Raw genomic sequence first — 70946 nt, 5'->3', positions numbered from 1 at the left:
GTTTCATTCATTTCTTCCAGTATATTGGTCCCCAGTGGCTAGGAGAGGGATCAAGAGATGACCCGTTACAAAGTCAGGTCCAAACTCCTTATTAACAGAGAAGAAGAAAAACAAGGGTGAGAGAAGGGGAATGTCTTAGTCTGGTTTTGGTGCTATAACAAAATATCATAGACTGTGTGGCTTATAAACAACAGATATTTATTCTCACACTGCTCTAAGCTGGAAAGTCCAAAATCAAGGCACCAGTAGATTTGCTGCCTGCTGAAGACCCACTTCCTGGTTCACACATCAGAGGGGCAAGGAAGTGCTCTGGGATCTATTATCTAGGCAATAATCCCATTTGTGAAGGTCCACCCGCACAACTTAAGCACCTCCCAAAGGCCCCACCTCCTCACTTCATCACATGGGGAGTCAGTATTTCAACATGAATTTAGGGGAACACAAACAGTTTAGAGCAGGGAGGAACTTGTCTAGTGGCACCAGGCCAGGCACCACGGCCTCCCTATGCAGTGCCCTCAGCTCCCCAGTGCTCCTCTGAGACACTGACACTTGGAGGCAAGAGGTAAGCAAAGGTTTTCCTCCTCTCACTTTGAGAGTTGAATAAGAAAAATCACAGACATGGACACAGAAATCCCACCTTTCTCCTACAAGCCAAGAACAAGGAAGCCACAGGTTGCAACAACTCCCTAGCACCTCCTAGCATTTCCCCCTGCCTCCACAGCATAGGGGATGGCAAGGCAGCTCCTGGGCCTCAGCAGCAAGCACAGGGAGCCAAAGCTCAGGCAGTCAGTCCCCTTTGTCCCCAGCACAAGGCCTGAGCTGGCAGGATGTCCCAGATGGGGCACAAGGGGCAGGTGGCTGAGGAGAGAAAACTGCTCTCCAGCTTGGGTGAGGGTGCTTCAGCTGTGGAAAGGATTCTTTGGGTGAGCCCTACATTTTATTCTACTGCTATATTCGGTCAATGAACTAGCTGAATCACTTCTCCAACTAGGTGGTGCAGTGTAGGCTTATAAGTCCTCTGATGCAGGGGGTTGGAGAGGTGGAAACTCCTCAAGACAGTGTCCTCATCCCCTCACTCACTCACCAGGTCACCTGCCCTGCTCTTTGGCCTCTCACTGCTACCCCCCCAAACAGTTCAATCCCCCTACTCCCTGAAGTCACCCAGATAGTCCACTGTCCCCACGTGGCCCCATACTCCACTTCTGCATGCCAGGTTGCACCTTCTCCCAACTCTCTCAACACAAATGGAGGCAGTCACCTCACCCAAGTCCCCCAACCTCACTCCTCAAGCAGCACTGGACAAAGGAATTATGATGCAAGCCACAAACACATGTATAATTGAACATTTTCTAACAGTCACATTAAAAGATGATCAGACAAGTTGTAAAAAGGTCAAATGAAACAGGACCTCCCCTGGTGGCACAGCGATTGAGCGCTGGTCTGCGAAGCTGCCCGCAGCCTCTGCAGCACCGGTTCAATCCCCGGCTACCAGCGAGGGTCCCACATGGAGCACAGGCCTCTCCTGCCGCCCACTGCTCCCCTCGGCAGTGTACTTCGGTCCTTCTGCCTGTTCTGCTCCCTGCTCTGGCTCTGGTGAATTCTCTCACCCTCCCGGGCTTCTGATGGTACCCAGTGTTTGTATAAATAAATAAATAAATCTTTAAAAAAAAAAGGTCAAATGAAACAGGTGAAATTAATTTAATAATATATTTTATTTGGTCCACTCTATCCAAAATATTATAATTTCAACATGTAATCAACATAAACCATTTCTGTAATATTTTACTTGCTTTTTTGTACTACCTTTGAAATCCAGCATGTAGTTTAATTTACAGTCCCTCTCAATTCAGACTAGATACTTTTCAAGGGCTCAATACCACATGTGGACATGTGGCTGGAAAGCACAGATCTATCAGGGGATGGCAGACAATGCCACATGGCCCCAATCTGGCCTGCTGCCTGATTTTCTGTGACCTTTGAACAAAGAATGGCTTTTATTTTTAAACTGGAAGAAAAAAAGTTTTCAATAGACATATATTTTATGAAACTCAAATCTCATGTCCATAAACAAAGTTTTTACTGTCAATAAAAATGTGTGGAAATGTTTATTTCTTTTTCTATTATGTACTTACCTACACAATACTTTCGGAGTTGCCTCCTACACAGTGGAAAATAATTATTCTCTGATTCCGACAGAAGTTTGGTCAGCCCTGCTCTACCCATCCCCCTGGCCCCTAAGCTCCAATACAGTGGATCCAGATTTGATTTGGGAATCAGGAGACTCAGCTCATATCCCGGCTCCACCCAACTCTGGAATTTGGCACAACCTCCCCCCCTTTTCATTTCCCCTTCTTGACTATCAATTTTCTTCACTTGAAAATCGAGCAGGCACACAATGAGGGGTAAAGACGTGAAAATCCAGCGCCGCCCATAGAGCTGGTCACTCACTCGCTGGTTTCCAGTCTGCACGCCGGCGGCTGCAACACCTGCCCACCCGCCGAGACCCCGCTCACCTGACTCGGTATCTCGTCCCGGTGACGCCCCGCCAGTCGCCTTCTCCCAGCAGCCTCAGCTACTGTTGCCTCCACCGTGTGGGCCCGAGTCCCACACAGGTGCCTGGCAGATCACTGTAGCAGTGCAAAGGTCCATTTACCCGCAATAACCTCCCACCTTCCTCACCAAGATGATACTCCTTCAAGATGACAAATAAGGCTCGGGCTCCGCAGCAGCGCCCGTAGCTCCCAGCTCCACCCCTCCCACGTCAAACGCAGCACTTCCGGTAAGCCCAGTGGGCGGCCTGCGCATGCGCCTAGGAGAGTCCTGCCCGCCGCCTCCAACACCCCGCAGGCCATTTACCCCTTCGGCGGCGTCCAAACCAATAATTCCCACTGGCTTTGTAAGGCCATGGGCTACATTTCCAGGACCATTCCTTTCCCTCTATCCCCACAGCAAAGAGCTCATCAACTCCGATATCCTAATCCTTCTGCTCCCTGGCTCAGCAGAGAGGGGCACCTTGCCAAGTCCCCTTGTAACAGTGTAATCTCCAAAACAGGGGGGTGAAGTTCCATGTTCTCTGCCCACCTAATGAAAGATGGAGCTGAGTGGAGATCTGGAGGAGGCCCATGAAACAGAGACATGTGAAGAAGTCCTGCTTACTTCTCAGCTTTGGCTGAGACATTTATTCACAGTGTTATAGAGCAACCCCGATATTAAACGGGTTCCTGGCTGTGGGTCCTCACCCGCGCGTTTTAAAGGGACTTATGAATACTCTACTACAGACACACACAAAAGGGTTAATAAAAGGTTTATTTACAAGAGAAAAAGAAATAAGGGAAATGTACAACTCAGGGAGAAAATAGGGAAATAAAGTCTTTAATGCGTCCTACCCGATCCGACGACCTGGAAATCCAAAGTCACTCTCAGAGCTGGCCGGACGCTGCGAGCTGGATGAGAGCCCAAAAAAAATGGAGAGCCCCTCAAAGCCCACGTGTCTGCCTTTTGTATCCACCTGGCTGCTTAACCCCACCCTCAGGTCCCAGCCACCTTCCCTTTGGTGGTGATGGGATTTGGAGTTCCCAGTGTCTTTGGCTTTGACCTGGGGTGGGGGTGGAGTCCACAAAGCCTATATGGAATTTGCTTTGGGACATCCTTTTCCCCCTAACAACAGGGAAGGGATAACTTTGGGTGTTTCATTGGAAGACTATATCCCTTCTCTTTCTATGCACAGTATTAAAGTTCTTTTCTATTAGATGTCTTATACACACAAAAAAAATATGCTTTGTCTTTATGCCGTGGCTGGCAGAACCCATTCTGAATGTGCAGGTTTGGGGGTCCTGGGTGCCCCTCTTTCTGCCCCATAGTACTTTTGCTATCTTCTTTCTGCCTTTTCAGAACCAGCTCCAGTCATCCTCTGTCTCTGGCCAAGGTCAGCCTGTCTGATTCATGTTGCTATGTTAGTCTGGGCTCTAAGGCCTGGCCCACACATTTTCCTTTGTCACACTGTGTTACTTTTTTTTTTTCCCCCTTTTAAGATTTATTTGTAGAAGAACTGGGGTGTAGGCCAGAGGTGCAGGGGATTCACCAGAGACGGCAGAGCAGGTGGATCTACTGAAATACACTGCTGAGGGGAGCAGCAGGCTAGACAGGAGAGGTCTGCTGCGCCATGTGGGAGCTAGCTCCCTGGCCAGGGATGAATTCAGGCCACAGCAGCTGTGATAGTGCTGAGACTTGATCCCTACGCCAAGAGGGAGGCCCTCTCTGTCACCCTTTTCTTCCTGGGGAAGTAATCCTACTAAAATTGACTGTTTTGGGGGCAGCCAGTCTTTTTGGCTGCCAAGTCAGAACTACTTCCAGCAATGAAAAATGATGTCCAAGAATGGAATTTTGGGGCAACAATTACACTTCATTAACATTCCTCCACTTTGCCAAAAAAAATGAGAACTGGCCTTCCGTTGGTGGGGCCATTTGCCTAGACCCCATTTGCCATTTGCCCAGGCAGCCTCCTCATGCCAGGTTTTCCCCCTACATTCTAGCCACATCTCAGGGCTTTTTTTCCTCCCACATTTTTATTGAGATAATATTGACATACCATAAAATCCATCCACTTAAGATGTTCAAATCAGTGATTTTAGCATATTCACAAGGGTGAGGGGAACAACCATCACAATCTACATTGAGACTATTTGCATTATCTAAGAAGAAAAATGCTATTGGCAATCATCCCAGCCCTACTCTTTCCATAGCCCCTGCAATCACTTAATCTAATCTCCACCCCTATAGATTTCCCTTTTTTTGGACATTTTATATAAATGCAATTGTTAATATCCAGAAGGCCAAGAGATATATTTTTAAAAATGTTCATCACTCCTAATAAGAGAGATATGGATTAAAGCTACAAGATACCACTTCACACTTGTAAGAATGGCACATATTAGGAAGACCCCAAATGACAAGTGTTGTAGAGAATGTAGAGAAAAAGGAACCCTATTACACTGTTGTGGGTTCCCAGCCCCCCTTGTTCTCAGGATATTGTCTTGGTACCCAGAGTTCCTGCTTGTCAGCTAGGTGTACTGTCATTCACCGGCCTCTCAGCAAAGGCAAAAGTCCTGGTATAAGGAGCATACTGGGAAATCAGTATCTGCTAAAAACAGCAGGAAAACATTAGAATAGAGATTATATGCTTAGACTGGCAGGAATAATGGAGTCCCCCCCAAACCCCAGGCAATAACTCCTGGTCCCTCCACCATAGTTTTCTTCCCTGATCCCATCACTCACATGTACACTCCCTATGTATTTGCCCCACCTTTGCACTCAATGCTAATAAATATGGGACTGCCTTTGGATGGGTGCTGCATATTACTTCCAATGTAGCCCCTATAGGCTTCTCATTGCTCCACATGGACTTTGAGGAACCTTTCCCTATTCCCACACCATTTCCTACACTGCTGCCCCGCAAGGCGACACACTGTTGATGGTAATAAAAACTGGTAAAATCTTTATGTAAAGCTGTCTGGATTTACCTTTAAAAAATTAAAAATGGAGGGCCTTCCTGATGACGCAGGGGTTAAGTCTCAGCACTATCAAGCTATGGCCAGCCACTGAGCACCATGAGTTTGATCCCCAGTCAGGGAGATAGCCCTCATGGTGCAACTGATGGCTAGAGCCAAAAGATTGTTACAGAAGGTGCCCTTGGAGGGGGTTGCTGATGAGGATAGACAGCCCCAGGAAAAATGCAAAAAAGTATCACATTTTGGGGTGGGGCAACTGATACTAATATAAGGAACTACAGCAGGGGGTACAGATTCATTCAGTCTTCTGGATTAAAGGTTTTTGGATCTTTAGCATTTGGGGTCAGCAGATTCCAGCCTCCAGGGCACTGATCTTCCAGAAGGCTTTTGTGGGGCTTTGAAGGTGGAGACCTCCAGCAGCCAACCTCAGAAAGGAAATTAACTGAGAGACTGAAACTGTTTCTGGTTTTGCTACGCTTACAGTCGGGCAGGGAATGCGAAGACCCAGAGTTGGGTGTCTTATTGAAATGTGTGAGTGAATTTGTTGGGTCATTTTGTTACAGGGCAGGGAGAGGGGCACCCCAAACCCCACAAACCTGCCTGCTCTCAATAGTTTCTGCCATCCGCCATATCAACAAAAAACATGAGACTTTAATGGGAAGGAACTTTAATACAATTAGGACACAATACAGGAAAAGCAAAGAATATAGTTTCTAAATCAAGCGCCCAAAGTTACCCATTCCCTCGTGGACATTCACCTAACAGACAACTCAATGGTATAAAGCACTTTATTTTTTTTTTTTGGAAGAGAGAGTGCATTTAATTTTTATTTATTTATACAAGCACTGGGTACAGTCAGAAGCGCAGGAGGGTGAGAGAATTCACCAGAGCCAGAGCGGGGAACAGAACAGGCAGACCGACGAAATACACTGCGGAGGGGAGCAGCCGGGGATTGAACCGGCGAGGCAGAGGATGCGGGGCAGCTTCGCAACCTAGCACTCAACCGCTGCGCCACAGGGGAGGCCCGGTATAAAGCACTTTAAAAAAAAAACAAAATAAAAACCTAGTGGAGCCTCTCTGGTGGGGCAGCAGGTTGAGCGCAGTGCTGTGAGGCTGTCCGCAGCCTCTGCAGCATGGGTTTGATTCCTGACTGGCCAAGAAGATTCCCACATTGTGTGGCAGACCTCTCCTGTCGCGCCTGCTGCTCCCTTCAGCAGTGTATTTTGGTCCTCTGCCTGTTCTGCTCCCCACACTGTCTCTGGTGAATCCTCTCACCCTCCGGCACCTCTGGCCTGTACCCCAGCTCTTGTATAAAAATAAGTAAGTCTTTAAAAAGGAAAAACTAGTGGATGTCAACAAACATCCTGAGGAGCCGCTCTCTTGCCCCCCTATGACTATGCAGGTGCCTCTCTCTTTTTCCGAATAAACATGTCCTTTTAAAATGTAAAGAAAAAAACAAACATCCTGAGGTTAAGAGGGAAGTGGGAGGGGAAGGGAGACAGAAGGGATAGTGGTGGGAAATAAAAATTAAAAAGGAAAAATATATAGGCCCAGGGGAAAAATAAAAAAATAGAATCATTCATGTGTGTGTCCAGCTTCTTTCATATAGCACAATATATTTCAAGGTTCATTCGTATTATTGCATGTATCAAACTCAATCTTCTTTGTTGCCAAATAATTTTCCACTTCTTTTTGAGGGTCTTCCTCAGATACTGGCTCTTGACTCTGTCCTTGGTTCTCTTTCTTGGTCTCTTTATTTACTCCCTGAGTGACCTCATCCAGTTTTCTGGCACAAATACAAATCTCTCTCTCTATTCCTGGTCTCTTTCCCTAAGATTTATTTATTTATGCACACAAGAACTGGGGTGCAGACCAGAGGTGCCGGGGTGTGGGTGTGTTTGAGAGAGACAAAGTGGGGAGCAGAATAGGTGGATCTACTGAAATACACTGCTGAGGGGAGCAGTGAGCAAGACAGGAGAGGTCTGCTGCACCATGTGGGTTAGCTCCCTGGCTGGGGATTGAACAAACTCATGCTGCAGTGGCTGGCGACAGCTTGATATAGCGTGGTGTCTTTAACCCCTGAGCCACCTGGGAGGCCCCCCTTTCCCTAAGATTTAGATGAATAGGTCCCTTGGCCTTCTCCACACCTCTTCTCTTATGTAGGCCATCTAGGCATCAGGCTTGACACACCCAATATGAAAAGAACACACAGTGAGTTTTGAGGCAAGGCTGCTAATAAGTATAAGCTAATACAATTCAATAGCACAATAATCATATTTTGAAATCATAAACAAGGGGTTAAAGTCTCAGCACAATCAAGCTATCACCAGCCAGGGAGCTAACCCACATCTGGCTCAGCAGACCTCTTCTGTCTCCTCTGCTGCTCCCCTCAGCAGAGTATTTCAGTAGATCCGACTGTTGTGCTTTCCACCCTGCCTCTGGTAAATCCTTTCAACACCCCCCAACACCTCTAGCCTACACCCCAGTTCTTGCATGCTGTATGCATAAATAAATTTGAAAAATATTTTCCAAAAATCATAAACTACTAAGAATTATTCCATAAAGGTGTAACCAGTTGCTAAAGCCAAGACTGTTACAGGTGGTGTCCTCCAAAGGGGGTTGCTGGAGAGAATAGAAATGCTAAAAAGTATTGCATTTTGGCGTGGGGCAACCAATAAAATATATAAGTGACTGCAGACGGGGGTGCAGATTCATTCAGTCTTCAGAATTCAGCTTTTTCAGATCTTCAGCATTTGGCGTCAGCAGATTTTGGCCCACACCACGCTGATCTTCCAGAAGGCTTTTGTGGGCCTCTGAAGGTAGAGGCCTCCAGCAGCCAACCTCAGAGAGGAAAAGTTTGGAGGCTTTGCCAGTAGCTGAGCCACTGAAACTGCAGTTACAGCCTGGCAGAGAAGGCAGAGATCCAGGGCAGGCACCTCATTGAGCTGTGTGAGTGTGGATTGTTTATTGGGTGGTTCAGCCACTGCAGCTGCTGTGTTCAGTGTCGCTTGTCTGGTGCTGTGCTGGGGTAGCCCAGCAGCTCCAGGAGCATCTCCTGTTGCGTGTTCTATTTGTCTTCATGAGTCAGAACCTGGCCTAGAGTCTGGCTGCCATGTGTTCCAGGTCGGCAGAGGCAGGAAGATGCCATCTTGAACACATAGTCTATTGTTTGGGAGAGGAGCTCCTTGTCTTCAGTGGTGGGAAGATGCCATTTTAGCTGCTTTTGTTTAGGACTAAGAACACTGGACACTGCTTTGGGTGAGGTAAATGGCCATTTTTGGCCTCAATAACTCTTTGCTTTTCCCTGGTTTGTTACATAAATTCCATTGTTGTTTCCTGAGCCTGAGTAGTTTTACAATTGTGCACACAGGTGAAGAACTCAGATACTGACTGGTAAACTATTTGGGCAGTATCCTTGGTCAGTTTTAGTGTCCCTAGGTGCCCTGTATCAAAGGCAAAATGGTTTAATATTAGGAATTCTGTTCTATATTAATAGATAATATGGGCCTCCCTGGTGGTACAAGGGGTTAAGTCTCAGCACTGTGAAGCTATTGATAGCCACTGCAGCACAAGTTCCATCCCTAGTCAGGGAGCTAACCCACATGGCACAGCAGACTTGTGTTTTGCCCACTGCTCCCCTTAAGAGAGTATTTCAGTCAATCTGCCTATTCTTCTCCCCACTCTCTCTCTCTGGTGAATCCTCTCACCTCGCTGCATCTCTGGCCTACACCCCAGCTCTTGTATGCATAAATAAAATAAATCTTAAAAAAAATAGATAATGTGAGGGGGACACAGTTTTATTGTTACAGGGCAGGGAGAGGGGCACCCCAGAACCCCCAAACCTGCCCATTCTAAATAGGTTCTTTCCATCTGCCACATCAAGACAAAACATAAAATCCTTAATGTAAAGGAACTTTAATACAATTAGTGTGCAACAAAGAAAAGAAAGGAATAATTTCCAAATCAAGCACCCAAAGTTATTCATCCCCTTTTGGGTAATTGCCCAGCCAAACAGGGTTGGTCCAAAGCAGGGCCACTGAAACCTGAAAGCCTGCAACATGTCTAAGGCACCTTCCGGGGAGGACCCATAGAAAAGGGTCAGAAACAGCCAGAAAAGTCTGGGAGGAAAAGAGCAAACTCAAAATCAAGATAAAAGCTGCCATTGTTAACCTCCCCACGGGCCTTTCACCCACATCTGTTTCACCCAGTCCAGGCCCAAGAAGCAAGCGCGGTTTCTTCACATGTCCCTCTGCTCCAAGTGTCTCCTCCAGGTCTCCTTGCTCTCCATCCTGCTTCCTCCCTTCTCAGTCTCCTCTCCAGCTTCTTCTCATTGTTCAGCTCCACCCCAGAGTGGGGCAGGGAACTTGGAACCTCCCCTTAACTTGGAGACCTCCCAGTTGTATTACGTTTCAACATATATTTTTCATAAACATTCTTGTTAAAACAGAATAAGAAACATTTTGACAGCTTCCAGAATTACTTTCATTAAAGGAAACAATACAGCATAACAAACTTTTCTGGAGGTACAGCCAACACAATTGAACAGGAGAACAAAATTAGGAGTAAAAACAGGAAAAGAGCAGGTGAAATCATTGTTTTCTGCAGATATGATTCTATCCATGGAAAGTCCGAGGAAAATCAACCAAAATACCATACAAAATAAACAATAAGAGGATTCAGTAGAGTGACATCAGTATGTGCAAACAATAATAAATCAGAAGATATAAAAGAAAGGATCTAAAACAGCTAAAAATGTACTTAATAAGCTATTCAAGGTAAAGACAAAAGAAAATCTGAAATACTGAGCACACAAAGATCTAAGGTAATATAAAGGCTGATAGGAGATTCAACATCATGAAAATGCCAAACTTACATCATTTGATAAACTAACTTGTTAATGCTATCCTGCTAAAAACTAACAATTTTATGGAAACAGCAGTCTATTTAAAACTGAAACTAATACAAAACTAGTACACCTTAAACTAATATAATGCTATAAATCAATTGTACTTAAAAAGAAAAAAGCAAGATGCAGGGGCCTCCCTCATGGCGCAGGGGGTTGAGCGCAGCACCGTGAAGCTGTTTGCAGCCTCTGCAGCGCAAGTTTGATCCGCGGCCAGGGAGCTACCCACCTGGCACAGCAGACCTCTCCTGCTGCCCACTGCTCCCCTCAGCAGTGTACTTTGGTCAATCTGCCTGTCTGTTCCCCGCTCTGTCTCTGGTGAATCCTCTCACCCTCCTGTGCCTCTGGCCTGTACCCCAGTTCTTATATAAATAAATCAATCTTTTAAAAAAAGAAAAAAGCAAGATGCAGAATGTTATTTTGTGTCATTTTTGGAGTCAGTGTGTTTGGAGAGTGGGATTCTTGGGTTCGCTCTGGAAAAGGTTTCACCAGAGCTCTCCTTTCAGCGGCAAGGAGCAAGGTTTCCAGGGTGAGGTTCTCCTCGAGACAGAGACGCTGTAACAGGGTGTGGTCCCCAGGAAAGGGGGAGGTTCCCTGCCCCACCCAAGGGAGGGTGGAGCTGAGCAGGAAGAGGAGAAGCTGTAGAGGAGACTGAGGAAGGAAGCAGGATGGAGCCAGAAGGAGACCTGGAGGAGGCACATGGAGCCTAGAGACATGTGAAGAAACTGAGCTTGTCTTTTGGTCGTGGACTGGGTGACACAGATGTGGGTGAGACCCGTGGGGAGGAGACAATGGCAGCTTTTATCTTGATGTTGATTTTGCTCTTTTCCTTCCAGGCTTGTCTGGTTGTTTCTGACCCTTTTCTGTGGGTCCCCACTGGAAGATGCTTTAGACTTGTGGCAGGCTTTGGGGCCTTGCTCTGCGCCATTCCCATATGGATGGACTTTTACCCACGAGGGGACGGGTAACTTTGGGTGCTTCATTTAGAAACTAGACTCTTTGTCTTTCCTGTATTGTTTCCTAGTTTTATTAAAGTTCCTTCCCGTTAAAGTCTCATATGTTGTGTTGATGCGGCGGATGGCAGAACCCATTTAGAATAGGCAGGTTTGCGGGGTTTGGGCTGCCCCTCTCCCTGTCCTATAACAACGCTAGTTATATTTTAAAAGAGCAGGCTTATTTAAAAGGGACAGAAGAGTAAAGGACACTTCCATGGACACCAGTGGGCAGAAACAGCTGCCCCGAAAGGGACAGGTTTGCTGAGAGGGGCCTGCATGGTCACAGTGGGCGGCCTTGAGGAGAGCTGCCTCCGCTGGGGGAGGTCAGTGAGTAGAAGCCCCAGCCTGGTACGGGTCACCGGCAGGCAGGAAGCTGCTGCCCTGTGGAGGGATAGTTGGTGAAAAGAGGCACCTGCATAGTCACAGGTGGGCAGAAGGACTGCTGCTCCTTTGTGGGGGCAGCATTAGGTTTTATCATCTTCTTTTGCTATGGAGGGCCTCATCTTTGTGGGTGGATGGTTTGTTCCTTAATCTCCATATCTTCACCTTCAGGTCTGAGCTCCTGACACTCCCTGCAGCAGTCTGATAGTTTCTATAGCTAGACTAATGGCTATGTTAATCCCTTCTATCCCTACCTCCTTGTGTGAGTCTTGTGATGCCTCCTTTTAGTTTCCTATTCTTTTCCTCTATCACTGTGGCTAGTATGTTCCCAATTCTATAAAAAGGGGGAAAACAGTATCTGCATCAATAGTTATAGAGATATAAACAATGAAAGGCAAGGTAAGAAATGGGCCTAGTGGCTTCCCTGGTGGCCTAGAGCTTAAGTGTCAACTCTACCACCATAATGGCCCTCCCCCTCCGTGGTAGCCTGAGTTCAATCCCCAGCCAGTGAGCTCACCCACATGGAGCAGCAGACCTCTCCTGTCTCACCCACTGCTCCCCTCAGCAGTGTATTTCAGGCAATCCACCTGTTCTGCTCCCCACTCTCTCTCTGGTGAATCCTCTTTTTACAGGGCAGCCCCACTCTAAAACGGGTTGCCTGACCGTGGGTCCTCACCCGCGTGCTTAAAAGGGATTTATTAATACTCAACTGCAGGCACACACAAAAAGTTAATAAAAGGTTGATTTACAAAAGAAAGGGAAAATGAAGAAATGAATAACTCAGGGAGAAAAAGCAGGAGATAAACTCACGAATGTGTCCTACCCCATTCTGCTGACCTGGAATCCCAATGGCACACTGAGAGCTGGTGAAAAGCCAAGAAAAGTGAGGCCAAGTGAGAGCGACCCAAGGCCCATGTGTTTGGTTTTATACCAAACCTGGCTGCTTAACCCCACCCTCAGGTCCCAGCAACCCTCCCTTTGGTGATAATGGGATTTGTCATTTCCAGTGTCTTCATAGCTTTGGTCTGGAGTGGGGGAGGAGTCCACAAAACCTGCATGGAATTAGCTCAGGACATCCTTTCCCCCTAACACTCTCACCACCACCTCCCACCCCACCCCCAAACCTCTAGCCTACACCCCAGTTCTTCTACACAAGAATAAAATCTTAAAAAAAAAAAAAGAAAGAAAAGGGCTTCACTGGTTGCTTTTTTTTTTCAGATTTATTTTTATTTATTTATGTATACAAGAACTGGGGTGTAAGCCTGAGGTTTGGGGGGTAATATTCACCAGAGACAGAATAGGGAGCAGAATAGGTGGATCTACTGATATACACTGCCAAGGGGAGCAGCTGATGAGACAGGAGAGGTCTGCTGTGCCATGTGGGTTTGCTCCCTGGCTGGGTATCAAACTCATGCTGCAGTGGCTGGTGATAGCTTCATAGCACTGAGGCTTTAACCCCTATGCTACCAGGAGGCCCGGTTGCTTACTTTAAACAGTGGGTAACTGCAACCAGAAGGGGACATTTTCACTAATTTTTGGGTATCATTTAGAAACATGCCAATGTATTGCTTACACATTTTTTAACTTAAAAATAACAAAGATTCATATTGCTATTTTTTTTATACAAGAGCGGGGAGCAGAACAGGCAGACAACTGAAATACTGCTGAAAGGAGCAGTGGGTGCGACAGGAGAGGTCTGCTGTGCCATGTGGGATTCTCGCAGGCTGGCTGGGATCGAACCCGCACTGCAGAGGCGGCGGAGAGCTTCACAGCGCTGCGCTCAACCCGCTGCACCACCGGGGAGGCCTTCAAATTGCTATTTTTTAAAAGCTCTGTACTGCCAGCAAGTAATTCTGATGGAATCTAAGAAAAAAAATTTTAGGATGGAAGTTTCCACAAGGTCAAAAACTAGAGGTGGGAGTAGGGATGATTAACAACTCTTTACATGGTTACGGAAGTTTCCAGGAACTGGAGGTGGGGGCAGAGAGGATTATCAGTTACAGAAAACCAACCTAACCCCGAGGCAAAAAATTCCACAGTAATTTCATCAAAGAAGACTACATAAGGGTGCCCCTTGCAAAATGAAGTTCTTATCCTTTAAGATTGCCCACCTGTGTCTATGCAAGTGTCTTTTTATTTTTCTTTTTCCTTAATAAATTTGCCACATGCTGCTAAATGGGAAAGTCTGCTCCCTCATTCTCAGAGGGACTTAAAAACCCCACTCACCAAACCTCAACAACTTAGGTATCTAAGATTGTAGTGCCAGCAAGGCACAGAACAGGTTCTCTACGATCCAGGCAGATAGGTAAAGGAGGAGTCCTGGAGTCCTCACTGGCTTTTCAGACATTTGATGATCTTTCTACACCATTTGAAGGGAGGCAACCAGGTGCAGGGCAGACCTCCCAGGCCCCACTGAATCTTTACTCTCTTTGGGCTCTCTCTGTTGTCTTCTTGTTGTCTAGTCCACTTGTAGCCCTTCTCTGCCACTGTCTACTGCCCTCTGCTGCACACCATCTTCTGTGTGATGTTGCCCTTATAATAGCACCAGCCTACAGGCTCAGGTGTGCCCACTTACACAGGTGCCCACCATCAGACATGTGTACCCTGAGCCCATGCTATCAAGTGCCTCCTACATTCAAAGCCAAGGTGAAAGCCACAGAGGCCAGCAGTGCAAAAGCCTGAGTATTTTCATCTATTCCATGGTAATGACAAGAGGGAGGTGGTGATAGAGTAGGCCACCACCATCTAAATCAGCAAACTATGGTAAACTGTGTGGCTCACGAACCAAATCCAGCCCACCAACCATCTTTATAAATAAAGCTTTATTGGAACACAGACATTACTTGTTTATTTGTTGTGCACAGCTGCTTTCTATTATAACAGTCAAATTGAATGGTTGCAGATTGTGTAGCTCACAAAGCCTAGAATATTTATGATCTGACTCTTAAAAAAGTTCACCCACCCCAGATCTAAATCAAATGGATTTTGACATTGAAGATCTCCCAATTGACCCCAACAACCTCATCCCAGTCACCACACCCATCCCACAGTCCACTTCACTCTATCCTGGCTGTTCTGTTTCTTAAAAAGAAATGGGAAAATTGATTCCTCCCTCTCCTATGTAGAAAAGGCAGGCATGAACAAAAGCTGAGCAGCATCCAGTTTCTGTCTTTCCTTAACAGTGTTTAGGTTGGTGAAGATGGAGCACAGGATGGGGAAAGGAGGCCCTCCAACTCCCAGAATCCATCTCTCCAACTGCAGGTGGAACCTGGAGCTCACAACTAATTGGAGAAAGACAGGAGGGGGCCTGGTCCCCTGTTTGCTCTGTGGTCCTGAAAGTGAGCCAAGCTTGCTTCAGGCAGCATTCTGCATGTAGGGAAAGGTAAAAAAAGTGTCAAGCTTTTCTGCCCTCCCACCATCACTACAAGGCACAGCTCAATCTCAGGGTGCAACAACAGGGTTTGTGGGTCTGGTAATCCTAAGTGGCTTGTTCGGCCACCATTTTTGTTACCTATATAGGTTCTTCAGTCCTATACAAGGGTACCTGCCTCTCAAACCTGATTGGTCCATTTTCAATCAGATATAAGAGCCCAACCCTGAAGGTACCTTTCAAATCAATCAAGAGCAGAAAGCTTTCTCACCCTGGGAAGTGTATGCATCTCGAGGTATGACTGGGAACGCCCCAAGGGGCTGTTGATTGATGTTGACAAGGGACTCCAAAAGTGGAATACCTTGTTGATAAGATTGAAACCTTGGCTAGTGATTTAGAGCTTAATTAAAATTACAATACTGAGGACCTCCCCAGTGGTGCAGTGGTTGAGTGCTGGGTTGCGAAGCTGTCCACAGCCTCTGCAGCACCAGTTAGATCCCCGGCCGCTTACGAGGGTCCCACATGGTGCGCAGACCTCTCCTGCCGCCCACTGCTCCCCTCAGCAGTGTACTTCGGTCCTTCTGCCTGTTCTGCTCCCTGCTCTGGCTCTGGTGAATTCTCTCACCCTCCCACACTTCTGACTGTACCCAGTGCTTATATAAATAAATAAATAAATCTTTTTTTTAAAAAAATAGAACATACTATTTTTTTAAAAAAAATTACAATACTGAGTCATCAAGCAGATGAGAAGTGCCTGGAGGGTAGACTCATGACCCCTGACACTATTGATGAGGTAGCACATTTTCTAGTTTCACCCCTCTATTTTCTCTTTGTCCTTCTTCCCCTTAAGACTGATGCTGGATAATTCTTCTATCAATAAAAAGGCCAGGATCTTGCTCTTCAGGCAGCATTCTGCATGTAGGGAAAGGTAAAAAAAGTGTCAGGCTTTTCTGCCCTCCCACCATTAGGATTGATGATGGAACCCTGTGGTCCTGAATGCATGCCTGATGGCAGGCACCTGGAGCAGGGTGTGGGCATACGTAGGTGTGTATACCTGGGCTGAGACTGGGCTTATAAGGGCAGTGTCATGGGGATGCCAGCAGAAGAGAGCAGAGCAGTAGAGAAGCAAAGGCCATGAGAGAACACTGGAGAGCCCGGGAACAGTGAAGACTTGCTGGAGGCTGGGAGGCCTGCCAGTCTCCCAGCTCCCCCAGCCCTCCTGCCTGCCATCTACCTGGTAAAATCCCAATAAAAAGCCTGAAAAATCCACCAAGAGCTCCAGGACTCCTCCTTAACCCATCTGCATGGGATCATAGAGAACCTGCACTGTGCTCATCCTGCCACTACATTTGGCGTAGTTGGCAGGATAATCCATGCAGACAGGTATGGAGCCCTCCGAAGACCTCTGGAGGGACTAAGGAGCCCTGGAAGTGCCATGGCAGCACAGGAGGTGGACAAAGTCCGGGAGCTACAGAACAAGACCTCGCTTGGAAGAAGAGATGGCCTGCGAGGATCAGCCAATGACCCATGAGGCAGCAGAATTGTTGGGGAAGAAAGGACCATGATTCGGAGCTCACCCAGTGCTGACAAAGGGAAAAGTCAATGGACTTGGACGAATGGATTTGGACTGACAATCCTGCCAGAAGACAGAGGACTTTGGCAGATTGATATGTTTTTGGGACCCTGTGGGGTGGATGGTATTGTTTGCAAACCCAGGGAGATAAAAATCAAGGCATGGCCTATGGGCCTTGGTAGAAGAGCCCACAGTTGTCTAAGGGAGGAAGCCCTTGCCAAGCTTTCTGCAGTCAGGCAGAGGAAAAGCCAAATTAGAAAGGTAAAAGCTGGTGCTGAAATTGGGAAGCCCTGAGCTGCTGTTAAGCAGCCTAAGTTTGTTGAAGAAGGCCAGTGAGTCTCTTAAAATCACCTGTGGGTGATGCCCTGCTTGTTGTTGAGTGAGGGTGAGGAGCTGAGGGACCCGTCCTTGGGGGACTGTAAGGGTCAGGAAGACCACAATACAGGTTTTCTATGATCCAGCAGACCAGGTAAAGGAGGAATCAGAGTCCTCAGTGGTTTTTGCAGGTTTTTTATTGGGATTACCAGGTACATGGCAGGCAGGGGTGCTGGGGGGCTGGTAGGCTGGCAGGCCTCCCAGCCTCCAGCAGGTCTTCACTCTGGGCTTCCGGCCTTCTCTTGGCTTCTGCTTCTCTTGCTTCTCTCTCAGCTTCTCATGGCTTCTCCTGGCGTCCCCGTGATGCCGCCCTTAAAAGCCCAGTCTCAGCCCAGGTGAATCCCATCTCCTATGCCCACACCCTATTCCAGATGCCCGCCATCAGGCATGCATTCAGGACCGCAAGGATCAATCATCTATGCCTGATGGTGGGAGGGCAGAAAAGCCTGACATTTTTCCTTACCCTACAGGGACAGGTGGGGAACATAGCTTGCGATGGAGCCCAAGCTGAAGAGGGGACCCAAGAGAGGCCACGTATGGAGCTTGTATCCATGGATCCCTGACCCATGTGCATAGGGTTGGCCTGAGTGCAGGGGTCTGCATGTCTCATTGGTGGCTATGAAATCTGAGTGTTGGAATGACCGTAGACAGAAACCCTGAGGATTGGGTGATTACCCCCAAAGATACAGAATTGCCAATCCAAGAGTGAGTGCATCCCGGGGGTGGATATGATGAGTGGCTTGTGGCCGAGACCACAGTCAGAGAATGCCAGGAAGCCTGATGGCTCCTGGCATGTGACAGCAGATGCCCGAGTGTTTCCCCTCTCGTATAAGCAGTGCCTTCGGCAGCAGAAGTGGTAGATCATCTGCTGGTGCCAATAATCTTGTCTTTTGCTACTAGGTTGGTGCCCTGCCTGGACTTATTTGTGTTGTTTCATTGCTATATTCATTTGTATACTGTTTACTTTTGTGGGCCATGGCTGCAGTGTTCATATTGCCAAGAGAAACGTGTATATAACTTGTGTATAGACAGCTATAGACTGTATGGCAGAAAACCCTGAGGGGGTGGATTGTAGAGTAAGGTAAAAAAGTATCAGGCTTTTCTACCCTCCCACCATTAGGATTGATGATGGAACCCTGTGGTCCTCAATGCATGCCTGGGCACCTGGAGTAGGGTGGTTGGCATAAGTAGGTCTGTACACCTGGGCTGAGACTGGGCTTATAAGGGCGGTGCCACAGTGATGCCAGCAGAAAAGAGCAGAGCAGCAAAGGTCATGAGAGAACAGCGGAGAGCCCAGAAAGAGTGAAGACTTACTGAGGGCTGGGAGGCATGCCAGCTTCCCAGCCCCCCAGCCCTCCTGCCTGCCATGTATCTGGTAAAACCCCAATAAAAGCCTAAAAAAGCCACCGAGGGCTCCAGGACTCCTCCTTCACCCATCTTCATGGGATCATAGAGAACCTGCTCTGTGCTCATGCTGCCACTACACTGCATTACACAGCTTGCTCCACAACTCCCATTTGTCAGCACGGTGTTGTCAACACAAGGGTTTATTTACAAAGGGAGATTGGGATAAGGAAAATATGCCTAAGTCCACAGGTGGCCAGCTGTCCTACATCAGTTAGTGCCCACTACTTACAATAATCCAAGCCAAAAGCTGTTCATGCAAGATGGGAGCCTCCAAAGGCAGGCTCGAACTGGTGGCTAATGAATAAGTGGTGGGCCAGAATCCAAGTAAACTATGGCATCTGCGGGTAGTCACAGGTGCTGCTAAGGTCACACCACAGCAGCTTCTCTCCTGAAGTCGAAGTCAGTCCGTGTCCTGAGCTTCCTCCAAGCTTAGTCAAATCTTCACAACCAACTGGAGCTTTCCCAAGCAGCCTCCAGCAAACTCCAGAGTTTTTTTTTCCTTTGTCAAGCTGAGTGTCCAGCCTTTCAGAAGCTTTGACTTATATTCCCCTTCAGGGTACCTGCCTTTCAAACCTGATTGTTCCATTTTGAAACCAGCTGTTTCCAAGATTTGATTGGTGCTGGTGCGCACTTGAGCATAATTGGTGTCAGTAGGACATGTCTGATCCATTTTCAAAACCAGCTCAGGATTCAAAATCAAAATCCCAGTAGAGCATCCAACCTGGTCTGCAACCTTTCTCACTGGACCTGGGCAGGTAAGCTCTGCTGTATCTGAGCGGCACTGACCAGGTTCAAACCTGACCCACATGTCTCCAGAACTGCCATCGTTCTTTTTTTCTAAAACCCAAACATGGCTGTGCCAGGGTCGGCCATCAAACCTAGCTACCATGGTGTAGTCCAGGCTGATGTGGGGTCCCCAGCACCTTCATGGAACCAGGAGCAACAAGGGTTGTTCTTACAGTCTGGGGCAAGCCCTGGCCTTTCGAAACCCCATCATTGCCCTTGTTACATTTTCCTTGTTCCATTTCAATTTCTCACATTACAGGCAAAGCAGGAAACCAACTGACTACCCAACACAATCATAAAAATTTCATAAGCCACAGCTGACGACAAATGACTCCCCTAATCCCGAGCTGCTCCTGGCACACAGACAAGGGATGGGAGATACGGCTCCTGCCACAGAGAACCAGGATCTCCCACTTTGACAGACCCAAGCTCCAGAGGATGCAGTGGAGCTAGCAGGGTGACACTGTCACCTGCTTTCTCCATCCCATCATACCTCGTGGAGTCAGAGATTCTCGAAAAGGCAGAGCAGGGAAGTAGAGGCCCTTCTGCAGTGACCCCCTAGATCTCCCCCAGCATCTAAGACCTAGGTCTCCCACAGTTCCAGCCTGAGTCAGTGTTTATCTAGCACTTAATTTCTATGACTGGAGCCTCTCAACAGTCTGATAAAGCAGAGTTGATTAGTGTCCACTCCAAGTCCTCCGGGACCACTTTCCTCTGCCAACCTGTTCTGATCTGTTCTACCTTTGTTATCAATGCAGAGATCCAGTGTGTTTGGTTCCTATTGCTGGTGGAACATATGACCAGTTAGTGCCTTAAAGCCATATCTACCTATTCTTTCACGTCTGCAGTTCAGAAGTCTGGGATGGTGTTCCATGCCCAGCACATCATGAGGCTAACCCATCTTCCAAGCTCATTCCTGTCGTTGGGAGGATTTGGTTCCTTGTGGTTGGGGTACTGGGAACTGGTGTCCTGTCGGCAAGGGGTCTTTCTCAACAACTTGCTGACAAAAGTGCAAGGTCCTTTCTTACACATGAACCCCTCCACCTTCATAGCAAGTTCAAATCTCTCCGATTCCCCTTCTACCATAAGCTGGAGGAAGCACACCACTTTAAGGATTCATGTGATTATGTTGGTTCAGCCCGGATAATACAACGCTGTCAACTGTGCCAAATAACGAGCAATACATCATGATCTCACATGACACTCACAGGTTCTGGGGTTAGGGCAGGACATCTCCTGAGGCCCATTTTAGAAAATCTGTCTACCCACCTGCCCTGTTGCCCACCACCACACCACTCTCAAAGTCCTATCACCCCCTACATATTATTCACCCTAACTCAGAGATCTCTAGCCACTGATCTACCACCCCAGTCTCCTCTCATGGCTTACCTAGGCTTCTGCAGCAGATTTCTCTCTGGCCTCATCTTTCTCCCCCTACCCCAGGGATACTGCCCACTTCTCTGTTTTCCCATAGTAGCCAGAATGGTCTTCCAAACACACAAAGCTAACCAGGATATCTCCAGCTTAAACTCTCACAGGGCTCCCCAGGAACCTCAAGATGTAAACAAAGCTCCATAAAGTTCATTTGTTCAAATGTTCAGAACACTGCCTCCTTCTGGGTACCAGAATCCACAGACAATCTCTGGAACTTTCTGTTTGGCAGCATGGAGAGGCCCCAAGAATGAGCAAGCAGGGTGGTCCACCCTGTGAGTCCTGCCACTTGGTCATCTTCAGTTCACCCCCAGGCATAGTCAGCAACCTCCACTTTCACAATTGTCAATAGGATTTTTCTCAGATCCATTCTACGTTCCGTTTCTACAGTGGCAGAGCTCCTGAGGCTTCTCCATTACGGACCACAGCACCAGCTTTCATATGGAAACGCTGCGGAGGCAAGGACTTTCTCTAGTTCATTATTGCTTCCTCCAATGCCTAGCTCAGTGTTTGTGCACATATGATGTGCTCACCTCATTTTTGGAAATGAATGAAAAGTCCAATATGAGATATGGAGACTCAGCTCTCCTTAGGGTTCCCGTTACTCCTGATAGTGTGCAAACTCTGCAGACTACTGGCAGCAAACACTCCAGCCACACAGAGTTGTAGCCATTAGGTGCCCACACTGGCACCCTCTGCCCTGACCTCAGCTACAATTTGCAGCTGGAGTCCCAGGATATTGCTACTTGGGGATCAGCTATTTAAGGCAAAGAGCCAGCTCCATGGTATGAAGACGGGCAGGCTCGCCAGTATCCACTCCAGAACGCCTAGTAAAAAGAGATTTTTCTGGGCATAAGAACAGAAAATGTACCCATAAAGCACTTGCTCAAGAACTCTGTTAAATAGTGGGAGGCAGTGTAGTACCTGGGAGAGGAGGCAAGTTTTACACACACAACCCCACAACCTTTACCAAGACAACAGAGAAAACAGCAGTCTCCAAGGCAGGAGAAATTTCCCCATCTGGGAAAAGCACTGGCTTTTGGGAGGTGTTAGTGGCCTAGGGTAGAGCCTGCCACAGGCTGCAATTGAGGATCTGGTGACAGGTTCAGTGTCCAATCCATCCCCATCATTAAGTAGAGACACAGCCCACAACCATCTCCACACAAGCCCCCAGCCAGAAGGACACAGAGTCTCCTGGAATGGCCTCAGCTTCCCAACTGTTTTTATTTTTTTTTAAAGATTTATTTATTTACGCATACAAGAACTGGGGTGTGGGCCAGAGGTACAGGGGAGGATGTGTGTGAGAGGATTCACTAGAGACAGAACGGGGAGCAGAAGAGGCATATCTACTGAAATATGAGCAGTGGGCAACACAGGAGAGGTCTGCTGCTAATCCATCTGTGTTTGCTCCCTGGCCAGGGATCAAACTGGTGCTGCAGTGGCTGCTGATAGCTTGATAGCGCTGATTTTAACCCCTGGGAGGTGCAGCTTCCCTACTGTTTAAGAGCTGGATTAGGTGCTCCCTAAAGTCCCTTTGACTTCTAAAAGTCCCATCTTTCCTTCAAATTTTATCCCTGCCAAATTAGAGCCAAGTACTGATTTCCACAGTTGCGAAAGCCCTGCCTTGTTCCTTATGACACTAGCCCCTCCAGACAAGCTGGCAGTGCCTTTTGCTGGTATTATCCTCTGTAGATATATTTCCCCTGAAGGTTGGCAACTTCCACAGAAGTATATATTTTTAAAAATCGGTTTAAGTCTTAACCCTTGGTATCTGTGAATATGATCTTATTTGGAAATAAAGTTTTTGTAGATGAAATCAAGTGAAGAAGAGACCATTAGTTTGGGTCTTAATCCAATAGGACAGGTGGCTAGTGTCCTCACAAGAAGAAAGGACACCAAAGGAAGGCCGCTGGGGATGGAGGCAGAGCCTGGAGTGAGGTGTCTACCAGCCAAGGCCAGACAAACTGACGCCCATATGTAGGGACTGATTAAATAGATTATGAAAGTCCATACAATGAGGTAGAATTGAGGTATTAGAAAATGAGATTTATCTCTGTGGTAGAGATAGAAACGCTTCCCAAGATATTTTGATAATTGGAAATAAATTGCTAGAACAGTATATTAGTAAATGAATATAAAAACCAATATAATGGGGGATAAAGGTGAAAAAACTAATATATGTGAATATGTATACACACATACACATTTGTATATGTATACAAAAAACTTAATAGTGAAAATCTCTGGAGAGTTTAGAAGGAGTTAAATGATGATCTTGAATTTGTTTTTAGTGTTTTTCCTATTTTGAGTAAGTTTGCCACAAATATTGTACACTATCTTTGGTACTTTTGTGAGTTTGCGGTAGAGGGTAATGGGTGCTTAGTTGGTGGGTGTGGTGTGTTAACACACATCTGTATTTTTTTTTTATATTTTTATAACTGAGTAAATCTTTATTGTTTTCTTTCTTTCTTTTTTTAATTTAAATATTTTATTTTATATAATTCTTACATCTTTTTTCATCTTTGCACAATGTAAGCATTTTCATTTTGGTTATATTCCCCATACAATTGCACCCACCCTTATTTTGACTCTAGTCCTTCCTCTCCCCGCCCCTCCCGCCGGTCCCCCGCCCCCCATAGTGTGTCTCTGGTTTATAGTTGCTTGTTGATTTTGATTTTTACTTTGTATTGATTAGTCTTTTTCCTGGTCTCTTATTTAGGTTTTCTAAATTCCTGCTATGAGTGAGGCCATCTGGTATTTTTCTTTTTCTTTCTGACTTATTTCGCTGAGCATGATCCCTCCCAGCTCCATCCATGTTGCTGCAAACTGCGTGTGTTTATCTTGCTGAGTAATATTCCATTGTGTATATGTACCACATCTTCTTGATCCAGTCATCTATTTTTTGGGCATTTGGGTTGCTTCCATAGCTTAGCTATTGTAAATAGTGCTGCTATAAACATAGGGGTGCAGGTGCCCTTTGGAATTGATGTTTCTGTGTCCTTTGGGTAAATACCTAGGAGTGGAATTGCTAGATCATATGGAAGCTCTATGCTTAGTAGGTCCAGAAATCTCCACACAGCTCTCCATAGTGGTTGGACCAGTTTGCACTCCCACCAGCAGTGCAGGAGAGTTCCTTTTTCTCCACATCCTCGCCAACATTTGTTGTTGCTATTTTTTTTTAATATGTGCCATTCTCACTGGTGTAAGATGGTATCTCACTGTAGTTTTGATTTGCATTTCCCTGATTACAGGTGATGTTGAACATTTTTTCATATGCCTGTTGGCCATTTGCATTTCTTCTTCAGAGAAGTTTCTTTTTAGCTCTTCTGCCCATTTTTTGACTGGATTATTTTCTTTGTTGTTGTTGAGTCTCATCAGCTCTTTGTAGATTTTTGTGATCAGTCCTTTATCGTTAGTGTTGTCTGCAAAAATGTTCTCACAGTCGGTGGGGTTTCTCTTTGTTTTGGTTGTTGTGCAGAAGCTCTTTAATTTGATGTAGTCCCAGCTGTTTATCTTTGCCTTCACTATCACTGCTTTGGGTGATGTGTCTGTAAAGATGTCTTTGATGTGCATATCATGTAGTGTTTCGCCTGTATTTTCTTCTATATATTTTATGGTTGCAGGTCTTATGTCTAGTTCTTTAATCCATTTTGAGTTGGTTTTTGTGCATGGTGTGAGGTAGTGGTCTAGCTTCATTCTTTTGCATGTAGCGACCCAGTTTTCCCATCACCATTTATTGAACAAACTTTCTTTACTCCAGTGCATATTCTTTGCTCCTTTGTCACATATTAGTTGACCATAAATCCATGAGTTTATTTCTGGATTTTCTGTTCAATTCCATTGGTCTATGTGTCTGTTCTTGTTCCAATACCATGCAGTTTTGATGATTATGGCTGTGTAGTATAGTTTGAAGTCTGGGAGTGTGATGCCTCCATTCCCTTCTTTTTTTTTTCAGAAGAGCTTTGGCTATTTGGGGTTTTTGGTGATTCCATATGAATTTCATCAATAATTGTTCTATTTCTTTGAAGAATATCATTGGAATTTTTATTGGAATAGCATTGAATCTGTATATTGCTTTTAGTAGGATGGCCATTTTGATGATGTTAATTCTTCCAATCCATGAGCAGGGGATGTCTTTCCATTTCTTTGTGTCTTCTTCTATTTATTTTAACAGTGTTTTATAGTTTTCTTTGTATAGGTCCTTTACCTCTTTTGTTAGATTTATTCCCAAGTATTTGATTTTTTTTTGTTTTGATAATAAAAGGGATGGTTTTTTTAATTTCTTCTTCTTCAGATTTATTGTTTGTGTATAGGAAGGCTACTGATTTTTGTGTGTTGATTTTGTATCCTGCCACTTTACTAAACTGATTAGTTGAATTAGTTTTTCTGTGGAGTTTTTGGGGTTCCCTATGTATATTATCATATCATCTGCAAATAGTGATAGTTTAACTTCTTTTCCTATTTGGATTCCTTGTATGTCTTTCTCTTGTCTTATTGCTCTGAAGTGGTGTGAGCTTACACCCTAAATCATGCACAGTGGTGTAAATGATGGCACCTCAATAAAAATGATACAATTTAAAAAAAGGGATAAGTGCATTTTATGATTATTTGAAATTATACTACATAAAATAGTAAATCTTAACTTACATACAAAAATAAATAAAATAATAAATTTACATTCCAAAGCTACAATCCTGACCCTGGAGAAGCCCTTCTTTCTGAAGCACCAAACAGACTTCTCTAAGCTCTCACTTTTTTATTTTAAAAAAGATTTATTTTTATCTATTTATGCATACAAGAACTGGGGATATTCCTCTCACACTGCTGAGGGGAACAGCAGGAGAGACAGGAGAGGTCTGCTATACCATGTGGGTCAGCTCCCTAGTCAGGGATCAAACTCAGGCTGTAGTGGTGGACCTTCTTGGTGGTAGTGCAGCGGCTAACCCCTAGGCCACCAGAGAGGCCCCTCCAGCGATTATCTTAACTACTAATGACCAAGTTGATACTGATATGACTGGCCTCCAAATACAAAAGATTTCCAATAAACTGATAAACTATTTCTATTTTTAAAGATTTTATTTATTTATGAATATAAGAGCTGGGGTACAGGCCAGAGGTGCGGGGAGTGAGAGAATACAGCAGAGACAGAGTGGGGAGCAAAGCAGATGGATTGACTGAAATACATTGCTGATGGGAACAGCGGGTGAGACAGGTGGTCTGCTGCACCATGTGGGTCACCTCCCTGGCTGGGTATAGAACTTGTGCTGCAGTAGTTGCGGAGAGCTTCATAGCGCTGACGCTTAACCCCTTGCACCACCAGCGATGCCCCTATTTCTATTTTAATGTTTTTTTTCTACTTGAACTTCAGCAATTTGTATAGACATGATATCTATCTAGTATGATTAAACATTTTAAGTTATCCTCAATTTAAAAATGGGCAAATGATCTAAACAGTCATTTCTTCAAAAAAGGTATATAAATAGACAATAAGTACTTGATAAATGGTTCATTATCATGAAATGCATCATCGAAATGCAAGTCAAAATGATTCTGAGGTGCTCCTTCACACCCATTAAAAGTAATAAAAGTAATAAAGTCAGGTAATGGTGAAGATGAAGGAGCAACTGGAACTCTTACCACACTGCTGACAGGAATGTGAAGTGGTGGAAAACAGTGTGGCAGTGCCCCCAAAGTTAAATAGTTACCACTTGACCCAGAAATTCTAGTCTGATGATTATATGCAAGAGAATCGAAAATATGTCCACACAAACACTTGTAAATGAATGTTCACAGGCGGAAACTACCCAGCCCATTAACTGATGCATGGCTAAACTGCGGTCTATCTGCCAATGGAATGTTGTGAAATCATGAGCACTGATACATGCCACAACACAGATCAGCCTTGAAAACATGTTAAGTGAAAGAAGCCTGACACTAAGGTCACATAGTATATGATTCCATTCATATGACATGCTCAGAAGAGAGACAGAAAAACCCTAAAGGATTGCATGGGGCTGGGGAGAATGAGGAGGTCAGAGAGTGACAGCTAAAGAGCAGGGACTCTTTGAAGTGATGAAAACGTCTGCCATTGTAGTGCTGGCTGCATAACTTGATGAATATACTAAAACTATTGAATTGTACACTTGAAATGGGCAAATTGTATGTGGCCTGTAATTCAATTTTTGAAAATCATCCCAATTTTTTGATAAGATGGGCCATTAGTTTATCTAGGTCTAAAGTTCTCATTTTGTTACCAGGGGGCCTACACTACAGAGCAAGACTGGCATTTTACGGCCACCTGCCTGGGAAAAGGCAGACTTGCAATTAGAATAGGCCAGTTGAAAGGACCAAGTTGAATGGTGCAGACACGAAGTAAAATGGGGGGTAGGGGACTCTGGAATGGAAAGATAAGGAAGTACAGGAGCAATCCCCAGATCCATCCATTCCCTACCCCCACCCCAAGGTGATCATGTAGACTTCGAGATGTGGAGGGGCCCAGACAACTGGCACTCTATTCTTGGCTTCCAAAGAAAGAAGCATCCAGCAGCTAACCTCTGAAGAGAAGCCAAAAACTGCTGTAGGTAAACAGGCAGCTGAATCTGCCTTCAGTCTTGTTGCTGTTTCAATCACCTGGAGAGAGAGCACCAAAGGCCCTGGGCCAGGTGTCTCACTGAGCTGTTGTTGGTGTGGGCTAGAGACTCACGAGTCATCAGCCATCATCTTCCACTGCTCCTGCCGCTGACAGTAGTCTGTTCCAGCGTCCCGTGCTGTCCATCCCAACCTTCGAACTGTGGCTGTGGGCTGTGTCGTTATCTAGCCGACTCCTCTGTGAGTGACTTTGCCTGCCACTGTGAGTTGGAGCCCCACCACTGCTTGCCAGCTGCCACACCCTCCAGGCCCTCTTTGGTGGACCAATTTCATCTTGGATGAGCAGCCTTTTGTTTAGGACTTCTGAACACTGTGGGTAGTATCTGAGATGAAATAGCTGGCCACTTGTGGCCTTAGTAACTCTGTTTCCCCATTTGTTAAATCACTGCTCCTAATGGTCTGAGTCACCCTTCTAAGAAAAGTAAAGTCACACAGTAAAGTCACATAGGCCTCAGTAAAGTCACACAGGCCATCTTGAATCTACCATAGAACTCTTAGCTCAGCTGTAGAAAAACATGGTGGTGTTCATTGAAGACACATTTGTTCTTGGCACTTGTAGTGCCAGCAAGGCCAGTGCAGGATCTCTATGATCCAGGCAGACCAGTAAAGGAGAGTCCTGGAGCCCTCAGTGGTTTTTTCAGGCTTTTATTGAGCTTTTACCAGGTACACAGCAGGCAGGGGTGCCAGGAGGCTGGCAGGCCTCCCAGCCCCCAGCAAGTATTCGCTCTTTCTCGGTTCTCTGGTGTTCTCTCGTGGTCTCTGCTTCTCTGTTTCCTGGTTCCCTTCTCGATCTCTCTCTCTTCTGCTGGTCCCCGTGACGCTACCCTTATAACCCAGTCTCTCACCCCAGGGGCACCCACCTATGCATGCCCATACCCCACTCCAGGTGTCCACCATTAGGCATGCATGTAGGACCGTAGGGATCCATCATTAATGCTAATGGTGGGAGGGCAGAAAAGCCTGATAATTTTTCACTTACCCTACAGCGCTTCATTGTCTTATGACTCAAAAAGCTGACACTTATGACCTGGCCAGTTTCCTACACTTTCATTATTGAGCCACATTTCATACTGATGGACTCTGGGCTAAATAAAGACCATCACCAAATCACAGGGTAGGAGCAGCATGTTGGCCTGAACAGAAGGGACCTGGGTTTAAAACCAGCTTTGCGTGCCCTGGATGAAGTTGTTTACTTTGTGAGCCTGTAAGGGGCAGGACTGGGCACAGGTGCAGGTTTTCTGGGATCATGCAGACCGGGTAAAGGAGGAGTCAGAGTCCTTAGTGGGTTTTTGCAGGTTTTTTATTTGGGGTTCACCAGGCATATGGCAGGCAGGGGTGCTGGCTGGGGGGCTGGGAGGCTGACAGGCCTCCCAGCCCCCAGCAAGTCTTCACTCTATCTGGGCTCTCTGGCGTTCGTTCTGCTGCTTCTCGGCTTCTGCTTCGGCTTCTGCTGCTGCTGTTACTGCCTGGGGCTGCTGGCGTCCCCCCGTGACGCCGCCCTTAAAAAAGCACAGTCTTAACTCAGCTGAATCCCATCTACCTATGCCCACACCCTATTCCAGGTGCCCGCCATCAGGCATGCATTCAGGACAAGGATCCATCATCTATCCTGATGGCGGAAGGGCAGAAAAGCCTGACATTTTCTTTACCCTACAGAGCCTCATTAAATTATGAATAACAAATGTATTCTTTGTGAGCACTGGTTATTATCTGGTGTAGGGTAAGGTAAAAGTATCAGGCTTTTCTGCCCTCCCGCCATTAGGATAGATGAGGGAACCCTGTGGTCCTGAATGCATGCCTGATGGCGGGCACCTGAAGTGGGTACACCTGGGCTGAGAGACTGAGTTTATAAGGGCGGCATCACGGGGATGCCAGCAGAAGCCAAGAATGAACAGAAACCGAGAGAAGAAGAAGAGAAGCAGATAGAACGCCGGAGAGAGCCCAGAGAGAGTGAAGATTTGCTGGGGGCTGGGAGGACTGGCAGCCTCCCGGCCCCCCAGCACCCCTGCCTTCCATATGCCTGGTAAATCTAAATAAAAGACCTGCAAAAGCCCCTGAGGGCTCCAAGACTCCTCCTTTCCCCGGTCTGCATGGGATCATAGAAAACCTGCTCAATGGTCCTTTCTGCCCCTACACCTGGAATGTGCTTGGAACACAAATGCTAACTTCCTCCTTCTCTCACACTTTTAAAGTTATACCATGAGAGGGAGATCAGTGTCCTTGAAGGAAGGCCAGGGTCACCGTGGGGGTGGGGGTGGGGGTGGGGAATGTGTGAAGGCATGGAAGTAGAAAAGGCAGATTTATTGAATTACTGTGGAGAGACAGAGGCGAGAGGAGAAAGCATTAGTCTGGACACTGAAAGAAAAGTTTGGCTTTCTTATTTAAGACACAGGTCTGTGGCAGTTGTTATCTTCTAAATTGTCAAGGCCACAAGTAGTTTCTGCCTTCCTTTGAAATTTGCACCAGTCTTTAATGGCTACAGGTGGGCTTTATGGTTATTGTTTCAATAACAGTACTGTAGGGTAAGGAAAAAATGTCAGGCTTTTCTGCCCACCCGCCATCAGGATAGATGATGGCACCTTGCGGTCCTGAATGCATGCCTGATGGCGGGCGCCTGGAATAGGGTGTGGGCATGGGTAGATGGGATTCACCTGGGCTGAGACTGGGCTTTTAAGGGCGGCGTCACGGGGACGCCAGCAGAAGCCAAGAAGCAGCAGAACGAACAGAAGAGCAGAGAAGCAGAGAGAACGCCAGAGAGCCCAGATAGAGTGAGGATTTGCTGGGGGCTGGGAGGACTGCCAGCCTGCCTGCCATATGCCTGGTAAACCCCAATAAAAAGCCTGCAAAAAGCCACTGAGGACTCTGACTCGTTCTTTACCTTGTCCGCTGGATCAGAAAACCTGCACTGTGTCCATTCCTGGCCCTACAAGTACCATATCTGCCCATGGTTCCCATATCTGCCCAAGGTCGCAGGACCAGGTTTCCATGACAACTCTTAGCTCCCCTAGTCTGTTTAAAACTTCCTATCCTTGGCAACTCTCCTGCCCGCCTGTAACTAAGCAGGTGCCTCTTCTTTTTTTTCTCCTTTTCCTAATAAACCTGTCCTTTTAAAACACAAAACAAACAAATAACTAAAAATAAAACTTCCCATCCTTGTCTGCTAGGCAAGAGACTGAGCTTTTAACCCTATAGACTCCAACAAGTTCCACTGACTGAATTGGCTGGCTCCACCTTCACAAAAAAGTAGATGAATCTTCCGCTGCATAATCAAAGGCAATTAATTTGTGACAATTATCTAATAACATCCATCCCGTGTTCCAAGACAAGGTAAGTGATTCAAGATTCACCCTGGTCTCCGTCTACTAGTGCTCTGCTCATGAAAGGCAACTGGGCACCCCCTCAAATTCTCCCCAACCTACCCCACGTCTACTGCTGCACTCAATCAGCCTTCCCCTTCATTCCCAGCTAGTTGTCTTGGTGACGTTTCCGTGTATATAAATGCCAGGTGGTGGAAGAATTACAAGGAAAAGAGAACAGTTAGGGGACGCTGGTGGAGGATGGGAGGGCGGTCAGGGAAACCTCTGTCGTAGGTGACAACAGATCTCTGCAAGAAGCGAGGCTATCAGGGAAAAAGCAGTTCAGAAGGAGGTGCTGGTCATCCCAATTTTTTTTTTAAATTTACTTTCTTATTTTATAAATTTTTACATCTTTTTTTAAAAAAAATATTTATGCATGCAAGAACTGGGGTACAGGCCAGAGATGCGGGGGGCGAGAGGATTCACCAGAGAACAGAGTGAAACACACTCCTGAGGGGAGCAGCGGGCAAGGCAGGAGAGGTCTGCTTTGGCATGTGGGTTGCTCCCTGGCCGGCTGGGGATCGAACTCGTGCTGGAGAAGCTGTGGTTTGCTTCATCGTGCGGTGCTTAACTTAACCCCTTGCGCCACCAGGGAGGCCCTATTTTTCATCATTTTTCATTTTTGCACAATGTATGCATTTTCGTCTTGGTTATAGTCCCCATACAATTCCCACCCCCTTGTTTTGATCCTACTCCCTCCCCCCCTCCCCGCCCCGTAGTGATTGTTTTACTTGTGCTAGAAGGGAAGAAATCTTCAGCCGTGTCAGGCGTTACTTCAACTTTGGCACCTAGGGCACACCAACCGGGACCAGCTCAGAACCCGGACCCCAGGGCTGGCTTCTAATGTAGTTTGAAATCACACCAGGCTGTCCTGCGAGTCTTCTCGGAGCACCGACCCTCCGCGTTGGGAAGCCTCAGGTCAGTAAGCGGTGGTCGCGCGTCCACAGGCACCGCCGCCTCCGCGGGCTCCCGGTACCTGGGACGCCGAACGCCCGGACCAGCCCGAACCCGCGCCTCTGCCCCTCCCGCCTTCCCCAGGCCCGCCCTAGGGCTCCGCCCCTCGCCGCCGATTCCCTGCGTCGCGTCTGGGCACCTCGAGCTCCGTCCCGGACCGGCCCCGCCCCGCCCCGCCCCTCAGAGGCGAGGCCCCGCCCCACGGCCGAGCCGCCGCTCTTCCGCGGGCCGAGACGGAGCGCTCGTCCCCGGCTGGCTGAGCAGGGCGCCCGCCCGCCTCCGGGCCGCGCGACCCGGAAGTGACTCCGAATTCCGGCCCGCGTGGGTTCGCTCCCTGGAGGCTCCGTAGTCGCGGCAGCTGCGATGACCAAGATAAAGGCCGATCCCGACGGGCCGGAGCCTCCGGCGGAGGCTTGTGGAGGGGAGCGCACTTACCACGAGCTACTGGTGAATCTGAACCCCATCGCGCAGCCCCTGGCTTCTCGCCGCCTCACGCGGAAGCTCTACAAATGCATCAAGAAAGGTGCGGCGGGCGCCGCGGTGGCCGGGTGGGCGCGCGGGTGGCGGGCCAGGGCCCCCCGGCTGAATCTAATGTGGTTGCAGCCGTGAAGCAGAAGCAGATTCGGCGCGGGGTGAAGGAGGTTCAGAAGTTTATCAACAAAGGCGAGAAAGGGTAAGAACCCCACCGCGCCGAATTTTGCATTTCTCAACAGTAGCGAACAGTATCCCTTCTACTAAGTCGGTACAAGTGCTCCGACTCATGTATATAGAAAATGATCAAGTAATCGATGAATTCCCTCCAGAATAGATGCCGGCCCATGACTTACACGAGCTCAAAGGGACACCACAGGCAAGTGGATTCCAGGGCATGCGAATGTTATAAGCCGGCTCCCTTAAGGGTAGACCCCAGCTGCAGTCACTCAGCGACTGCTTATGGGTGTTAACTCGTTTTCAGGCACTGCACTGTGGGGAGACAATGACGTTAATCAGACAACCACACAGTTACAAGTTGTGATTGATAAGAAGAGTGAAGTGAGGAGCTCATTACCCTCCATCTTTCTTTTCTGAGGTTTATTAGCATCTGAAGTGTATTTGTAACATCCCCTGTATCTTCCATTCTTTGAGAACAGGTTGAAGACTCACTGCTTTCTCTACAGAAATGTGTGGCACACTGTAGGTGCTCAAGAGATAATGCTGGAGGGATTTGATGCTCAGTGAGGAGTCTCACCTAGTTGCCAGTAGCTGAGATCTGAAGATAATCAGGATTAGTTTGGTGGAGTGGGCTAGATGATACTTTCTCACGAGACTCTGTCAGCCATAGTAAGTTTAGTTTTTTTTTTTTTTTTAAAGGGAAGCTTTTCTTTTTTTTTTTTTTAAGATTTATTTATTTATTTATGCAAGCACTGGGTACAGTCAGAAGCGCGGGAGGGTGAGAGAATTCACCAGAGCCAGAGCGGGGAGCAGAGCAGGCAGAAGGACCGAAGTACACTGCTGAGGGGAGCAGCGGGCGGCAGGAGAGGTCTGCGCGCCATGTAGGACCCTCCGCCAGTGGCCGGGGAGCGGCTGGGGAGCAGCCGGGGATCGAACCGGCGCTGCAGAGGCTGCGGGCAGCTTCGCAACCCAGCGCTCAACCGCTTCGCCACCGGGGAGGCCCAGTAAGTTTAGTTTTTATACTCAGAGCTTTGAAAGGCCATTGAGGGGTAAAGCCAGGGAATGACATAATTAAGATTCTCCTGGCAATTTAAGAAAGGATCAGAGGCACACAAGTGGACTTAGGGATGGTGAGATGGGAGCCTCTGTAGTCTAGAATAGATGCAAGGGCAATTTTGATTAAGTTAACGATGGCAGCAGTGGTGCAAGGGGTTAAGTCTCAGCACTATGAAGCTATCCCCAGCCACTGCAGCATGAGTTCAGCCCCTGGCCAGGAAGCTGACCCACATGGTGCAGCAGACCTCTCCTGACTCACCTGCTGCTCCCCTCAGCCACGTATTTCAGTAGATCCACCTGTTCTGCTCCCCACTCTGCCCCTGGTGACCCCCCACCCCCGCCACATCTCTGGCCTACACCCCAGCTCTTGTGTGCATAAATAAATAAGTCAAATCTTTAAAAAAAAAAAATAAAGTTGATGCATCTGAGAAGACTTTCGTACATGGAGTGTGAAGAGGTATGGATTCAGCTGAGTAGATTAGAGAGCCCACTCACTGAGTGAACAGTGGATGGGGCCAATTTGTGTAAGAAGATCCAAAGTTTGGTTTCAGGCAAATTTTTGAAGTGCCCCCTCTCCTCAGAAGAACTGCTAATAGGCAGATGGTCATATGGGTTTGGAGCTTGGAAAAGAGAGGGCCATGGCTGGAGAGAATAGATTTGGGAGTAAGGCGAAGCAGTGCTTTGAACCAAAAGCTCTTTCCTTTGTTTGCCTGTCACACACCACAGCCCTCATCCCCACAACAGACTCTTTGTTCTGTGTCTTCAGGGCTCTTGAGGCCCTTGCCTTTGATACCTTGCCAGCCCAGCCAGGACCCCTAAGGAATCTGTCAAGCCTTCATTGGTTCCCTGACCCTCCTGCCACTGAGCCCTGCATCTTAGCCTGACACTCAAGGCCCTTGGGTGTGGTCCCTCTCTGGCTTTACTGTCTTCCTCAGGCCCCAGTCTGTAGTCCAGAGCCACCCCAGACACCCACCTGGCCAGCCCAAGTGTTTGCTACCATTTCTGATTATTCCGATTATCTCAGCCTTAATTGCTTTCCTTGCCCCCAGCCCCTCCATAGACGTCACCATTCAATTTTCTGTTCATGTGTCACCTCCTGATTCTCCAAAAATTTGGCATCCGTGCACTGCATCTGTCTCAGCACGATACTACTTGTCACACTTGGTGGCATTTAATTATTGCCAGGAAATAGAAATCACCTTCCCAGAGGAATGTACTCAGCAAACACAAATTGCACTTTCAGAGGCTGGGAGACCCACATTAATAGTTGGGTTTCTTGACAGCTGGGAGCCATCTTTAACCCCTGCAGGCCCAGCCCAGAGACTTACTTAACTGAAAGGAGGAATGAGCAAACTAGAAATTATAGTGGGTTCTCTCATTTCAGGATCATGGTTTTGGCAGGAGACACATTGCCAGTGGAGGTATACTGCCATCTCCCAGTCATGTGTGAGGACCGCAATTTGCCCTATGTCTATATCCCCTCTAAGACGGTAAGGAGCACAGGAGCCCCTGATCTTGGTCAGCACTGGAGGGGTCTGGGTCCTGGTCTGCAGCAGCAGGCCATGGAGGAATGGGGCATGGGCTTTGGAGTTGAGACAGGCCTGGCCAGACTTCAGGCGCACTTCGGACCTTTATGCACTTCGGTTTCCTTTTTGTAAACTGGGACTCCATTCCTCTGAGAATGAAAAACACCTATGTGGATATGCTTTTGACACTGTACCTATGTTAGTCCTGTTGGGTGGGCGTGGTGCTCGGGGTGGGGGGGTATCTTAGGGGCCTAAAGCTGCCCTTTTGTTTTATCTTTATCAGGGGCCAGGCCTGGGGCACAGGGTTTAGGGGCCAGCAGGGAGCAGGAGAGCATAAGCCCTGCCCAAGGGGGCACCCCCACTACACTGGAAACTTTGCACAGCTGCCATTTGGGAATGTAGGCCCAGTGTTGCTGGACTGTGGCTTGAAAGTTTGCTACATTTAAATGACAATCAATATTCTGAAATGGAATGACCGGATAGCACACTTGTGGGCTGTATTTAAGCCACTGGATTAACGGTCTGGAACTCCCTGGCAGTGATTTTCCCAAACAGCCCTTTGCTCTTCTCTGCCCTTCTCTGCAGGACCTGGGGGCAGCAGCAGGCTCCAAACGCCCCACCTGCGTGATAATGGTCAAGCCCCATGAGGAGTACCAGGAGGCCTATGACGAGTGCCTGGAGGAAGTGCAGGCTCTGCCCCCACCCATGTGAAGGACTTAGGCAGCAACCTGGGCACATGCTCCGGAAGCTGTTGGGAAACCAGCCTGCTGTCCTGCTGCCCACACTCGCAGCATCTCCCCCGTCCCCAGGCAGCTATTTCATGAAGGAAAAGCCAGCATCTTCTCCAGGGCTGTTTCCCTTTGAGCTTCAATGAAGACAGTTCCAACAATGTGGTGTGGGGGAAGTAAATGCTAAGACTAAAATGTGGTGAGTCTGTGGGTGTTTTCTTGAGCAGCAGCTGGTGGTAGGGCTGAGGAGATGGTGAGCAATAAGAGGGGAAGCAGCCTTTCTTACCAGGGAACCCCAAGGATTTTACAAGTATTCACTGCTATGCTGGGCTGCCCTGGGCAGGTGTTAGACTCAAGCCAGGAATTGACTCTAGGCTGCCCACCCCCAAGCTTTCGACTCCCACTTCCAGAGTCAGTGGGCGCTGCAGGATAAGGCGGCCAAGCCTAGATTCAGCTGCACAGAAGCCTATACCCCCTATGTTGGGACACCCCCATTCATCATTTCTTTCCCCAGGAGCCATAAATGCCACTGGGAAGCTACGGAAGCAGTTTACCCACCCACATAGTACATTTTAAATAGGAACATGAAGCTAAGTACAAAACTATAGGCCATCTCTCCTGTGTGGCATCACAGGCCCTGATAGCCCAATCCTTTCAGGCATTTTACATTTAAGGTGCCTTCCAGCTTTTCAGAACCCTCCCACACCCACCCCTGCCTCAGCGCACACAGCCACCAAGCTCAGGCACCATGGAGAAAAAACCTAGACAGAGCTTGGGCTTGAGGGTCAGATCTGGTTTAACCACCAAGCGCTCTCCTTTACAAGCCTGATGCTTGGCTATACAATTCATGTTCCTCAACCCTCTATACCAATTTCAAATGAAGAGGTAATGAGCTGTATTTATGAATGTGTAAAAGCACCTTGCACAGGGCCCAACATATTACAGGATTTTCTCCCCATCAGATGCGGGCTGGGTTCTTCCTGACTGGGCACCATGGCTGCTTCTGTTCTAACCAGCAGCAGCAGCCAGGCCATGCCTGGCACCTCTCTGCAGTGGGCACATATGCATGTGAAATTCTTTGCCGGTGAAGCTAAAGGCAGGTTAGTATATTTGCTCCAAGTTATAAAACAGTGGCATTCAATTCTAACCTAGACTATTTACAGTAGGAAACAGATACATACATTGGTGAGGCCATACAGCAGGAGGCGGACATGATGCTGGCATGGCAGTGGGACCTGGCTGAGGCAGGGATGGGAAGACATCTGCTGCTGGTGGCAAGTCCTTGCTTCTATGTTGGTCGATACTTACAGCAAATATAAACGGACACAGCAGGACTAGAGAAGCCAGCTTCTTACAGCCAGGGAGCCAGCTGCCTGGGGCAGGTTGGCTCATATCCTTCTAGCTTCTGGCCATGGTGGCACTCCTCAAGTTTGCCGCTCTGAAATGAACTACAGTCCACTGAAACCAGCCATCCTCACTGAGATGGCCAAGGATCATGGGTGAAAACCCCTCAAAACCAAAGTTCCTTCGAGGCTGGGATCAGAATATGAGGCGTTTGCCATCTGCTGGGTTTTGCTCCATAGGGCAGTAGGGACACTTCAGCCTGCAAAGAGGGGGAAATGGGTCTCAGGGCTGGGCCAGCAGGATGGCCAGGCCAGGATGGAGCCAAGCATGGGTAACTTACTTTCCTCCATTAATGAGCTTGTTGAGTGCATCTCTTGAGATCACATGGCCACAAATGAGCTTGATGGGAGGGTTGGAATCCGATGTCTGCTGGCGGAGGATGGGGCACGCAAAGACCGAGTGGTACCAGCACTTCATGCCGAGTTCTATCTCAATCTGGAGAGGCCGGGAGAAGGGTGAATCCCGTTCCTGTCCCCACCATCGTCCCCACCGTCCTCCCCAGTGCCTTCTGCCCACTCCTGCCCCAGCTGAGACTCACCGGCAGTTCATCCTTGTGACTCCACACCCCCGTGCACTGCCTCTGCTCGATCACTGCTTTGATGTTCATCAGCACAGGCAGCGCCACACAGCCAGAGGCGAAGCTGCAACAGAACAAAGAGCATGGGCTAGAGTGGTCCAGACCAAAAAAAAACCAGACAAAAGGACCAACATTCTGAGTCTTGTGACTCAGGACTGGGTTCTAAAGTGGCATAGGGTTTAAATCAAACCTTGAAAAAAATTCAGGGTAGCTTATAAAGTGCCACATGTAGCTATGTGTGTCCAACTACATGGCACCCCAAATTTGAGAACCCACAGGAAAGATAAGATCCAGAGGGCAGATACCTGCTTATCTAAACCATTGAAAAGATGGGGACAATGATCAGTTTGAAGCAACCCCAGCCTACCCATCTACCCCACTCTGCAGTCATAATATAGCTCTATGTCTGGTTATCAGTTACAGCAATTAGAAATTGGGGAATTCAGACCTCATGATTGGGGTTGGGATGGGGAGTCAACCGGCTAAATAGCTTCAATGTGTAGGTCGGGCCTGTACCAGAGAACTAAGGTGTGATGGTACCTGCCTGCTGGGAACACCGCTCCACTGAAACGACATCCATGGTAACAAACTAGAGGGTAGAGTCCATCACTCGGATAGGGCAGGAGAGTCGACAATCAGTCTAAATAAACGCACTGTGATGCTATGCACTATGGCGTGTGTGGCTGTGTTGGGTATCCTAGACAAGATCATTCTCATTTATGAAATGAGGATAACACAATGACCCCTCGGGTCACAGTGAAGTCACAGGAGAATACTACTGGAACAGAGCCTTCCAAGTGAAAATTCTTGAGGCCATTTACTGAGCCCTTCACCCATCTCCTTGCGGGGCAGTGGTACTGGAGGGTCTTGTGATAATCCAGGGGTGAAGTGCAGGGGAGGCAGGGACCTCATTCCAGATACCTTACAAAATGGGAACTTTGACCCTGTCATTGACCTCATGGTGACCTCAGGCCTCAACTCTTCCTAATCTCAGTTTCTCCGACAGTAAGAAGAGAGGTGATTTTTATTTGGAAAAATGACTTACTACTTGCAGTTTAGGTCTGTGAAGGCACCAAGCACAATCTCTGGCACACAGGCAGGGCCTCAGTGAATTGTGTTTCTCTCTTACCCCTCCCATTTGTGCCCCTCCCCCAGCTGGCTGTACCTGACACTGAGGGGTGACTCCACAGAAAGCCCCAGCAGGGAACAAGCATCCCGGGTAAAGGTCTCACAGATCTCCGCCCAATGGCTATTATCCAGGAGGTGGCAGTAGGGTGACTTCTCCAAGCCCAGCCGGAGGTACACCAGGCTGCCCATCATCACCTGGATCTCTGCAAGACAAGGGGACCAGGCTTAGGGGCCTTGCCCCACTCTGTGGCAGCTGCAGAGCAACCAGAGTGGCTCCCAGATCCCTAGGACTGAAATGCCCTCGGGTGAAACTGGTTTTCCAGAGAATCCAATAGGAGGGTAGGATCTTGGGGCTGCTTGGAACAAGGATAGGCACCAGGGAGGGAGGAATTTCAGTTCTTTTTATCCTTGAAAGGGCACCCAAGAAGTGAATCTCAGGTAGGCACCCATGTTCTGCAACACGAGCTAATCTCTCTTGTTAAAGTTTTCAGAAGATACGCGGCTAAAATTTGGTAATGTTGCTTGGTGTTCATGATGCTTATTTCCAAATGATATGTGAAGAAATGTGATTGGAATTAAAAAAGTCACTAGCTGCAGGGGTGGTTGTGAGTGGTGACCATCTGGCAGGTGAGACTCCCAAGACTGGGGTTGGAAATCCTGAGTGAATGAAGAGAACTCTGGCAAGAGCTCCTGAGGTGAAGAAGGAGTCTTAAGAAACCAGCTGGGTTCTCAGCAGGGTTCTAGGTGGGAGAGGCTGGTGTATTGCCGAGGCAGGGTAGCCTCAGGGCACAGGTGCAGGGTGCTGAGTGGGGGTATGGCACATGGCATGTGTCAGGCAGGAGGAAGTCTGAGATGAAGCTGGGAGGAAAGGCAGAGACAGCTGAGAACCCTGAGTTTGGAGCTTCCCTTTAAGACAATGAAGGAGAGGTGAAAGAGTGGAGTTGGGGAAGGGCACTGGTAATGTGCAGCACGACTATCCCACTCACGCTGACCCGTGCTGCAGCCTGAGCACCTACCCCGCTGGTGCAGCCGTGCAAAGGGCTGGAAGTGCCGGGCATAGCTGAGGGCCTCCAGCTGCTTCTCAGAGCCACCTGCCAGAAGGCGGATGAAGTGTAGTCGGTGCAGCTTGAACTCCAGGGAGCTGTTGAGCTCCAGCAGGCGCTGCCTGTGGGAGATGGCCCATCTGGGGAGAAAGGGCCAGTTTAATGTGCAGCTGGCAGAACAGAACTGAGAGATGGACTCCAGAAGCCTCTGGGAGGTCCAGAAGACAAGGCTGGAGCCTGGAAGACAGAGCTGGAGGTGTGTCACATACTTTGGGTAAGGTGAAGACAAGCCCAGTGCCTTGAGCAGCAAAGGCAGCAGTGATTCTATGGGGCAAGCGGGGCCAACTTACTCCAACGCTGGCCCCAGGTCCTGCTCATGCAGAGCTTCCAGGATTCGATTCAGCTCCAGGAAAGGCTGCTTGAAATCCAAATCCACGTTGAGGGTGGACTCCTGTGGGAAGAGGCCGATCCCACCATTGGAGGACTGTTTCTAAAATTTTCTGCTCTGCACATAATAAAACCTCATTTGCCAACCATAGGCTGGGGGTGGGGGTTTGTGCGCAGAGGAGCTATGGTTTCTTGTTCCCATTTCAGTTCTGGGAAGCTGACTGCTACACGCTGGCCTCCCAAAGGTAGACCACAACTCAGCCCTACCCCCAGGGAACAGCCCCCGTGGAGCAGCAAGTGATAACATTACTCCTTTTCAATCTTCCCAGTTACATGAAGAGAAAGTAGCTTTATTTCTTTTTTTTTTTAAAGATTTATTTATTTGTGCATACAGCAGCTGGGGTACAGGCCAGAGATGTGGGGAGGGGGGGGTGAGAGGATTCACCAGACAGGATTCACCAGACAGAGTGGGGAACAGAACAGGCAGACCGACTGAAATACATTGCTGAGGGGAGCAGCAGGTGAGACAGGAGAGGTCTGCCTCACCATGTGGGTTGCTCCCTGGCTGGCCGGGGATCGAGCTTGTGCTGCAGAGGCTGCGGATTGCTTCATAGTGCATTTACTCCCTTGCGCCACCCGGGAGGCCCCGAAAGTAGCTGTATTTGTACTGCCGGTAAGTTTTTAATACCTGACAAGTGCTACTGTCATTTCACTGATCTTTCTTTTTCTTTTTTTAAAAGATTTATTTATTTATTTATACAAGCACTGGGTTCAGTCAGAAGCGCGGGAGGGTGAGAGGATTCACCAGAGCCAAAGCAGGGAACAGAGCAGGCAGAAGGACCGAAGTACACTGCTGAGGGGAGCAGCGGGCAGCAGGGAAGGTCTGCGCGCCATGTGGAACCCTTGCCGGCGACCGGGGATTGAACCGGCACTGCTGAGGCTGCGGGCAGCTAGGCAGCCCAGCGCTCAACGGCTGCACCACCAAGGGAGGCCCATCATTGATCTTTCTTTTTAAGGAGAGGTAGCAAGTCTCAACTCAGAACCCTAGCTGACTAGAAATGAATAACTAGCTAGAAATTAATGACTTCACTTGTTATGGTATATATTTTTAGAGACACATTTTATTTATAGAAGGGGGTCTGACTTCCTTTCTAAAATATACTTGAAGAATAGCAGGGCTAGGAGGCTCAGGGCCCTGCAGGCTGTAGGAGCTGAGAGGCTGAGTCAGGACCCAGGATGTCGCAGCCTCTTAGAGCTGTTCAATCAGAAGATGGAGGAGGAAATGTTCCCAGGCCCAACAACCAGCCAGCGGCCTGACCTATCAGTGTAGCAGCAGCCCTGGGGATGTGAGGAGGAAGGGCAGCCCTAGCCCCATGTTCAGCTTCATGGGTATATGCAAAGGTGGGGATAAACTGGCCCCCAGGATGGGAATAATAGCCAAGAAGCAGAAGACAGAGGAATTAACAAGGTGATACGTGTGGGCCTGCAATTCTGCAAAGTTTATAACTAGATGGCAAGTTCCCCTCCAAGGGCTTATGCACAAAAAGAAACAAGATACCCTCTGCAGCAGGGATGAGTCTCTAGGAATCTCTGACCTTCGACACTTGCCTTCTGAGACTTCACAGTGGTTTATTGTTCCCTGTCTTCCCACCTCCTCACTTGTTCTCTTTTCCTGTCTTCCTCTTCTTGCCCTCCCTTCCCCAGCCATCACTTCTGGGAGGTAAAGAACTTGATTTAGAGCCATGAAATGAGGTAACTATAACAGGGTTACACCTGAAGCCTATATAATATTGTAAACCATTTTTACGTCAATAAAATATTTTTAAAATAAGGACTAACAGGAACCTAAAATGAAAGCTATCAAGTGGAAAGCAGAGTGGGCAGACCTCCTCCCCACAGCACCCCTTACCTGGCACAGCTCCTCTGCCACGCTGAGCATGCCCTGCTGGTACAGGTGCTCCACAATGGCCATCTGCAGGATCTGCTGCTGCTTCTCCCGAGAGTCCCATACCGCGTCGGAGACCACACCACAAATCTCAGAGTCAAAGTTCTGATGAGGATGAGAGATAGGGTGCTGTAACTTGGTGCTCATGTCTCCCACAGCTCTCCTGAGGGATCCTGTACGTTAGCTCCAGGGGAGCCCCGCCCTCACTCTGGGACTGCCCACATGCATACCCTGTCAATGGCTTTGCCCACTCGGGAGACACTGCTGTGAATGTCCTTGTGGTCCGATGCCAGTTTCTGTACAGTGTCTTTGATCTTCCGACAGCACTGAGACATCACCAAGGAGAGGGTGGCTGAGAGAGGTGTCCCCTGGAGGGCTGCAGAAGAACACTGGCAACGAATCAGGCACAGAGAACAGACACAGACCTTGTCTCTGTTTCCTCATGCTAAATGCCAGCCTGAGCCCTGGGGAGCAGCCCTGCCCTCTGGAGTGAAAGACTCGGCTTCTGTTCCAGGTCCTGCCACATTTTATCTGCATGACTTGGAACTGGTCAAGTGGGGCAACTGGTTCATTTCCTAGTCTTTATCTTCTCACCTATAAAATGGGGGTGATAGCACTGGCCTGGTAGGTTACTGTGAAATGAAAACGATTTGCATTTACTGTGGATTAAGTATTTTATTTTAGCCCATTTAATCTTCACCACCATATTACACAGAGAGGACTGTTGGTACCCTATCCTTTAGCTGAGAAAGCTGAGACTGCAACTTGCCAGGTCACCCAGAAGTAACCAATGTAATGCCCATGGTCCCTACCACAACACCAGATGGCCCCTTACTATCTTGAGTGAGATACTATGTGTAACGAAGACCTTGAACCAGGCCTCCCTGTTGGTACAAGGGGTTAAATCTCAGCGCTATGAAGCTATAGGCAGCCACTGCCGTATGAGTTTGATCCCCAGCCAGGGAGTTGACCCTCATGGCACAACAGACCTCTCTTGTCTTGCCTGCTGCTCCCCTCAGCAATGCATTTCAGTCAATCTGCCTGTTCTGCTTCCCACTCTGTCTCTGGTGAATCTTCTCACTCTCCCATACCTCTGCCCTACAACCCAGCTCTTGTATGCATAAACAAATCTTAAAAAAAAAAAAAAAAAAAAACCAACAAAACAAAGACCATGAACCATAAAGCACTAATGCACACTAATGCCACTTATCAACCCAACAGACCCCACTGACAACTGTTAGCTCAACAAATTCCTATCTGAGAAGACAGTCTCCTGAAAACACAATGCATCCATAGTATCTATTAACCAAAGTCACAGAGTGTAAATGCATTTCAGATCAGCAAGAAAAAAAAAAAACAACCCAAAACTTTCTGCCGTATATAATTAACAGATACCTTCAAAAACAAGGAAACCTGGGCATTTATTACAGCATGGTACAAGCACAGCATAGAATGCTAAGCAACCAGGTGCAAGGTGAGGCAGAAGCTTATGGACTGATACGGAACATTCACCAAGACAAGACTGTGTATGGGAAAAGCAAGGTGCTAGAAAGTACATACTTTATGCTACCCTTCATGTTTAAAAAAAAGAGGGGGCATAGATGCTTATACATACAAACTGTCTTGGAAGGGCACTTAAGAATGCCCTTCCATTTCAAGGATGACCTTGTGGAAAGGGCACACAGGAACTGGGAATCAGGGGTAAAAGGGATACTGGCTTTTGCTATAAAGTTTTTGACCTTAACCTTTAAATCTTTTCCATGTGCATGCATTCTTTAAAAAAATAAAAAGGTGGGGCCTCCCTGGTGGTGCAAGGGGTTAAGCACCGCACTATGAAGCAATCCGCAGCCTCTGCAGCACAAGTTCGAAGCCTGGCAGGCCAGGGAGCAACCCACATGGCGAAGCAGACCTCTCTCACCTTGCCTGCTGCTCCCCTCAGCAGTGTATTTCAGTCGATCTGTCTGTTTTGTTCCCCACTCTGTATCTGGTGAATCCTCTCACTGCAACCCGCCCCCCGGCATCTCTGGCCTGTACCCCAGCTCATGTATGCATAAATAAATAAATCTTTAAAAAAAAAAATAAAAAGGTAACAACCACTATATAACTTTGTTTTTCTCAGTGATTCTAGGCATAGCAATTTTGAAAATATGTTCTAACTATAGCAGAAATTGAGCAGATAAGAAAATATACGGCAGATGTTGGGAGTAAGGTTTCTCACTGGTAGAGAAAAGAAAGAGAGGTGTACATATGGAAAGTCTAGGAAGTACCTTGCCATCTAGAAATGGAATTGGTGGCATCAGTATTAATTCATGGTCTGCAATAGATGACAGATGATAGACAGACAGATGGATCATCTCCTAAAACATCCTAGAAACAATGACACTCCGGTAACAACCTAGATCATGATTTTTTAAAATATATATTTATTTATGCATGCATGCAATAGCTGGGGTACAGGCCAGAGATATGGCGGGGTAAGAGGATTCACGAGAGACAGAGAGGGGAGCAGAACAGGCAGACTGATTGAAATACACTGCTGAGAGGAGCAGCAGGAGAATTGGGAGAGGTCTGCTTCACCATGTGGGTTGCTTCCTGGCTGGCCGGGGATCAAACTCATGCTGCAGAGACTGCAGATTGCTTCAGAGTGCGGTGCTTAACCCCTTGTGCCACCAAGGAGGCCCTTTGATCATGATTTCCAAATATTATTGCCCACCAAAAGAACCAGGATTCCTAACAGAAATTACTGATTCCAGAGAATAGCTTACTTACTGAGCCAGAAAGTCAGTGCCAAAATAACAACAACAATAATAAAGATGGGCCATGTCAAAGGGACATAGGAACAAACAGTGCTAAGACAACTGAATGCAGTAGAATGAAATTGAACCTTACATGATGAAAGTTAATTCAAACAGATAAAAGACACCACTGTGAGAGCCAAAACTACAAAACTTCTAGAAAAAATAGAGGTATAAACCTTCATGGTCATAGATATGACAATGAAAGTTACAAGCAACCAAAAGAAAAAGATGGAATTCAATATTTAAAATTTCTACGCTTCAAAGGAGACTATCAAGAAAATGAAAAGATGGGCCATAATAGATGTTTGCAAATGTTTATCTAATGAGGTTCTATTATCAACTATAAAAAGAACACATTTTAAAAATGGATAAAGAGGGCCTGCCCTGGTGGCGCAGCGGTTGAGCACTGGGCTGTGAAGCTGCCTCTGCAGCGCCGGTTCAATCCCCAGCCGCCAGCGAGGGTCCCACATGGAGCGCAGACCTCTCCTGCCGCGCCCACTGCTCCCCTCAGTAGCGTATCTTGTCAGTCGGCCTGTACTGTTCCCTGCTCTGACTCTGGTGAATTCTCTCACCCTCCCGCGCTTCTAACTGTACCCAGTGCTTGTATAAATAAATAAATAAATGATTCTTTAAAAAAAGTAAATAAATAAAGATGGATAAAGAATTTAAACAGGACCTTCTTGGTGGCGCAAGGGGTTACATCTCAGCACTATGAAGCTATCCGCAGCCACTGCAGCTCCAGTTCGATCCCCGGCCAGGGAGCTGACCCACACGGTGCAGGAGGCCTCTCCTGTCTTACCTGTTGCTCCCCTCAGCAGTATATTTCAGTAGATCCACCTGTTCTGCTCCCCTCTCTATCCGTGCTGAATCCTCTTTCTTACCCACCACACCTCTGGCCTAGACCCCAGTGCTTGTATGCATAAATAAATAAATCTTTAAAAAAAAAAAGAATTAAAAAAGCTACCATAGGACCAGGCACTGAAAATAGAATGAAGGGCTGCCACATGCACCTGGAACACATGAAGCCAAGTGAAAGAAGCCAGACACAAAAGGCTGCATATTAGTGTGATTCCACTTACGTGGAGTGTCCAGAATGGGCAAATCCATCAAGAGAAAGTAAATCAGTTGTTCTTCATTATAACTGAATGCCAACTAACAAATGATATTTATTAGGAATGACAGAGCAGAAAAAAGAAATCACCCACATTGTAATCACTTTTAATTGATAATTGATTCATGCAAGAAATCATTAATTGAAGCTAAAACTAGTGGGCTAAAGTTTGATAACGGGCAGAACATATGTTTCAAAGTATCTCCCCACAAATTACTTATTAACTCTAAAGAAATATTAACTTTACAATGAAGGAACTTGTCAGATACTATCTTAATCATGTGATCAAGTTACCAATAACAGAACAAGATGACCCCTACTACATTCTGATGTGATACAGTGAGATGCATCACTTCTGAAGTCTTCCTGTCCAAAATGCAAGACATGATGGGCGAGGAAGCAAAAGGTAAATTTACATTGACAGATATCCTGTAAAATCAGCAGCTTTAATTAAACCTTAAAAGTCAGTCATGAAAGATCAAAGTAGGTGAAGGAAAGGTTGCAGATTAAGAAAAAAAAAAAATGAAAGATCCATTTGAGAAACTGAATTCAGTGCTTATCTTGGACTGGATCCTGGACTGGAAAATAAATTGCAATGCTTTATGAAAACTATCAGACAGTGGCAAAATTGAAATATATGCTTTACTCATTAGATGACAGAATTGTATTAATGTTATTATCTCAATTTTAATAACATATCATACTTATGTAAAAGAATATCTTTAGTCTTAGGAAAAAACTGAAGATTTAGGAGCAAGTGGGGTGTGAGACCTATAACTTAATTTCAAATGGTTAAAAAGCAGCAAGAGAGCCTCCCTGGTGGTGCAAGGGGTTAAGCACCGCACTATGAAGCAATCCGCAGCCTCTGCAGCACGAGTTCAATGCCCAGCCGACCAGAGAAAAACCCACATGGCAAAGCAGACCTCTCCTATCTTGCCCTCTGCCCCCCTTAGCAGTGTATTTCAGTCTGTCTGCCTGTTCTGTTCCCCATTCTGTCTTTGGTGAATCCTCTCACCTCCCTGCATCTCTGGCCTATAACCCAGCTCTTGTATGCATAAATAAATAAATCTTAAAAAAAAAAAAAAGCAGTAAGAATAGGTAAGAGAATATACAAAACAGCTTTCTCTCTCCCTGACATCTTGGCAGCTGCTCTTGGTTGGGGGCCATCCCACACTTAAGGAAGGAAGGTGGTGGTCAAAAAGAAGATGAAAAGGTTGTAGAGTCAAACAACTCTAGTCTCCAACTTGTTATAAAAAGTGGAGAGTACATGTGCTGGGGTACAAGCAGATTCTGAAAATAATCAGACAAGACAAAGCAAAACTGGTCATCCTCACCAATAACAGCCCAGGCTTGAGGAAATCTGAAGTGGAATACTATGCCATGCTGGCCAAAACCCACATCCATCCCTCCAGTGGCAACAACAGTGAATGGGGCACAGCGTGTGGGAAATACTACAGTGTGCATCGTTGACGCAGGCCATCGCTGACGTAGGTGATGCTGACATCATTAGAAGCACTCCAGAACAAAAGTAAACATGCAAAATTTTTCTTTAATAAAACTGGCCAGAGTATGTTTAAAAAAAAAAAAAGTAAAGCAGATCTGGCAACATATTAGCATTTGGAGAATCCTGGTGCAGGTATACATGAATTCTTTAAATTAATCTTGGAACTTTTTGTAAGTTGAAATGATCTAAAAAAAAAAGTCTGAAAAATGCAAAACAGAAGATCAAATTGAGAAGAAAATGAAAATAATCTCAGGCAAATGATTTCTGTTGGGCTTTTTGAAATAGCTCAGAAGCTATCATTATCCCCCTTTGAGCAGACAGATGGATTCATGTGCCAACTTCCAAATTATTATTCTAGAAACTCTGTCACTGAGTAGCCTCAGGTTCTCTGAGGCCCACAGGGATGCAGGTGTGGGGCTCTAGTGGGGGGACACCCACCTGCACTTGCCAGCTCAGCACGCAGCTGGCCCACATAGTGCAGCAGCTCCTCCAGGCTTTGCTCACAGTGCTGCCCATAGGTCAGGAACTTCTGCAGGACCTTGTCCACCTCTCTCTCCACGCTGGCACACTGCTCCATGCTGGCCTCTGCCTGGGAGGAGAAGGGGGGAGACACGTTGTGTCAGGCCCCAGCTGGGCCAGGGAAGGGTTCCCGGATAGCCCTCACCATTTCCATCATCGATCAATGCTCAGAAATTCCTGGGCTTAGCAATCTGTGCTGAGCTCCCACCTCCCCAGGCAGGGTGTGCCGTGGAGGCTGTGAGGATGGGTTTTTCAATCATAGTGAGAAAATTACCTTGTTTTAACTATTTTCATTCTGTAATCCTTGTTCATCTCAGAAGAGAGAGCTGGCAGCACAGAGCCCCCAGGGGTAATAAAGCTGACCCTTGAGCAACATGGGTTCCAACTGCGTAAGTCCACTTACATAGATTTTATTATAAACAGCTCACATAAGCTTATAGTGTTGGTAAATCCAGCAGAGTGCTATAAATGTATTTTCTTAATATCATTTTCTCTAGTTTATTGTAAGAATATAGCATACAATAATGTTAACAAGAAAATACATGCTAGTAATAAAAGAAAATAAAAACAAAAACATTGGGCCTCCCTGGTGGTGCAGGGGTTAAGTACAGCACTATCAAGCTATCATCAGCCACTGTGGCATGAGTTCAATCCCTAATCAGGGAGCTGACCCACATGGCACAGCAGACCTCTCCTATCTCGCAGACTGCTCTTCTTAGCAGTGTATTTCAGTCAATCTGCCTGTTCTGCTCCCCACTATCTCTGGTGAATCCTCTCACTCCCTCTTACCCGCTGTGGCCTACAACCCAGTTCTTGTATGCATAAATAAATAAATCTTAAAAAAAAAAAAGATATATAAGTATATTTTAAAAATACATGTGTGTATGTGTCAATCAACTGCTTATGTTATCAGTAAAGCTTCCAGTGAATGGCAGGCTATTAGTAGTTATGTTTTTAGGGAGTCAAAAGTTATACAAGGATTTTCAACTGTGTAGGAGTCTATGTTCCTAACCTTCAAGTTGTTCAAGAGTCAGGTATACTAACTAGAAACCCATCCATACCCTGTGTATATTCACTACAGCCACCTTTCTTGCAGTTAGTGGGAAGCAGTTTTCTTTTTTTTTAAGATTTACTTTTATGTATTTATGCATACAAGAACTGGGTTGCAGGCCAGAGATTTGGGGCATGAGAGGATTCACCAGAGAATGGGGAGTAGAACAGGCAGATTGACTGAAATACACTGCTGAGGGGAGCAGCAGGTGAGACAGGAGAGGTCTGCTGCACCATGTGTGTCAGCAACCTAGCCCGGGATGGAACTCAGGCTGCTATGGCACTAGTGCTATGACTAGGGAGTCCTGGAAGTACTCCAGGACTATTAAGAGGTGCCTATTTAGGTGACTATTTAGGTACTATTAAGAGAGGTGCCACGAATGTGGTATCTGAATGGGCAGTTTTTGGGAAAGCAGCCCAAGGAACAACTGCCAATCACGTTGGTCTGACAGGCCTTTCCCCCTACTCCTCATGCACCCTGCCGCTCACCCACTGATGGGCAGTGGTGTCCAGTTACCCAGAACTCTTCTTCACAGCTCCATGCCCTGCTTCATGGTACACTTTCTCCTACTGTGCAATCCATTATCTCTCACCTCCTCCACTACTTGAGAAGATGGCTCATCCTTTCCAAGTTAACGCAGACGTCATCCCCTTCAGCAGCTGTCCCTGCCTGCTCCCACTTGACTTCCTCAATTTCACTCTGCATTCCCCCCATTTCAGTTTGGATCACTGCACAGTGATCTGTTTGAGGGCTTGCCTCCCCCCAAGACTAAACCATCTCTTGTCCTAATAACCTTCCCTCCTCATTATAGCACTGACTTTTCTTGTCCCACCTTTGAGGCGTAGGAATTAAGTTTCTGCCACCCTGGGCCACTGTTCCCCTCTGCTACAGAGTAGACTTTGACACTGAACACCTGGACAAATCTGCAGAATTTTTGGTGACAGAGTTGTTTCCCTTCCACCCCCTCCAACTATAGCATTTGAAGTAAGAGGACCCTCTCAAACATTCATATCTAGTCAGTTGTCCACTCTCTCAAAGAAGGGTAACATCCCAGAATCACAGAGGGAACATGTATCCAAGGCGACCATCAACATTCTCCCAGACTCTTCCATTCTCATCAGGAATGGTCAGTCCTAGCCTCATCATCTGGGCCCAGCCTATAGCAGACAGGGGGAAGGTGACAGGGACAGGTACCCTCTGTCCTCAGGGCTGATGCTATCACACTGGAATTTGTAATCATGGTATCCAGAAAACATGCCCCACCTTCATCGCCCCTGAACATATTCTATGACTGGAGAAAAGTAATAGGGACTTGTTTCTGAAATACTGTTACTTGTTCTGAAATACTGTTAACTATTACTGCTATAATAGTCAACATTTCCTAGGTACTTATTCTGTGCAGGGCACTGTGTTCCAATGACTTTGCATGCATTAACTAATTTATTTAATTCTTATAAAAACACCATGAAGTAGGTGCAATTACTAGGCACAATTTACAGATGAGAAAATGAGACATAGATATATTAAATAATAAACTGTCCACGGTCATGCAGCTAGGAAGTAGAGAGCCGTCTGGCTCCAGGCTCCAGAGTCCTTCACATCCTAGTACTCTTCTGGAGAACTCTCCATAGTACTATTACGGAGTACTTAACAAGCTACCGGTTCACCAGGAAAGGAAAGCAGCAAGTATTTGTGGTTGGATGAGTGTACAGCAATTATTAGTGATGACAAGACACAGGAAACTCATCACAGAGCCTATGAGATGATCAACTAGAAAAGATGGCAGGACTAAGGAATGTATGCCAAGACAGTCTGCAAGTCAGTCTGCAAATCAGACAGTCTGCAAATACCAAAAATAAACACAGCTCAAGAAAGAGGAACCTGCCAAGGCAAAAAATCTGACCCTTTCAGATACCACGTAATTATACTAGAGTTTTCAAAGGGAAGCTCAACGCAGCACCTGGAAATTGTACTAAAAAGCAGAGGAAAGAAATGAATACCGTGGTTTTCATACCAGCACTGTGCGTTATGGCAGGGAGTAAGAGACACAGTCTACAGGGTCTTATCACTGCGAAGGAAATATGAGGGATGCATCAATGGAAGCCTTGATAGCATTTAGAAACCATGTTCTACATATACCCACAGCAACATCAACAAGATCCCAAAACATGATAGTGAGAGGGGAAAAGAAGCAAAATGAAGTCTCAGCAGAATCGATTTATGCAAATTAAAAATACAAGCAGGACCTCCCGCTGGCTCAAGGGTTTAAGCACTGCACTAGGAAGCGGTCTGCAGACTCTGCAGCACAAGTTCGATCCCCAGCCGGCCAGGGAGCAGCCCACATGGAGCAATGGACCTCTCCTGTCGCGCCAGCTGCTCCCCTCAGCAGTGTATTTCAGTCAGTCTGCCTGTTCTGTTCCCCGCTCTGTCTCTGGTGAATCCTCTCACCTCCGCATCTCTGGCTAGTACCCCAGCTCTTGTATGCATAAATAAATAAATCTTTAAAAAAATATATAGGCAAACAACCAAGGACACACACAAATAAAAGGAGATACACCAAACACAGCAGAGGGTTTCAGAAGGATAGGGATGAAATGGAAAACATAAAACAATACCAAGGAGAAATGGTCCTGCATGGACTTATTAAACTAAAAATGAACTGAGAAGTGTAATTATTTTATTTTATTAAAGAATTTTTTTTAAAGATTTATTTTTATTTATTTATACAAGCACTGGGTACAGTCAGAAGTGCGGGAGGGTGAGAGAATTACCAGAGCCAGAGCGGGGAGCAGAGCAGGCAGAAGGACCGAAGTACACTGCTGAGGGGAGCAGCGGGCGGCAGGAGAGATCTGCGCGCTATGTGAGACCCTCCTCCGGTGGCCGGGGAGCAGCCGGGGATCGAACCAGCGCTGCAGAGCCTGCAGGCAGCTTTGCAACCCAGCGCTCAACTGCTGTGCCACCGGGGAGGCCCAGAAGTGTAATTATTTTAATAAAAATTTGAAAGTTAGCTGAACTGGGTAAACAGAACTGCTTGCATGTATTCCAGCCAAAAAGCCCAAAAGGTTAATTCAGTCTTTCCAAGGTGAGATCCAGCCTCAATCAGTTGGTCATCCTCGCCAGGTATAAGGATGAGTGAGGGTGTGAGTTTGTTTAACAAATTTCATGATTCTCATGTGAAATTATCCACCAAGGTGGTTGCTCCAAAACAACACATCAGATCCTGTTATCCCTTCGATAAACACTGTCAGGTTTGACACACAAGCCCATTGCAATTGTATAGTCGTTTCCTCTGCATAAGCTGTCCCTAAGTCCAGAGTACCTCGGCATTTCTCTGCACAGAAAGCAAAAGATGCAGTTTAATTATCAGGTGCCCAGGAATTCCTCAAAGAAATCTCCTGCCTCCTTCTCTGCTTCACAAACCTCTGTCAAAGGTACCCAGACCACGCACAGTCTCAGCACTGGGGCATTGCTACTACCTGTTCACGATTCTAGCCTCTGAGCTGCTCAGGGCTGGAGTCAGTCTTACCCTCTCCCCATTCTTTCTTCTGTCAGTGCCCAATCCAGGGCCTGGTTGGCAGTGGGTATTCAGGAAATATTTGCTGATTAAACCGCAGTACATTCCCTAGCCCTTGGGCTAGGATGCTTGAGCTTGAGGAGTGGACAGGAAGAGACAGGAGTGAAAAATGAAAATCCCCCACCAAGACATGGATGGGGGTTTTGTCCCAGTCTTCAGCATCCTGAAACACAAGGGCCCCTTCTAGGTCAAGACAGGGAAAGGAAAGTTTGTGCTAATCATAAAAAAATCTCCGTTGCTTAAGATAGAACTGGAGAGCTTCCATTGATTCAGCTTACACTTTTGCACTCCCCACCTCTATTCACTCTCCATCCTCTCCATCACACCTCTGCTTAAAACCCAATTAGATCCCCACTATATTAACAACAAAATCCACCCTCTCTTTTAATGGCCTACCTGGCTCTATGAGTCAACTCCATAGAGTTGACTCTCCCCTCCCTGGATACACTCCAACCACACTAAGTCTTCTTTCTGTTCCAGTTTATTTCTACCTCAGGACCTCTGCAATGGATGTTCTCTCTGTCTGGAACACTCTCCCCAGGCTAGCCCTTTATTAGGGTCCAATATAAATGTCATGTCTTCAGAGAAGCTCTTCTTCATCACAGTATTTCATATGGTTCCCTCTGCCCCAGCCTCACACCAGTTATTCCATCACATCACCCAGTTCCTTTACGTCACTGCACAGATCTATGTGAAGTGCCCAATCTTTTGTCATTAACCAAAACTATATCCATCATTTCCCCTTGGACAGCAGCCCCCTACTGGGAGTTTCGCCTGCAAATGACTGGCAAACTCCTACTGGTCCTTTAAAAGCTCAAATGCCCAGCCTGGCCCCTGCATGCCAGCAGATTACCTCGGAGCCGGCCGGGTCGCACTAGGATGGGCCGTCCGAGTTTGAGCGGCTCCCTGGCAGAGGCGGCTCCTCCAGGGTCGTATGCGTCTGTGAGACTCCAGCTCCGGGCCCCGAGACCGACGACGGAGGAGAAAACAAGCCCAAGGGCAGAATGGTGCGGGGGCTCAGCCGGGGTGCTTCGGAGAAGGCCCGGCCGAACTGTAGCCTACCGCACCCCCGCCCCCGGCCCGGAAGCCCTCCGGCTCCAGCTGGGCCCCGCAGCCCTAGCCCTGACTTCCGGCGCCGCTGCCCTCGGAACCGGAAGAGGCGGCGGTTGCCCCGCAGCTCCGGACTCACCCATTCGCGGTTTCTCGAGGGGGAGGAACCTTCGCGTCAGCCTGGGCGTCCCCTCTCGCGCGCCGAGAGTGGAATCGCCCGCCGGGGCCGGGGAAGCCACGCCTCCCGCCGTCGGGGCTTAGCGTCCGGCTCTCTCCTGACCCTCCGGGTCGGCGGGAAGGAAGCGGACGGGCCCGCTAGCTGGTCCTCCCGGCGCGCGGGCACCTGGCCAAGAGGGCCTGACCCACCTCCCCGCGGACCTCTGCCCCAGCGCCGGGGCTCGGCGAGCCGAAGCGCGGAGCCGAGATATGGCTGTTCTCCCCGCCCTCCGCCCTCGTGGAAAGACAGACGGTGCCCGCGCGGCCCGCGGCCCGCCGGGGCTCGTGACGCCCCCTCGATGCTCTTCTTGAACCAACAAATGATGTTTAAAAGTAAACGCCTTTTTCCCCCTACACCAGCGTCGCTGTTCCCCTCAGCCATCCTTAACCCGCCAGACACGTTTAACAGAAGGGAGGGAGGGTGGGAGGCGGAGGCCGGGAAGGACGGCGGCGTGACGGCTGCGCGGCCGTCCTGAGAAGAGGGGAGCAGTGGCCCACGCCCAGACTGAAGTCACGGTCAGCTCAGGCACGCCCCGCCCCACTCTCGCCCGGCTCTGCGGCGACAAAGGCAAAGAAGACCCCCGGCTCCTCCGGAGGCCTCAGGGGTTACGGCCAGAAACAGCTCTAGAGCAAGGGCTGCGTCCCTGTTGGCCAGACCCTGCTCCTTCCCGGAAGGTCTCATCCAGGGCATCCTCTCCTACAGCCCTACACACACACACACACACACACACACACTCCCTCCTACAGCCCTACACACACACACACACACACACACACACACTCCCTCCTACAGCCCTACACACACACACACACACACACACACACACACACTCCCTCCTACAGCCCTACACACACACACACACACGCGCGCGCGCACAGAGCAAAACAAAACAAAAACCTTGCACAACCTTCCTTTGTTTTCTCGATAGTGTTACTCTTGCACAATCCAATTTTGTTTTTCTCAAAGAATATGACTTGAAATTACCTTGTGTTTATTATGTCTTCCTGGACACCCCCCCCTTTTTTTTTTAAAAGAATAAAAGCTACAGCGGGTCCAAGACTTTGTACTCATCATTGCTGCATCTCCAACACCATGTGCTTGGGACACATTAGCTGCTCAGAAACACTGCGGCAGCCTGCATCCTCCGCCTGTGAATCAGGAAAGCGCGATTCAAAAAGCTTCGGAAACGCGCCGAGAAAGGGGGCGGTGCGGAGCCGCGCGGCAAGCCCCAGGGGGCGTCAGAGCATCCCCAGAAGGAAGTCTGCGCCCCCGGAACCTGGGTGGTCCCGGCCCACGCGGGTGTAGAGAGGAGAGAACACTGCCGGGGGGTGGAGGTAGAGGGACTGGCAGCCGGCTGAGGCTTCCCCGCCTCTGAGCCTACCGGACCTCACAGGATTTTCGCGAACGCCCCAGGCACCTCCACTTTCTCTCCCAGAGCTCTCGGTCAGTCAAGCTGAGTATAAGTAAAGCCTGGCTTCTTCTAGAACTTTGAATGTGCTTCTCACAGGCTCATCTTTGTCATTTCACCTGTGTCATTTTTTCCCCTGCGTGTACCCCTTCTTGCTCGCGGTTATGTTACTTGGCCTTGTACTTGCTTTGTTATAGAGTCGATTTTATCAGTCTTGGGATATTGTTTTTATTTGGGGGTGAGGGAGTTGCTTCAAAGCAGAAAAACTTAACTGTTCAGTGCATACTTAAAAGGGGTATGTGAAATGGCCCTTCACATTCTTTCCACTAAGATGTAGTTTTATTTTATACCAACGTCATATCTTTACTTGCCACTTTGTAATATGCTCTAACACACACGGTAAAAAAAAAAAAAAGTTTATTGAACAGATCAGGGGTTAACTAGAGTAGCAGGGCACAGGGTAATGGAGGAGGTAATGGAAATGTTCTGGATCAAAGCTCTAAAAAAAGTGTACCCTAAAAAGGGTGATTTTTTTTTTTTTTTGGTATGCAATTTACACCTTAAATGGGTGGTGGGAACAGGTACACAAAGAGCACACTATATAAATCTTAAAAAAAAAAAAAAAAAAATTGCCCTGGAGTGCTCGTGAAAATTCAGCCTTTCTAGTCTCCAGAAAGGGAGTTTTAGAAGCCAGCCCCCAAAGGGGAAAAGATGGACACTCCCATGATGGGGGTGGGAGGGGAGTATGGGAGGTGACATGGTCCCTGCTACACTCTGGGACCTGGGAGCATCCCGGCCCATCCCTGGGAGACAGGCTTTCTCTTTCCTCCACCTGTGGAGCCCTAGCTGGCCTCTGTTCCTGTCCTTCCTAGCCAGCTTTGGATCATCACTGGCAGGCCCCAGAGCAAAATGACAATGTGTGGAGCCCTTCTCAAAACATTAAGACATGCAAGATGGCAACTGCAGAGAATTGCACCAAGTGTAGCGTTTTTCTGAGGATGTAGCTCCGGGCTCTGGCCTATCCCCCTGGGCTGCCTGAGACCAGTCCACAGCCTCAGGAGGTTAAGTCCTCCAGGACCAGCTTCCCAGGCTGTCCCGGGTCAACCATGCCTCCTGTCACCTCTTTCCTTTTGGAAGGGATAGGACCCTCTCTCAGACTGGCCCCAAACTTACCTGTGTCCAAGTTCAGGCCTACCCTAGCAGGCTGTCTTCCCAGGCTACTCCTGAAGAAATCCAACTTCCCCTTAGAGCTTACCCCATTAAAGAAAAAAAAAAAAATTCATGACCATTGTTAGAGGCTTTATTTAAGAAGGGTTACCACAATGGGGTTCCAGAGTAGTAGAGTGTGGGCTCAATTCCAAATATTAGGAAAAGTGGAATTTATAGCAAGGGTGGGGTGGTGATGGTGGTGGTGGTGTTTGGCCAGGGGAGGAAAAATGACTCAGGAATCAGGGATTCTGAGCCGTCTCATTGAAGGCAGGTCCGAGGGCTGCATCAGCAGGAGTGCAGGTGAGGAGCCTCATTAGATGTGTAAGGTGATCAGATTTGGAGGCTGGGGATTCTGGCTAAACTTAGCAGGAATTCTTGCTAGAACTGGACTAAATAAGGGAGGACACAGAATAAGTCCAGGCCTAGTTAAAAAGTACCTATCCAAGTTTGGTCAACCTTTGCCACCCTACCCGCCACCTACACCTGGAGTGATAAGGGAGCCAGCTCTCCTCTAAACCCCTACACACTCATGCCTCTGCTCTCTTGTGCCATCTCTTTTGTTTTTATTGCAACAAACAGCACATTCTATTTCTCTTCTAAATTCAAAAGACAGAGCTAAGGCCCCCCCTACCAGGGTGGTGGGCTATGCAGTCAGAATTATGACTGTGGGGCCTATGCCCTCTTGGGAGAAAGGCTCCCTAATATTTACATCCCCACAGTCTCAGAAATTTACTTCATGCCCCGACAGGGTCCCTCTGACTTTTCCTTGCTCTGCTGTCACTCATCACCACGGAGGGTCTGCCATTGTCCCCATGTATGTTGCATTCTTCTGGCCCAGTCACTATCATGTCTCTCTACCTACCCTCTGGGAAGGGCCACCAGGGTAGGGGACTTGATCGCCTCAGCTTCCTCATCTGAAACCATATCTGACCCTGAGGGAGGCAGCAATACATCACCCAGTCACTGGATTCTGGAGTCCTAGGGCTTAGCAGACCAACTGTCAGGAGTGATGAACACTCAGAGCTGGCATCTTGCCCACTGGACATATCCCATCCCCAGCCCAGCCCATCAGTAATTCTGGGCTAGAGCCAGAAAAGGTTCTTGGGATGAAAACAGAAGATATGGACCTGCCTAGGCAATTCCAGAGCCCAGAGAAAACAAAACAAAACAAAAAAACCCACAATTACAGTAGCAGGCAAAGAGCTGGTGGAGAAGACATACACAGGGTCTGGGCCCAGAATGCTGCAAAGGGTCAGTGGGCACCACTAAGTGTGACACTTCCTCAGCTAAGAACAGGAAGGACCTAGGTAGGGAGCCCTGTGTGTGTGGAGGTAGGGGTAGGGTAGTGGGCATCGCCCCTTGGTTGTGGAGAAAATTGGCTGTCTGGACCTAGTCTGCTGGGGGAGGAGCCTGAGGGCAACTGGGAAGCTGAGGGACCCAACAGCAGTAGGAGGGAGTGGTTGCCCTGAAGCAGTAGCTGCACAGTGGCACCTGTGAGCTGCTGGCCTGAGCCACCCAGCCGGCTTGGGGACCAGGAACTGGTTTGCCCAGCAGGGATGAACTAACAGGGATCTGGTTCCCTTTGAGACTCCCAGGTTGTTCTCTGGTGCCCTTCCCCTGCATCTGGGCCTGGCCTTGGTTTCTGGCACAGCTGCCAAGTTTTGGTACCGCCCACCCATTCCCCGCTCGCTGTACTGGCCAGCCCAGCTCCCTAATTGCTGGGTGGAGAGCTATTTTCAGGGCTGGTACACCAAAAGGTGGACCCTGGTCACTGGGATCCCTCAACCTGACCAGCACTAGGGCCAGGGAAAGACCCTGAAAGAGTGGGGAAAGAGTGGCTTGGCTTTGGACAGGGGGTTGTTGAAGGGCCACTGACTCAGAGACTTTGGTCTATGAAATGGGCTACCCATTTCTGACCCTAGGCAGAGGACCTGAGCTCAGGATGGGTCTAGACGGGTCTCAGTTAGGCTCAGGGACTGGGGGTTGGAGGGGAAGGAACGGGCAGAGGGAGGGATCAAGAAGCAATCCTCCAGGCCTCCAAACCAGGAGTCCCAAACACACCCCCTTGGACACACCCACCACCCACAGCACATCTCTACACACCTGCCACTCACAGGGCCATAAACACAACATCCTCACAACCAAGAGCTCACACACCATTCTCCACCCTAAAAAGGCGGAGAACCCAAATTCACATCCCACAGCCCCATTCCCATCGGTACTGCTGTGCTCCCACAGGACACTGGAATCTGCCAGCTGGGGTCCTGTGGGAGTTCCCGGGTATGGCCAGAGGAGAAGGGACTGCCCCCTATGTGAACAAATTGGAGGTTTCGAAAGAAGTAGGAGTAAGCCGCTGACCCACCAGGGCAGAGTCTGGGAGGGGAGACGTCTGTATGCTGGCTGCTCTGGCTGCTCTGGGACAGGAAGCACAGCAGCCCAAACCCTGAAGGCCCAACAGCACCTGGCCCATCGGAACCCTCCATGCACAGCAGCAGTTAAAACAATGCTCCTGGAAGGACACTGAGTTTCAGAAAAGGGGGGCTGCTTCCTCGTGGAACAGAGCTTCCAGAATATAACTACATGGCCCTCCATGCCTTCAGGGACATGTTTCCAGTCCTTGCTGGGGTACCAAGTGTCCCCCAAGCTTTCTCTGCCTTGTCTCTGGCACCTTCCCACAGCTCCCCTATCACTGTGGAGGGAAGGGTGCACCAGTAAGACAGAGGATGGGAGGCGCATTCAGAGAGAAGCAGAGTCCTCCTGGAGCTTTGGGTGCTCCAGCAGAGGCTGTCTTAGGCCAACACTAAATGCAGAAGGGGCCTGGGCAACTGGGGTCCAGGCTTCCCACCAAGACACTGCTTCATGTTCTAGCAAGACCTTGGTTGACTTGCCCTTTTGTTATCCTAGGTTCCCTGGCGTTGTTCCTTCTGAAAAATCCCACTGATGCCGAAGAAAGGAATTTCAGCCCACACAGCAGCTACAAAACTGTGATGCTGGTGCAAGGATTCCTCTCCAACACACATGCCCAGCTGCTGCACACACAGGCATGGGCCATGCCCTTCTGCTAATGGTGACCATGGAAGGAGCTCCAGCCCAGGTAGCCCCTAATCTCTACCATTCAGTATTTTCTAGACTCAAGTGGGGAACAAATCCAATGGATTACCAGGGCCCTCCTCATACAAAATATGGTTTTATTCTGGGGAGGCCAATGTTCCCATCCCAGCCTCCCTCCCTCATGCCTCTGCATCTTGGGGTTCTTCATTCCCCAACCTCTTTCCTTGGGCCACACCTACTCCAGGCAGCAGGGTAGGGCCCTGCCTAGGTGCTTCTCTGCCAGGAGGGCCTTGCCCTGGCTCCTGCTGCTGGCACCCTTTCCAGCCCACAGCCCCACTGATCCCTCCTCTCAGCGGGCTTCCCCATCCCTGGCTGGCCTCGCAGATCTTGCCCCTGGCCAAGTAAGAAAGGAGCCGACCGTCTCAGAGCGGGCTTGTCCACGCCATCTTCTGACAGTGCTTTTGCTATCAGCTTGCTCCGCTAGCCTCAGATCTTAGAGGACTCAAGTCGAGGACTCCAAGGTGTGGGGGGCTCCCGCAGTGCCCGTAGCTCCTGCTCCAGTGCCTGGTTGCGGCGATACATGTCCATGTAGCTCCCCTGGATTTCTCGCTGGTAGCGCAGCACCCGCTCTTTCTCCTCCTGCCACGTCCGCCGCTCTTGCTCGAAGCACAGTGCCTGCTCCTGCCCCCGGAGCCTCTCCTGCAACAGCTCTGCCCTCAGCTGCTCAGAGCCATCTCCGGCCTCGCTGCTTCCGGCCTCCCCTAGCAGCCCCCGGCTCTTGCAGTCATCAGTCTCACAGCTGCCTGGAGCTTCCTCCCGAGGGGCCTGCTCTTGCAGGCTTCGCACAGCCTCACGCAGCCGGGCTAGCTCTGCGTCCTGAGCCTGAGTTTGTGCCCGGCTGGTCCGCAGTTGTGTCTTCAGGCTGAAAATCTCAGCCAGCTTTTGCGCTAGCTCAGCCTGGGCCTCTCGCAGCTGTTGCTTCAGCAGACTAATCTCCGCTGTCTTCTGGCACACCTGGAAGGGGGCACAGCATGGGCAAAAGCCAAGCAAAGCAGGGTGAGGGGGACTAGGACGGGGCAAGCAGAGGACAGAACTGTAGTTATGGGGATGGGAGAGTTTCTATGTGCCTGATTTCTCACCTCCCATCGGGCTTCCTCCTCTGGTCGAGCACTGGGGTCGGCCTCTGGGAGGGAACCTGGGGGCCGGGGCTCAGGGGCCAGGCCCTGTTGTGCCCGCAGCTCCTTGCGCAGGCGCCGCTGCTCCTGCTGGGCCATGAACAACTGTAGCTGGAGGTTGCGCTCACTGCGCTCGGCCTTCTGGGCCACCTCATGCAGCCGTTCCACATATAGGCGCTTCAGCTCAGACAGCCATAACCGCTGGCGCTCCTCTAGCACCTGTCACAGGAAAGACATGCTTAATAGAGCCAGCACACCTATGGCAGACCGGCTTGCTAACACTCCACCCACAGCGATGTCCTGTGCCCCAACACCAAAGGGCCCAGGGACCCGTGGCCCAGTCACACATGTACACTAAAGTGGGATAGCCTCCAGAGGTGAAGGAGTTTCCCCAAAAAATGACTCTCTAAGGAGAGTCTCCCCGGTCCCACACAAGTCCTAGCAAGGACCACCAGTGATATGACATCTCTGCCATGTGGGGTTGAGGTTAGGTGCCAAATCATCTCTTGTTCCTTGCTTTGTGCCCAGAGCCAGATGGGTGGGCTGGCTGGGTACACCTGTCTATATTCCAATGCAAAGGAAAGACCAGGACCCTGGGCAAGTACTCCTCACCTGCGTGAACGGATTAGAGCCATCCTCATCCCCAAGACCCCGCTTGAGCTCCTCACAGGTCTCAGGCAGCACAGCTACCACCTCCTCGGCTGTGGGGCAGGAGAACTCGTAGGGGGGTGGGGGCTCCGGCAGGCAGCTCAGCACAGCCAGTGGCCCAGCCTCCTTGGGGCTCCGTGAAGCCCGGTCCAGGGAACCCCCAAGATGATTGATGTGGCCCAGGGAGGAGCTGAATGGACCAGAGCCGGTGCCGGGACTGAGGCCAAAGCTGCCCCCACTGGAGGAGTCAGACAGGCTGGGCTCCGGCTCAGGGCCACCCTCATCCAGGCTGAGGGCATGCAACAGTTGGGCCCGGGCCTGCGCCTGGCTGGCCCGGGGCCCAGGGCTCAGGGGCGGATGGCAGGCCAGCGTGTGCAGGCTGCCATTGCTGCGCCACAGCTTCTGGCCCTTGTGGGCCGCCAGGCTCTGCATGGACAGGAAGCCTTTCCCGTTGCCTGATACAGGCTTGAACACCGATGGGCGAATGCGGCACTGCAAGGAAGATAAGGGAGGTATGAGGACCCAGCCCCATAGATCCCACAGCCCCAGGGATCCTCTTTGAGAACACAGGGCAAAGACCCAGGCCACAGCAAGATTTTCACATCCCAGCCAACATCCCAGCCTCAGGGTCTTTAAGAGACCCAAGCTCCCCACCACCACCCTCCTCGCTGCAGCTCAGGCTGAGGCGCACCTTGTCGAATCGACCCCGCTCAGGCAGTGATGTCTTGCTGAAGTCACCAGCCCGGGGATGTTCCCGGTAGTAGAGGGTGGCATAGTCAGCAGGCTCATTCCGAGGGGCCCGCTTGGAGGTCTTGCTGTCCTTCTTGGGCAGGTGCAGGTAGCTGAGGAGCTCACGCTGGCCCAAGCCCTTCCGAAGGAGCCCATCAGGCTGTCGGGAGCCCCTGGACCCTGCGAGTGCAGCCCGCAGCTCTTCAGGGGAGAAGTCCTGCCGTTCCAACAGGCTGCCCACGCTGCCCATGGCAATGCCTGTAGGGCCTGGGGCTGTGGCCATGAAGTTTCAACAGGGCACAGGCAGCTGCTTCTGGGAATCAGGAAGGTCCATTAGGGGCAGCCAGGCACTTGCAGCCCAACTCCTCTGATGCCCTAAAAACAGGTGCTAGCCCTTGTCCACTCCCCACCCACTCAGGACCAAGAGAGGTAGATGGCGGTCCCAGAGAGGAACTGGGACAGGATTCCTAGGTTGGCAAGAGAAAGAGGTACAGTCCCAAAGCCCCCTGTCTGGTGCCCAAGATCCAGCTAGTGGCTGGTGTGTGATTGGGACATACAAGGGAGCAGGGTCGCAGTGGACAGACCATGAAACAGAAGGGTCTCTCCCAGGCAGGACTGGACCAGTTGCAGTCTCAGGCTCTATATGATTCTGACCTTGCTCACTTTGCTGCCAGACTCCCAACCCATTTTGAGGTTTGGGCAGAGGGTACAGAGAACAAGGGCCAGTGACCTCAGACTCTCCATTCCTTCTTTCCTTGGAAGGGGGAAAACCCAAATTAACACCTCTTCCTGCAGAGGGTCAGAGTTCCCCAAGGGAAGCACCTGGCATGGGTGGGGTTGGGGGCCACAGTAGGAGGGATACAAACAGGAAAGGCCTAAGGGGAGGAAGGATGGCTCAAACAATGGTCCGGTTTTCCGGAACAGGTGTTCACAAGGGGCAGTGGAGGGAGGCAGAGGGAAGAGGGCATGAAGGGTGGATAAGGCCCTGCCAGTCCTTATCTTTGCTACCAAAGCTCACCACCCGGCAGGGGCGGGCATCTTAAATCCTGACCAATCAGTGTGTGGGCCCTGGCTTCCTCCTCTGGACAATGGCATGACAACCCTTATCGCTCAGGGATGCTGGAGGATGAGGATGATAACAGGACAAAGAACCTGGTCTGGAGCCTGGCCTGTAGCCAGGGTCAACACAGACTGGTTCAAGCTGAGCTTAGCTGTTCCAACAGGAATGCCACTGCTGGGTGGCCAGTGACCAGGCTATGGACAGGTCCCATGGTGCTGGACTACACCCTAGAGGGTGGGGCCTTCCTGAGGCCCACTGGATCCCTTGTGCCCAGCCCAGTAGACAGTAGGCATTCAGAAAAGACTTGCAGAATGAACACATGTCACCTTTTCTGCTTCCTCTTCCCCCACCCAGCCATGGCTCCCAATCTCAGACAGGACAGATGCCCCACAAGCACTCAGCAGCTGTGGTCCCCCCAAGCCAACATGCTTCCCGGACACCCACTCCCACACTAAACAATGGTCTTTAGGAGGTTCCATCTTCCTTCAGCACTTCCAGGTTTTGTGTTTGTGGAAGACAAAGCTCTGCTGGGGGTGGGGTGGTGAAGAGGGTAGGAGTGGTCTGCCTCTCTCCCCCAGCCTCACCCTGGACATAAAGTAACTTTCCCTCTCCTCCCCTCCCTGTCCCCAGATGCTCAACCCTTCTGGGGTGTCAGAGGCCACACAGGGGCAAGGGACTTATCCAGGTTGGGAATGACAGGTGCTGGGCAGCCCCGGCAGAGGGGTCCCACTGGGTCCTGTGACATAGTTGCCATCCTTTTTTTCAGGTAAGCGCCCCAGGCCTTGCAAAGGTGAGGTAGCTTGTCCATGGTCAAAGACTGGTCAAAGTGACAATGCCTGTGACCCCAGCACCACAGCTGCCCAATGTCTAGTAGGGACTCAGGATGTCACCCACAGCACAAGGGTTAAAACTGGAGCATCTTGTCTTCCAACCTGACACCCCATATCATGACAAGCTTACCCAGCCACAGACATCATTGTGGTTGAGAATGCTCTTAATTCCTGTCACTACTACTGGAGGAGGAGGCCAGAAGAGAAGCAGGTCCCCAGCCCTGCCCTCACTTTCTCCCCATGGGCCCTGACACTCGGGCACCTCCCATGCCCAGGCCTCAGTGACCGAAGGGAGCAAGACTCTGCCCCATCTTCCATATAGAGTCACCACATGCTCAAAGAGACAACAGAGGAGAAAGGGTTTGCAAAACTGTCTACCAGGTGTGACCATGGGGGTGAGGTAGGGATGGTGCAGTAGTGCCCAGTATCTGTGCCTCACCCTACCCTGGGGACTCTCATTTCCTGTCTCAGGAGCAAGAACCGATAATCCATGTTCCCCCTGAAGGGTCTCAGATCCATGGAAAGAGAGAGTCCTTGAACTACAGGTAGCCATGGGCTACATCAGTGTGTCCACTACACACACCCACAGTCCAGTCAGTACCACCAGCAGCACAGAGGATCCCACATTAGAGGACACAGTGCAGATGGTCAAGTCCAACAGTAGATAGTCATGCACAAGGTCACTACACAGCACTGAACTCCCTCCGGGACACAAGGGCACAACACAGGAATACTCTAGTTCAGAGGACCCAGGAGGCCTCTCAGGGGTGTGTGTTTAGATGGTGAGGGAGGCATGAGACCAGCTTCTCTCCACAAGCATCCTGAACGTTAGAAACAGCTATGGAGCTGGATGAAAGGGGTACACAGTCCTTTGCCTTGTCTTTCTCTAAGGCCCTCGTCCTCCACCCTCTGTCCCCTCTTAGGTAACTTCCATGGCTGTATTATTACCTCCACGAACAAGATGCCTCTACCCTAACCAGCTATCAGTCTGGGGACAATTCCTTCTCCTAAAGGGGATCATCCCACTTCCCCCCAGTACACACCTTCCTGTTGCTTGGAAACCTGGGACTGGCCTGGTCAGGCCAGGGCAGCTGTGCAGGTTATTCAGGAAAGGATTTGGTGAGGGTGGTGGAAAGGGGGAAAGTAAGTGCCTTGCACCCCACTGGGATGATCAGAGCAGAGTCAGATCTTCTTCAAGTATCTGGGCTTCTCTGCCCAGAGTTCTGTAGAGCTGAAACCCCCCCTTAGCCAGCTGGCTAGATTTGAGTTGGGCCATGGAGCCATATTTTGCATGGGCCCCTTTACTCCTGCTCCCTCCCCTAACCCCAAGATTAGCCAGTAGTACTGAAAATCCTGGACAGAGGGTCATCTCCTCTGGACCAACCTGAAAGGTAGAGACTGAATGGGGATCGGGGACCACCCTGTCCAAAAGCAAAGACGGGCAGGGAGGCATCCCAGCGTCCACTAATGGGGCGCTTGTTGGGTTAGCCTGATGCTGGGCCTACTGCATCCTTATACATGATGTCATCCCCCACATCAGAACAGGACACTGAGGCTCAGGAAGTGAAATGATATGTCCAAGGTCATGTTCAGATGCACAGGACTAAGTGCACAGGTCCCAGTTCCTACCTCACCATTCACCCTCTGGGGTAGAAATCCCAGAATGCGTGGCAGGAAGCTGCCTAGTGTGCTGTTAGTCCCTCCCCAGCCCTGGCCCCAAGGGGCGGGTCCCACCACCTGCTGGGGGGGGATCAGCTTTGCTGAGGGGCGTGTCTGCAGCTGCCCCAGAGGAATGGGCCTGGAATTTCCCAGCTCCCAAAGAGGGGCTCAGGGAAACCCCCCCCCCGGGGGGGGGGGGCAGACCTGTACTCACTGTGACATGTGACAGGTGAAGAGGCAGAGCCCAGGGGCTCATCCCTGCAGGAGTGAGTGCCAGCATCATTGTGCAGTCACAGTGTGCACAGCAGCTAGTTTTTCTCAGCTCTCCATTATCTCATCTTATGCCCACAACAGACTCTGGGGGCCAGGCAGGACAATATTCATTCACTCGCTCCATTTTATAGATAGAGAAACTGAGGCCCAGAGAGAGGAGGGGAGCTGCCCAAGATCCCACACTGAAGTGCAATCCCAAATCCCTAGGCAAGGCTCTCTGTTCCAATCAGGGGTCACAGCTGCCCTTCAAGAGCACACACTGCTTCCAAGTATTTCTGGGCAGGCACCTCCCGCTTCTCCCAAAAGCATCTGCAGCCAGACTAGTTTGTGTCCCAGTCCCTTCAGCCTGTTCTCCCTCCAGCCGGCATGAGGACTCTGAGCCCTGGGAGCTGCTGGCTCTACAGGCGGTGGCGGGAGCAGGCTGTGGCTCTCATCCTCAGTCAGTCTCGCACATCACACCCACACTCTGCCAGTCGGCAGAGGAGCCCTGCCCGGGAGGGCCCGAGGAGGCTGATCACCAGGATGGCCTCCTTCACCGGGCAGGCAGCAGGCACCTCCATCACAGCCCGCGGAGTCAGGGGGAACTGTGCTCCGGGGTGTAAGCCCGGAGGAGCGCCCCAATCTGTCCTTGGGGGAAGGGGGTGCCCGGTGGGAGAGACAGGTCCCAGCTCTCTTTGCGGACACTGCCAGGGCCCTGATTTTGGCCGGCCCTTACTTTGGCCAAAGGCTATGGCCAGACTGGGACCGCGCTCCGGCTGCCAAAACCTGGGCGCAGCGCCTCCTCTCCAGGTCGCCCTCCCCCGCCCCCCGCAGCGGGTAGGCAGCTGCTGCAAGCATGAGGCAGGGGGTTAGAGGAAGACAGGGGTGACCCCAGAGCGGGCGGGAGAGGGGTTTCACCGGCACGGTGGAGGGGCAGGCGAAGTTGGCAAGCCTGCGGATCTGCCCCCTAGAAGGCCGTGGCTGAGGCAAGGGCGCCTAGAGCCGTGGGAGGTACGAGAGCCTCGGGGAGCGGGGCGGGAGAGGGCGTCTCTTCCAGGTCTCTCTCAGGGGCCCGTCCGCGTCGGCTGGGTTGGGGGCGGGGGCCCAGGTCACATTCCCTCGCCCGGGGCGCCAGCCCAGGGCGGCTGGGCTGGAGGGCGGAGGCCGAGGTCGGACGCCCGCGCCAAGGGCGTCGGCCGCACCCAAGCAGTGGCGCAGGGGTCCGGGGCGCTACTCCAAGCAAAGCGCGTTTTCAGGGGCTGCGGAAAGCGGCATAACCTGCAGCTTATCCCACCAAGGGGGGCGTCGCGGTCGGTCCCTGATTCCGCGCCTCGGTGCTTCAGTGCCTGGAAGCTGGGGGCACCCGGGCGCACACCGCACTCTGCCACCCCCGCCCACTTCTCCGACGGAAACCTCGCCCAGCTAGGGGCTACGGCTTGGCCAAGGTCGTCGGTAAAGCGCCACCTCGGCGGCCGGCCCCACCTCCAGAATCCAGCTCCCGATTCGGCCCGGGCCCCGGCCCCAGCTCTTCGCGCGCCCCACTTACCATGCTGGCGCCGCGCTCCTCGCCCGCCGCTCAGCTGCGCGCCGCAGTTCCCTCGCGCGGACTTGAACCCCGCTCCGAGGCACCGGCTTCAGCATAGAGAGCGAGCCCGGCCGGAGCGGCCGGGCAGCAGGCACCGAGAAAACGCGGGCGGGCAGGCGCCGGAGCCGGATTGGCGAGGGAGGGACGCGCTCGGCGGCGCTCGCTCGCCTGCCCCAGAGGCGGAGGGAAAACCCGGCCTGACTCACCCGCGCGCGGCGAGCCCAGAGCCCGGCCCCGGCCCCCGGATGTGGGGGGCGGGGACGGGGGGCAACCCCCGCCCACCGCCAGCCAACCTGAGCCCCGCCTGGGTTCGCGGCTTCAGCCCAGCCCCGGCCCGCGGAGGCGCAGCGCGCCGGGGCGCCCAAGCCCCCTGCCGGCTGCACCCCCGTGTGGCTGCCACCCGGTGCGCGCCAGCTGTTGGGCCAGGGCAAGTCTGCAACCCCGAGCGCCGCCGGCACCCCCAGAGGGCGCACAGCTTGCCCTGCTCCTCCTCCATGTCATCCTCCTGGCCTCCCGCCCCTCTCCGCTTCCAGCACTGGACAGTCTCCGAAGAAACAGAAAGGCACGCTCTGTCTGTCATCTCACTGACCCTTACCTCTTGTTAGGTATTATTATCCCCTTTTGAGGCGAAGCAAAAAAGTACTCCCAGAGGTGGAGAGCCTTTCCCAAGATCTCCAATTCGTTGGCGACGGGATTAGACTCATTTATTTTTGCCGCAAAGTCTTCTAGGGGCATCAAATTCAGATACCTTCCAGGGCCAGACAAATAATGTAAATCAAATGGGCGGGTGTACGTCAGTAGAAGAGGAGACAGAGATGGACATGTAAAGGCATTCAAATGCACATATTAAAACCCCTCATCTTCCTCAAGACGTTAAAACATAGTTACCATTTGACCCAACAATTCCACTCCAAGGTATGTATCCCAAAAAATTGAAAACAGGAACTCAAACAGAGCAGGACCATAATAACCAAAAGGTGAACACAGTGTAAATTGTCCACCAGCTAACCACTGGATAAAGCACATGGTGGTACGTCCCTGCGTGGAATATTATTCAACCATAATGTGGAATGAAGTTCTGATACATGTTATAATAAGGACGAACCTCAAAAAAATTATGCAGAGTGGTAGCCCATGACCCAAATCTGAAAAATCCAGATAAAGAAGTCATAAGTGGTAAGATTCCATTTATATTAAGTAGCTAATTCCATGTAGATGGAAAGCAGAGTATCCCCAGATAGTGTGGGAAGGCAGAATGAGCAGCGACTGCTAAATGAGTTTGGGGTTTACTTTGGGGGAAAGGAAAATATTTTGGAACCCAACAGAGACTGTTTGCCAAACGTTATGAATGTACGAAATGGTAATTGTTAATTTTATGTTACAATAGTTTTACCACAAATTCAAAAAGGGAACATCATGTCACTTATATTTCAGGTTTGGGTCATGGGTTACCAGTTTGCAAACCTGTCTTCTGCTGTCCTTGCCAATTTGCTAACAATAGAAGTGCCAGACTTAAGAAAACTGGTTGATAACTGCTCTGGGTTCATTTGGTCCTTATAAGAATCCCAGGAGGTTCCCTGCTGACTGCTGCTGTACCGCCATCATAGAGTCCTGTGCAGCCCATCAAGCTGGCTAGGATCATTGCAGAGCTGGCAGGACCATGCTTGGGGATGCACGTGGTATGCACAGACATTATGAGCCACGTTATAATCCACAATGTGAGAGCCTCTGTGCCAAAGGAGATATGCTCACTCACCCTATGGTAGTCAGATCAAGAGATTGAGAAACTCCGCTGAACTTGGTGCTAGGTCCTGGATGTCTGGGGAGAGATCACATCAGTCCCAATACAGAAAGTGCCTCCTCCTCTCCCCTCCATGCCCCTGCACCCTCATGCTTTTCTGTTAGCATTCATAAGTATAAACCTTAGGGCATAAACCATATAACATTATATTGAGCCCTTAGGTGCCTTCAGTCTAACCTTCCCTGATGGAAAACCAGAGGTCTAGAAAGGAGACATGACCTGCTCCCCAGAAACCCATCTCAGACCTAGTTACCTGGATCTGGAAGCTGGGTCTCCTGCTGCCTAGACCTGTACTTGTTCTCCTCAGTTGCCAGCCGGCCCTAGATGCAGAGTGCCTCTTGTTTCCACCCCTGTGCCCTTGGCCTTTAGCTTCCAGCCTGCCTTTCTGAGGCCCTTGAGAGAAGAAGGTGGGCTGGCAGAAGCTGGCAGAAGCAAGATTTCTGTCCCCCTCGTATGCTTGTCTGGATGCCATGGGCCTTCCAAGCGGGGGCAATCTCCTCCCACCTTCGGATTCTTGCAGGGCAGACTCCTCTGCTTTGGCTGCCTGCCCTAGATGCCAATGGGTGGGGCACATAGGGCACCAGGTCAGAGGAAGGGAAACCAAGCTCTTTGGATACACACACTTCCTGAATCAGCTGACCTGATCTCTGCACCTCAGTTTCCTCATCTGGAAGAGAGAACTGTAATTTGGCTCAGAGGATCAAGTGCAGCAATATCTACAAAGCACCCAGTTGCCAGACGCCTGGCAAGTGGTAGGCATCTGTAGATGTCAGTTTGTTCTTCTCCCTTCTCTTTTTGGAGAAAGTTTGCCAGAAGGACAAAATGTTGGTCATGGGCCCGTCTCCAAGTGGCTGGTAAGGCTGTGCTGCCCACACCTGGTATGTGGGTTTACCGTCCCCGTCTGTCCCTTGGCTGGGTAGTGCCTGTGTCCATGCTGCCTGCAAGTGGCCAGGACTCTAAAATCTTGGAGCCATTGAGGAGACAAGGAATTTTCTCCTTCCTGGCTACTACCTCTGGACCAATTACCTTTCCCCTCCACTATTGTGGTAACCTGCCTGCCTAGCTGTCTCCGCACTCTACCCCAGAGGGTGCTTTCCAGCCCAGGCATTCAGGTTGAGTCCCAGCTTCAGGGCTGGTTCTGAGGATCCTTCAGACCCAGGCCCATCTGCTGCTTGAGCACTTCTGTGCTAAATATAGCCTCGGTGTCCCCATCTGGAAATGCTGTTTGTTGGGGGAATCCAGCTTGCCCAAGGCAAGGCACCCACTTGCCCATGGCCCCACCCTCAAGGCAAAAGTACTCCACCATCCTTTGCACTGCACTTGTCACAGTGTATCAGCATTTGGGGACCACCTTTGTGTTACCTCTAGGAGACAGTGAGCCCTGAGTGCACAGGGCCTGGGCTCATCCAGACCACCCTTCTGGCTGGACTATGCACGTCCAGACCACCCTTCCTGCTGGGACTCCTCCAGTACCGGACAGTTTGCCCATGTTCAGCTCCACTCATATCTGTATAAAAGTCACTGTGGCTGTGTTCTAACCAGGAAGAGGAGAATGGCTCTAATCCCAGGTCCATAAATTCCTGG

At 49.4% G+C, this 70946-nt stretch overlaps 3 protein-coding genes across 4 annotated transcripts; 1 reads left to right on the top strand and 2 right to left on the bottom strand.

The window, feature by feature from the left end:
* Positions 1-32049: 32049 nt before the first annotated feature.
* NHP2 (NHP2 ribonucleoprotein) lies at positions 32050-35814 on the top strand (the record flags this gene model as incomplete). 2 transcript variants are annotated; one of them, XM_084244222.1, is made up of 4 exons in its annotated part: positions 32050-32209; positions 32290-32359; positions 34778-34883; positions 35505-35814. In XM_084244222.1, 4 exons carry the CDS (start codon positions 32050-32052, stop codon positions 35628-35630), a joined length of 462 nt encoding a protein of 153 aa, XP_084100348.1. In that variant the 3' UTR covers positions 35631-35814. The 2 variants fall into 2 exon arrangements, with proteins under 2 accessions (XP_084100348.1, XP_084100349.1); XM_084244223.1 differs by lacking the exon at positions 34778-34883.
* Positions 35815-37186: 1372 nt separating this feature from the next.
* On the bottom strand, positions 37187-50621 carry RMND5B (required for meiotic nuclear division 5 homolog B; the record flags this gene model as incomplete). Its single annotated transcript, XM_084244221.1, has 10 exons — positions 50607-50621; positions 47983-48133; positions 42362-42507; positions 42096-42236; positions 40150-40250; positions 39773-39939; positions 38794-38959; positions 37590-37692; positions 37332-37486; positions 37187-37250 (listed from the first exon to the last, which is right to left on the bottom strand). The coding sequence occupies exons 2-10, from the start codon at positions 48119-48121 to the stop codon at positions 37187-37189; spliced, it is 1182 nt and encodes a 393-aa protein (XP_084100347.1). The 5' UTR covers positions 48122-48133; positions 50607-50621.
* A 9488-nt stretch (positions 50622-60109) lies between these two features.
* N4BP3 (NEDD4 binding protein 3) lies at positions 60110-62510 on the bottom strand (the record flags this gene model as incomplete). The annotated part of the gene is made up of 4 exons (XM_084244194.1): positions 62138-62510; positions 61411-61938; positions 60763-61017; positions 60110-60637 (listed from the first exon to the last, which is right to left on the bottom strand). The coding sequence occupies exons 1-4, from the start codon at positions 62456-62458 to the stop codon at positions 60110-60112; spliced, it is 1632 nt and encodes a 543-aa protein (XP_084100320.1). The 5' UTR covers positions 62459-62510.
* Positions 62511-70946: the final 8436 nt, after the last annotated feature.

Source organism: Talpa europaea (genome assembly GCF_964194135.1).
Source record: "Talpa europaea genome assembly, chromosome: 9".
Taxonomy (NCBI): domain Eukaryota; kingdom Metazoa; phylum Chordata; class Mammalia; order Eulipotyphla; family Talpidae; genus Talpa; species Talpa europaea.
This window is presented reverse-complemented; position numbering and strand designations above follow the sequence as displayed.